This window comes from Trifolium pratense, linkage group LG2 (genome assembly GCF_020283565.1).
Source record: "Trifolium pratense cultivar HEN17-A07 linkage group LG2, ARS_RC_1.1, whole genome shotgun sequence".
Classification (NCBI taxonomy): Eukaryota; Viridiplantae; Streptophyta; class Magnoliopsida; order Fabales; family Fabaceae; genus Trifolium; species Trifolium pratense.
The window spans coordinates 44,744,678-44,809,014 of record NC_060060.1 but is presented as its reverse complement, the minus strand read 5'-3'; the positions used below and the strand labels follow the sequence as shown (position 1 = coordinate 44,809,014).

General features: G+C 34.5%; 2 protein-coding genes and 3 long non-coding RNA genes across 8 annotated transcripts in view; all 5 read right to left on the bottom strand.

Annotated features, from left to right (window-relative positions):
- Positions 1-19,533: 19,533 nt before the first annotated feature.
- On the bottom strand, positions 19,534-23,072 carry LOC123908752. Of its 2 annotated transcripts, XM_045959472.1 has the most exons (7): positions 22,556-23,072; positions 21,511-21,557; positions 21,098-21,264; positions 20,676-20,801; positions 20,498-20,590; positions 20,302-20,409; positions 19,535-19,840 (listed from the first exon to the last, which is right to left on the bottom strand). In XM_045959472.1, exons 1-7 carry the CDS (start codon positions 22,591-22,593, stop codon positions 19,640-19,642), a joined length of 780 nt encoding a protein of 259 aa, XP_045815428.1. In that variant the 5' UTR covers positions 22,594-23,072; the 3' UTR covers positions 19,535-19,639. The 2 variants fall into 2 exon arrangements, with proteins under 2 accessions (XP_045815429.1, XP_045815428.1); XM_045959473.1 differs by lacking the exon at positions 20,498-20,590 and having other exon boundaries at positions 19,534-19,840.
- A 12,689-nt stretch (positions 23,073-35,761) lies between these two features.
- On the bottom strand, positions 35,762-38,036 carry LOC123909053. The gene is made up of 3 exons (XR_006809807.1): positions 37,927-38,036; positions 37,740-37,833; positions 35,762-36,012 (listed from the first exon to the last, which is right to left on the bottom strand). It is a non-coding gene; the product is annotated as an uncharacterized LOC123909053 (long non-coding RNA).
- Positions 38,037-43,560: 5,524 nt separating this feature from the next.
- LOC123904780 lies at positions 43,561-44,613 on the bottom strand. The gene has a single exon (XM_045954400.1). The coding sequence runs from the start codon at positions 44,611-44,613 to the stop codon at positions 43,561-43,563; it is 1,053 nt and encodes a 350-aa protein (XP_045810356.1).
- A 3,540-nt stretch (positions 44,614-48,153) lies between these two features.
- LOC123909613 lies at positions 48,154-49,372 on the bottom strand. Its single transcript, XR_006809975.1, has 3 exons — positions 49,256-49,372; positions 49,060-49,156; positions 48,154-48,316 (listed from the first exon to the last, which is right to left on the bottom strand). It is a non-coding gene; the product is annotated as an uncharacterized LOC123909613 (long non-coding RNA).
- Positions 49,373-57,369: 7,997 nt separating this feature from the next.
- LOC123906192 overlaps positions 57,370-64,337 on the bottom strand; it is a 15,761-nt gene continuing 8,793 nt past the window's right edge. Inside the window, exons 1-3 of one of the 3 annotated variants that reach the window (XR_006808807.1) lie at positions 60,996-61,043; positions 60,715-60,808; positions 57,370-57,468 (exon numbers count right to left, since the gene is read on the bottom strand). This is a non-coding gene — a long non-coding RNA (uncharacterized LOC123906192). Of the gene's footprint in view, positions 57,469-60,714; positions 60,809-60,907; positions 61,044-64,337 lie in introns of those variants that run through there. The other 2 variants (XR_006808805.1, XR_006808806.1) reach the window with 2 other exon arrangements.

Here is a 64,337-nt window from a genome sequence, read left to right as displayed (position 1 = left end):
AGAAGCTCCGGCAAACAACGCCGAACAGCCCGCCGTCTTGGCCAACTCTGAGATCGCAGCCTTGATCGCTGCCCTCAAACAAACAACGGAGGCCATGCAGGCTCAAAATCGTCGACTGGACGAGCAGAGCGAAAGGATTGCCGCGCTGGAGAAAAGCCGGCCACCTAGAAAGACCAACTCTCCCCCGCGGAGACGCCAAGCTGATCCTTCCCCTCCCCGCCCGGCGGCCGTCAAACATCGACGCCCCGACCTAGAGAGGGTAGAAGTTACTCCTCGGAAGAAGGACCGCACTCCTCCTCATCGCGAGGGTAGATCCTCCCCGGGCAAGAAAGGGAAGCACGAAGCCCCTCGCCGCCATTCACCTCAAGGGTTGGCACTGATGTCCAAACAGGGCGTGTCGAGCAGCTATCGTCCCCGCGGCTACAAGTCTCGTAGTCCAACACCGATGCCCGGTGATTCTCCCCGGTCTTCCGAGGACCATTCTCCCAACGGGAGTGACGAGGGCGATCCCCGATGCCCCTTGTCCGCAGACATTCTAAGGAAGCGTGTTCCAAAGGGCTTCGAGAGACCTCCTACGCTCCCCGCGTACGATGGCTTGACCGACCCCGACGATCACATAGCCAATGTCAACGCGAACCTGGATTTCAGGAACATAAGCGGTGCTATTAGGTGCAGACTGTTCCCAACCACGCTGAGGAAGGGAGCAATGGCATGGTACCAAAGCCTGCCCCCTCAATCCATCCATTCATGGAGGGATCTTACTGAACAGTTTTCCAGACACTTCACTGCTTCCCGCAAGCATCCAAAGACTGTGCACGCCTTGGAGGCCATATACCAAGCCGAGGAAGAAACTCTCCGCAATTTCGTCGAGAGGTTCAATAAAGAGGCCGTGCAGGTCGAGACGACCGACGACATGAAAAAATACTTGCTGCAGAGGGGCCTTCGCCCGGGCAGCGATTTTGCCAAAGCTGTGGGCATAGAAAAGCCACCCACCTGGGACGACCTCCTCCTAAAAGCTCAAAAGTACATTGATTACGAGGAAGTCCAGGCAGCTGATGTCGCCCGCCTTGCCCGACCTGGAAGCAGCCACCCTGCCCGCGAGTCCTCCCATAGGAACGATGACAGGGGTGGCGACAGGGGACACGATAGAGGCGGCGATCGGGGTGGCGAAAGGGGCAGAGACAGAAGGAGGGGCGACAGGCGTGAATCTCGTGGCCCTCCAAGCACATTCGCCACATACACCCCCCTCGTCAAGTCACGGGGAGAAATATTTGCTGAAGTTCACATCTCTGAGTTTAACAGAGCGAATGTAAAACAGCCTAAGCCGACTCCCCTGAAGCCCGGCCAAGACAAGAATAGGTATTGCAGATACCACAAGAGTTACGGTCACAGGACCGACGATTGCATCCAGCTGAAGGATGCTATCGAAATATTAATAAGAAACGGACAGTTACGAGAGTTCGTGAAGAGAAACAATGACCCTCGACCAGAGGCCGCGGAGACTCGCGCCGTCGAGGAGGTAGTTCCCCCACCAGCCGGGCAGAGTGGCACCAAGCAGATTGCCATGAGCGTCTCCCGGCCAGAAGACTTTGATATCCCCAGCTGTTTTGGGGACACCCAAACTAGTCCTACGCTTAGCACGGGGGACTACTTCACAGACTCACTCGTCATATCCGGCGGTCACATGGACAAGCACACCGTCGGATCAATAAAAAGAAAATTCGAGGATCTCATCAACACGTCCTCGAATATGAACGCAACGCTGGACAAGGCGAAGGGGCGATCAATGCCTTTAGCCTTCTATCGAGAAGAGCTGCCCGGTGGGACAGCCAATTTCCAAATTCCCCTCCTCGTCCGGGCAGACATGGCCAACATGGACGTTCGTCGGGTCCTCATCGATCCGGGGAGCTCTTGCGACATCATGTACGCCAGTTTGTTCAGGACCTTACAGCTGGACGAGACACACCTCACCCCATACATGGGCTCAGACCTCACAGGATTCAATGGAGCAACTACTAGGCCTTGGGGTTATGTCGACCTGATCGTCACCTTTGGCTCCGAAGAGACTGCTAAGTCGATCAGGGTGAAATTCTTGGTCGTGGACTGCCCCTGCCTCTACCAGTGCATCATCGGCAGGACGGCCATAGCAGACCTGATGGCTGTCCCCTCCACCGCCCACCTGAAGATGAAATATTACACTCATAAGGGGCAGGTTGCTACTTTGCACGGGGACATCGAAGCCGCGAGGAGGTGCTTTGACGCAGCATCCAAAGGCAACAACTTCATTGGCAAAGCTCCTGAAGCAAAGAAGCCAAAGCCTTCCTCGGAAACACCACCAAAACCATCCCCGGAAGCACCACCAAGTCTGCCCGGTCCAAGTGTGAGCTCTGTTGATCTTGACAGCCGCACCTCCAAGAAAGAGCATAAGGAGGAGAAAAAGCTGAGGAAGGAGGAGAAGGAGGACAACGAGGCGAGCAAAGAGCATTATCGCCCCATTCCAGATGGAGACTTTGAGATAGTCCAGTTTGGCGAGGATCCAGAAAAAGGAGTCAAGATTGGGACAGGGCTCCCCGAGTTGGCGAGGAAGCAGCTGAAAGCCTGCCTTAGAGAAAATGCTGATTTGTTCGCGTGGCACGCTGCCGACATGCCCGGGCTGGATCCAAATATCGCTTGTCATCAACTTACTGTCGACCCACTTGCTAGTGCCGTAGTGCAACGTAGGCGTAGGCAGTCTCCCGAAAAAGCGGAGGCTGCTGAAAAAGCTGTAAAAGACCTCCTAGAGGCAAATTTTATTTCTGAAGCCAGATACACTACCTGGTTGTCAAACGTTGTACTAGTTAAAAAATCTAATGGGAAATGGCGCATGTGTGTTGACTATACCGATCTCAATAGGGCTTGCCCTAAAGATTCCTATCCTTTACCTTGCATTGATAAATTAGTCGATAATTCTTCTGGCTTTAAATTATTGTCTTTTATGGATGCATATTCAGGATACAACCAAATCCCAATGGCTGTGGCCGACAGGGGAAAAACAGCTTTCATGACCGAGTCGGGCAACTATTACTACAACGTAATGCCCTTCGGTCTAAAAAACGCTGGTGCTACATACCAGCGGATGATGAATAAAGTATTCCGGGCAGAAATAGGCGACATGCTCGAAGTCTACATGGACGACATGATCATAAAATCCCACGAGGAAATCGACCATACCGCCCACCTACGTAAGGTCTTCGAGCAGGCCAGAAAACACAACATGCGATTCAACCCAGAAAAGTGCACCTTCGGGGTACGAGCAGGAAAGTTCCTCGGATTCTACCTAACAGAACGAGGAATCGAAGCCAACCCCGACAAATGTCGTGCCTTTACGGAGCTCCCAACTCCGAGCAACAAAAAATCCATACAAACCCTGAACGGAATGCTGACCTCATTGTCTCGCTTCGTAGCAAAATCTGCTCAACACGCATTACCGCTTTTCAAATTACTAAGGAAAGAAGCTGTGTTCGAATGGACGGACGAATGCGAGCAGGCCCTCCAACATCTTAAGAAGGCCCTGTCCGAACCCCCAGTCCTCTCGCGCCCGGACGTCGAGGAGGTGTTATACATCTACCTCTCCGTCGCTTCCGAGGCCGTCAGCGCAGCCCTTGTCCGCGAAACAACGGAAGGACAAAAACCAGTGTACTTCACGAGCAAGGCTCTACAGGGGCCTGAACTCAGATATACACAAATCGAAAAGGTGGCCCTCGCCTTGATCAACGCAGCAAGAAGACTACGTCACTACTTCCTAGCACACACAATCATAGTACGAACCGACCAACCCATCAAATCATTGCTTGGTCGACCAGACATGGCGGGCAGGATGCTCAAATGGTCCCTCGAGCTTTCCGAATTCGACATTCGTTACGAAAGCAGGAAAGCGCTAAAATCACAAGTCCTAGCAGACTTTGTGGCTGAAATGACAAGTCCAGCCTCCTCGACAAGCGAGGCAGACAAATGGACAATATTCGTCGATGGAGCGTCAAGCTCCACGGGAGCAGGAGCAGGAATTATCCTGGAAAACGAAAATGGGATCATCATCGAAGTTTCCCTAGCACTATCCTTCCCGACATCAAATAACCAAGCAGAATACGAAGCCTTCCTAGCAGGGCTACGGTTGGCCGAGGACATGGAGGCAAAAGAAGTAAAAATTTTCACAGATTCACAACTTGTTGCCTCACAAGTATTGGGAGAATATCAAGCCAAAAATGATAATCTCTCTGAATATCTAGCATTAGTGAAGGAAAAAATCACTAAGTTCGAATCCGTGGAGGTGCAACACGTTCCACGCGAGCACAACAAACGGGCAGATATCCTGTCCAAACTGGCGAGCACAAAAAAGAAAGGCGGAAACAAATCCGTCATTCAGGAAGTACTCCCCCGACCAAGCATCGAGAAGGCGAGCAACGTCCTCGACATAAATGTCATTGGCGACCAAAACTGCTGGATGACCCCCGTATACAATTTCCTCGCGAATGGAACCCTCCCTGACGATCAGAAAGAGGCAGCAATAATTAGACGTCGAGCATGCGCTTATGTCATCCTCGACGGAAAGTTATATAGAAGAGGATTCTCAATCCCACTCCTTAAATGTGTCGACGAAGAAACGGTCGACTATATCTTGCGCGAGGTACACGAGGGAATCAACGCCCAGCATCTGGGAGGAAGATCGCTGGCCAGGAAAGCTCTTCGAGCAGGATACTACTGGCCCACCATGCAGCAAGACGCAAAGGACCATGTGAAGAAATGCGACAAATGTCAACGACATGGGGACATGCACCTAGCTCCTCCCCACGAACTCAAATCTTTGTCGTCACCATGGCCCTTCGCTTGGTGGGGCATGGACATACTTGGCCCCTTCACAAAGGGACTCCACCAAAATAAATTTCTGATAGTCGCCGTGGACTATTTCACCAAGTGGGTAGAGGCTGAACCCCTCTCCGACATAACGTCGTTCAGGATACTCCGTTTCTTTAAACGCGACGTACTCTGCCGATTTGGGATACCACAGGCCGTCGTCACGGACAACGGGACACAATTCACGGACAAAGGTTTCCAGGACTTCCTCGCTGCCCTGGGGACTAAGCAACATTTCACTTCCGTGGAACATCCCCAAACTAACGGGCAAGCCGAGGCCGCCAACAGAGTAATCCTGCGCGGCCTACGTCGAAGATTGGACCAGAACAAAAAGAAATGGGTCGAGGAGCTCGAAAGCGTCCTTTGGGCCTATCGCACAACACCACACTCCACAACCGGGGAGACTCCATTTAGAATGGTATATGGAACAGAAGCAGTCATCCCCGTGGAGGTGGGCGAGCCATCTCGCCGAACCGAGCAACCACTCGAAGAAGAAATGAACGACGAAGCTCTCCGTGAAGAGCTTGATCTCGTCGAAGAGATCCGCACGGGGGCATCCCTTCGGGAAGCCACCCTTAAACAAAAAATAGCTGCCCGACATGACGTCAAAGTCATCAAAAGAGAATTTGAAGTGGGCAGCCTCGTCTTAAGACGAAATGCTAAGGACTCCCAGGATGGTAAATTGGCGGCCAACTGGGAAGGACCGTATCGCGTCATTGACAAAACAGAAAATGGCGCGTATTATCTCGAGGATCTTCGAGGAAAGAAACTTCCTCGACCTTGGAACGCCCAAAAACTAAAACAATATTACAGCTAAGTTATTGCCGAACTAAAAAACATACCCTCAAAAGAGGCTGCTCGGATCCTCAAGCAACGAGCCCGACAGCAAGACAACGGAGAGCACGCGGGCACACGTGCTCGATCCAATTATTGAAAAGGAGATACTTTGGCTCAGGAAGGGCATAGCATCTCCCCGACAAGGATGACCTTTTAGACAAGCTCCTCGTCTTTCGTGCCAAGGCTTAACACCCAGCTCGCGATGGGAAGTTCAAGCCGCGGGGACGGGCACAACAACGTGTCGGCCTCCGTATTAGCCTCAGAAAACAACTCTAGGCGCTTAGTTAGTTCCCTAAACTTTCTAAGTTAAATCCGAGGACGACCTCCTCGACGAAACGCGCTCGCAACAAAAAACTTGCAAATATAATAAAGGTTTTGTCGAGCAGGCATACAACAATGTCGAGCAAATATACGAATACCAAAACCAAAAATTTGTTAAGTTAAAAACGAGCAAGCATAAAGACATGCACATCACGAACAGGCATAACTTAGCAAAAACAAAGAGCAATAATTTAAACATACAAACGAGGAGCACAAAATGGACGAGCAGGATGAATAAAACGGGCATCATTGTTATAAATTACCGGGCATAAAAACCCATTTGTCAAATGTTACAAAAACCGGGCACGCAGGCCCCCAAAAAATAAATTGTCAGAAAAGCAAATAAATTACAAGTCATTGGCGCGCAGGCCCAAATAAAAAACCGGGGAGATCAGGAGCTTTCATCATGACCCTCTGGGTTGCCCTCTGGTGCCCTCTCCTCCCCGACAACCTCCTCTTCGACTTCCTCATCCTCCTCGTCCTCATCATCAACCGCTTCCTCATCCAGCTTCTCCTCCTCGAGCTCCATTTCCCTGTACTCGTCGGGGATGATGATCTGCCCGTTCTCAACCCGTTTGAGCTTATGAATACCTTCAGTGGTCAAGCCACGCTCGGCATTCACAACCCTGAGTTGGGCGATAGCATTTTTCCACCCATGAACCATGCTCGCCAACATCAGGCCACGCTGCCTCTTAATCTCCTTGACCAGGTCGGCCCGACTGACCATCTTGGAAATCTCAGCACCCTCATCGGCAACAGGAGCCAGCTTGGACTGTAGGTCAGCTATCACCTCTTCCATCTGTTTCTTCTCCTCGGCACCCCGGGTCTCCACATCCTCGAGCTTTTTCTTTGTCTCTTTCAGCTCATCCCGGCTCAACCGAACATCCTCCAGCAAATTTCCATAGTTCTCCTGCTTGCCACGGAGATCAATCAACTCCCCTTCCATCTGCACAATCTTCCCTTCCAGCTTGGCATTCCGAGCAGCCAACCTCTCCGCCTCGTGAGTTGGTCCCCCTTCATTTAGCACCAAGGCTGTCTCCGCCAGACGGATGACAGCAGCAACATCCTCGTTGAGCTGCTTCTGTCGGGCAGATGCAGAAGCGCCCAGTATATAATTCTTCTCCGATGCAGGCACCTGGAGGGGATTTTTGTCAAAAAAGCACCGGTTGCTCAAACACGCGGGGAGGACAAAGCCACCGTCCCCCTCCGACAAGTCGACGATGGGCGTCATCTGCTCCTCCCGCTGCCTCTTCGAACGACCACCCGGAGTCCCAGCTGAACTGCCTACCGGGGAAGATTGGGAGACGCTCCCCGAGGCACCCTGATCGCCCATCAAAATGGTTGGCTTGGCCCTCCTCGCCTTTTTCCTAGCCTTCTCTCCTTTCTGTTCAGCAGCTATCCTGACAAGCTCACTAGCAAGATCTGCCATCCTACCTGCAAAGTTAAAAACGTGGTCAGAATCACGGGGAGAAATCAAACATAAAATACTGAAATTTATTACAAGTAAAAGACGGGCATGCAGAAAAACAGATACCCAGCAGAGTGTCCTCGGCCAAAACAGTCTTGCACGACAACAATAGCTTGGTATTAACAAAACGAGGCTCGATCCTCGGTTTACCACGCTTGTCCAAAGCGACCTCCCCTAAGCTGGTCATGACCTTGCAAGGCTTAAAACCGTCCACATATGTTTGGAGCTTTTGAAAGCCCGCCATTTCGGCCGGGGTAAGATCCTCGGCAGCAGTTAGATACTCGTCGGTCCGCAAATTAAAATGCTCCGACGACCATGATAATGGAAACCGGAGAACCCACTCCGTTACCTGTCCCCCTTCCTCGTCTAACTGAGGAGTCCCGTCCTCGTTGAATACAGGCTTCTCCATGTGGAGGGAATCTTCGGCAAACTCCGTCAACGGCCTCACCACATAATACCTCTCCTTGAAGCCCCGAGCAGACTCGACGAACATCCTAAATATCTTGCTCGACTGATGCTTCAAGGAGATCCAACCCTGCCGATCCCCGACTTTCTGACGTTGGATTTGAAAGATATAGAAAAATAAGGCAACGGTAGCCTCTACCTCCAGATACCGACATAGGATCTGGTATGCCCGGATGAATGCCAATGAATTCGGGTGAAGCTGGGAAGGAGCCACTCTTAGCCGGCCAAAAATTCCGGCTTCGAGATCGTTGAAGGGCAGCCGAAACCCCAACTCCTTGAACGCCATCTCGTACATGGTGAAGCTGCATCCCGTGTACGACGAGCAAACCCGCTCCCCCTCAGCAGGCGTGCGAACCTCCCAGTTCTCCGAACCAGCCTCCTCGACGATGGTAAAAAGCCGCGGATCCTGCGCGGTAATCGTCGAAGCAATCCCCCGGGGCTCGGGCGCAACCCAAGCCAGCTCTGGGTCAGTAATAGTGTCGACCAGCTTGTGTTTCGACGTGGCTTGGCTCCCCGTTACTTCCTCCACGTCGGACATTTTGAGTACCTGAAAAGCAGCGAAAATAAAGTGAATTCGACAGTAATCAAATCCACCCTTTCACCGCAAGTCAAGTGAAAGGGCGTAAATTAGGACGAGGACGCTGTCCCCGACCAAAAGCCCTTATCAAAATGGCAAACAAAACAGAGAAACCGGGGAAAACCACTTAACAAAGCCTAAAAACGGGGAGAAGGTCCCCGACACAAAACATGGCTCGACACTTGAAAGCAATTTCAGTTTTGCATAAAAACTTCAAGTTAAAAACGGGGAGAAGCTCCCCGACACAGAGTTTCTACAAACTCACGTATCTACCAAATTTCCCATCGAAATAGCGGGGAGAAGGTCCCCAAAAACGGGGAGAGGCTCCCCGACAAAGAGTTCTACAAACTCATTTACCTACAGAAATTTCTCAGCGAAATAACGGGGAGAAGCTCCCCGACACAGATTTTCAGCAAACTCATTTTCTCAAAGAAAAGGCGGGGAGAATGTCCCCGACATTCATACAAACTTCGCCAAGACAAAAACGGGGAAATACTCCCCGACACAAGGTTTAACTAACCTATTTTGTTGCTACCATTAACGGGGAGAAATAGCGATCCAATTCTCTCCAACAAAGTAATAGTCGTAACGGGGAGAAGAAACAACACTTTCCTCCCCGACACAAAACTCATCAGATTCCCAGAAACTGATGAACATTCACCAATGTTCTTCGCTATTTCTCCAGAAATTCAACAATCCTCATACATATCCATCATTTTTCCAGAAATGAAACATTGCTCAAAACAACACTCATGGTGTTCTTCGCAGAACCCAGAGTTTCAAGCCAAAAGCACTAAAACAACAAATGGCATTTGGCAATGATTTTCAACACTATTAAGGCTACAAAAACTACCAAAGTTTGGCGCTGGTTGGAACACCAAACCACACCAAAACCACAAAGGAAAAGGGTTGGTAAAAAAACCCAACACTCAAAACCCATAAACGGGTAAGAATCTAGAAAACAAAAACTCAAGCAGATCTAAAGGCAAAGGCAATGAAATGAAGTGCTACATTACCTCTGTAGTTCGAAGATGAGAAAGCCTTTAGAAGAGAAGGAATTTGCGTCCTAATAAGCACAAGAACTTGAAAAACTTGAAGAAACCGGAAACAACAGCAACGAACAATGGAGAAGGAGAAGAAAAGTGAAAAATTTCTCCTCTTCTCACATTTATAGACTCAACAGTTGGTACACCCTGCTTCGCAGAATAACGCGCCTCATGGCGTTACAACCGTTGATCAAAATCTAACGGTTCTGATTAAAAGCCATCAAATGGCTCTGATTGAATCTCACAGAAAATCAAAGGGCGCGCTAATCCAACGGCCCATAAACCTCCTCGTAAACCGAAGCAATGAACGCGTGTTCCCAATGTCATCATTACTCTCTCCACTAGCGCACACACGTGTCAAGATCAGACGAAACGTCTGTCTTTTCACATCCCATCGAACAGACCACGCGTCTCTCGAGGGGCTCATCGTTATCACCAACGTAATTATCTCCTCGACTCCGCGATCAGGCGAAAATTACGGGCAATTGAAGCAATCTTCATAAATAAACATGCCCGCAAAAACAGGCAGCATCAACTAGATGCACATACACAATACCTCCTCGACAAATAGTCGAGGAAACAAAAGGCCAATAAATTTCAAAGGAAAAATTCCTTCCCCATAACTTCCTCCACGAACATCCTGGCACGCGTCACGAGCAAAAGGAAGCTTCATCCTTGGATAATTCTCCTCGTCGTGCCAAGGAGGAATTTACGAGCAACATACAAATGCGCTCCTCGCGCAAACGAGCAACAATTATACTCAATGAATTATGAACTCCTCCTAGGAGTGACGGGGAAAACAACTCCTCGACACACGGGCATGGACCTTAAGTCATTACTCCTATAGCTAGGAGCAACGACTTGGGGGGCTCCTGTTCTGGACTGGGCCAAGAGCTGGCCCAATCCCTTCTGCCCGACATTTGGGGCACAGCCCAATAAGGGGAGACTTCCCCGACACGTCAACCAATGACGTGCCGTGCTCGACATAATGGGTAGGCAGCACGTTAAACACGTGCTCGCCTAACCATGCATGCTGATTCATTCAACCGTGGCTTAACAGCTAAGCAGCACGTTTAGCACGTGCTCCTTCATCCAGCCACAGCTGTCACGGAGTCATCCATTACCCGCCAATAGCGGAACGACTCCAAACCAGGATAGAGGCAAATAACTGCCTTCCCCTACGATACAGGGGCTATCCTGGCAGTTGGACCTATTGGGCCGGTTATCCAGGCCCAATAGACCAACCTTTGGCCCAGCGCTGGGGGCACTATATAAGCTCTCCTATACAGGAGAGCCAGGTATTCAAAAACGATTCTACACTTTCTTTCTCTCTCTTCTTTTGTATCTCTCTGTTCACTTTGCTGACTTAGGCATCGGAGCACCTGCAGGTACAAACCCCCCCTTCGGTGTGGACGCTTGCTCAACGGACCGGCCATCAATCTATTCTGATCACCAGATCAACATCTATTTTTTAATCAGTGATTTCTTAAGATGGAGAAATCAAGGAATTCTCTCCACAAATTAGCATTGTTGTTGTTTTTTCTCATCATTGCAACAGGTATATATGATTCCAAAGATTAACTATTTATTGAATTTTGTATACACCACTTTTTGTTGTTTTTCATTTCAAAAATTTTTCCTTCGTATCTACTACGCATATAAACATTTTCTATGTTTTATGTTGCTTTTTCTTTTTTTCTTTTGCAGATATCTGTATGGGATCAGAATCATGGAGAATTAAGGATAATGAAAAACGTTGTACTTTCGATATTGATTGTTTTGATGTTTTTTGTCCATACCCCGGACATCCAGCCAAATGTATTGAGAAATTGTGTGAGTGTCAGCCACCTTCCATTACAATCGAGTAATAGACATAGACTACTCTTTTGAAATTAATATATACTATGAATAAAAGATATATTAGTTGTATCAGTAGAAATTCACATCTTATGAAAGTTAATTAAAAAAACTTCAACCCTTTTCTATCTATTTTTTTTTTGTCTTAATTGGTACAATTATTTTTCGCCGTTCTTTTGATAGAAAATATTTTGTTAATCGATATGTATATACATTTTAAAATATTGTCAAATTTGTAACAAAAATAGGTGAAAAATAAAGATCGGTCGTACCAACTTCATGAAGGAAGTTAAACGACTAAGGGCTCGATTGATTTAAGGTAGATGGAGGTGAGGGGGTAATCTTGACAAATTTTTTTTTTATTAAATTATTTTTTCAAAAAAAAAACTGTTTTTTATTCTTGAAAAAAAGAAACAATATTTAAAACAATTTTTTTAAAAATGTTCCCTCACAATTTAAAATGTTCTATGAATTTAAAATATATCTTTTGCCAATTTAAAACGTTTTTTTGACCAATCAAATCTCTCTAATAATTGAGAATTTTTGTTTTTGTTTTAAATTTTTTTTTAAGAATAAAAAACATTTTTTTTTTTGAAAAAATGATTTAATAAAAAGATTTTTTATTTTTTTTTGTCAAAATTACCCCCTCCCCTTCCCTCCATCTACCTCGAACCAATCGGGCCCTAAGTTGAACCCTAACGTAGTCCTAATCCTAATCCTAATTAAAACAAAAATTGGAAGAAAAACCTAAAATCAACCCAAATCCTGATCTGTACTCTAAAATCCATCGAAAATTCTAAAATCAATCCTAAATCCGACCCAAATCCTAAAATTAACCATAAACCCGACTTGAACCCTAAAATCGATTGTAGGGTGTCGAGATGATTTAAAGTTTCTCTGCCGATTTTAGGGTTCATGGCGGAGTTAAGATCAATTTTAGGGTTTTTAATCGTTTTAGTGTTTTCAGCCAATTTTAGGGTTTAATGTCGATTTTAGGTTTTTTTGACCGATTTTAGGGTTAATGATCGATTTCAAGCCAGGTTTAAGGTCGATTTCAAGTCAGATTTTGCTCCCCTCCCCTCATACAAATTGAACTAAACACATTCAATTAAAAATATTCTCTCACCTCCCCTCCATCTACCTCGAACCAAACAGACGCTTAGGCTATGTTTAAATTGATGGAAATTGGTGAAATAAAATGGAATGGAGTGGAATATAGAGCAATATTCCATTGTTTGGTTTTATAAAAAAATATGGATGGAACAAATTGGAGTAGGATGGAATGGATTCCATCACATACCTTCTATTCTTCCAAATTTTTATTCCATCTATCCAATTTGAGGTGTATGCAATGGAATGAAACACATTAATAATGTAATTACAACTTTGTCCTTATTTTTCTTTTTCATCATCGTATTCTATTCAACTTACGTTCTTTCTTCTTCTTCTTCTTCTTCTTCTTCTTCTTCTTCTTCTTCTTCTTCTTCTTCTTCTTCTTCTTCTTCTTCTTCTTCTTCTTCTTCTTCTTCTTCTTCTTATATATTCTGCAACCCTTCATAGTGGCTATTCCTTATAAAATTAGTTGGAGCGGATCCAAATCCCATATTTTCATGAGTTTACAATTTTCATTACACTATCACAAGATTCGTTGGCAAGGTAGATTTGTGATGTAGTACCAAAAGTAAGTAGCTTTAGAATCGTATCCACAAGAGTTAGTGTGATATCAATGTCTTTCAACAATTAATATGAGTTTAAGTCAAGTGATTTAAAGGTATTTGTTTGTGAAAAATAGCGAAAATATAATGATGATAAAAGATGACTAAAATAACAGATTGCGATTAGACTTCATCAACTCGTTCATATGTATTTTGCTAATCAGTTATATAGATTCTAGCTATTAATCAATATTATCACATATTGCTCATCATATGTTTCTATGTCCAGAGAACGAAGACAAATATGTTGTACCTATCCACCCTTTTAGCGAATGTTTAGCCTAAATCTATCTCTAGAGTTTAATATTAACAGATGATTATCCTAGCACTAGATTAAAAAAATATATCCCTGTATCATTTCAAATCCATAAATTAAAACATTGAAAACAAGGATAATATATATTGACGAATAACAAAAAACCATATATAACACCATGATAAAAAATATATATACTAGTACGCTTAACTACTTTTTAATTCCAACAAAGAGTGTCTTTATCTACTCATTTCCATGATAGCCTACACAAGTGAGAAGAAAAAAAAATAATCAAATAACAACACGATGTTAATTTCTCGAATAGTTGACGTGCATTCGTACCTTCTTTATCTTCCTTTGCTTTCTCGCTTCCATTCTCTACATCTCTGTATCGATACCTCTCGGTTCTCTATCTCCCCTCTCGTAAACTCAATTGAATTCCTTTAGTATCAAGCAAGACAAAAACGGTGGTGTTAGTTGCCACTTTTGATCCTTGACCGCCTCTAGCTCTTTGCTACTTTTTCTTCTTTCTTTCTTTGACCTTTTATTAATTTACAAATATTTGATCTCCGTCTTCGTGCGGTGCTTGTTTGCTTTCCAATTTTTTGCTGCGTTCATTTGGTTCAGATTGACAGAATTAACTTTGATCAACTACTGAATCAATCAATGACAAGGAAGATCCGAAGACATGGGTATTTCGGTTACTTTTATTTTGTCACATTATTTGTAGGCTTAAGCATGTCGTTTTATGCTATTAACTTGGATGCTGTGAGTTTGTTCGCAGATTCATCCTTTACGTTGTTAGCGGCATTGAATTTGTGTTTGTATCTAATGCATCTATCAATATGAATGAATATTTTATTTTAGTAAAATAATAATAATAATATAACATTTAATTGAGCTGGCAGATTCATCATCATTAGCGAAATTAAATTTTTAATGATTTCGATTTATGCAATCTCTAGAAATTTGAATGAATGAATATCGTTATTTTTGGGTAAAAAAAATAAAATAATAACATTTAATTAAAATATAATAATAATAATAATATATAATTTTTTTTTTAAACATTAATATCTAGTCCACTGGACAGCCAATCGAGTTTGAGGGTGAGTTTTATCGTAAGGGGTTAAAGCCACTATAATGATAATAGTATATAACTTACATAATTAAAATATATAAATTTGGGGTTATATCAACATATTTTCAATAAAATTAAGTTAATAAGTGTCATTAATTTAAATCATCTAATTTATATAAGAAAATTGATTGTTCTGAAAAACTCTCAATTGCACTTACTTAAATGATGCTATGTCTCCAAAGTGAGGACAATTGGTGTCCAAAAATTTGCTAACTAAACCGAAAGTACACACCATTTGGGAAACCAACCAAGCCACATGCGCCAATTTGGAACTTTGTGAGTGGAAAAATGATTTTTGAAACCACCATTTGGTAAACTAACTAAGCCACATGAGCCAATTGTTTCATTGCGACTAGAAAAGTGATTATTCTAAACAAGCCATCTAAGCCAACAAGAGAAAAAACAAGAGAACAAAGGAAAGTGAAAAAGCAACTTTTGTCTCATTATCCACAAGTCAAATTTTGAATTCATAACATTTTCCCTCTTTTCACTCATTTAAATTTCATTATATACTCACATATCAAATTTCATCCACTTCTTCTCTTTCTTTTCTCTCTCAGATTTAGTACTAACAAATTAATTAAATTGAACAAATCATGGTCTTAGTCTTAGCTATCACATTGATTTTTTTTTTACTCAAAAAGCTGTCACATTGATTTGTGAAGGTGTAGTATGAAAATACTATGTAAATTTAACAACCCAATGGACTTCAAAGATCAAGACTTCCCTCATCTCATACAATAATTATGATATATACTAAATAAATTATTCACGGGATAAAATATTATATTGATTCAAATACGGGAAAAAATTAATTATAATGTGCTAAATAAATTAAACATTGGATAAAATATAGTATTTGATACGGGATAAATTATAACTGATAAAAAAATTCAAAATAATTATCATATATACTAAATAAATCATACGCAGGACAAAATACGATATTGATTCAAATACGGGAAAAAATAATTATAATGTCCGTACTAAATAAATCAAACTTTGTTGTACCAAAAAAAATCAAAAACTGGATAAAATATGCTATCAGATACGGGACAAATTATAATTGATAAAAAATTCAAAATAATTAGCATATATACTAATTAAATCATAAGCGGGACAAAATACGATATTGATTCAATTACGATATTATTTATAAGTACTAAATATATACATTGCTAAAAAAAATGCTTTGGCATTATAAAAATCTCAAAATTGCTATTATATATACTAAATAAATCATTAAATATTAATGAAAGTCTTCTGCTTTTTTTTTCAAATGACTGTCTTAATGCAATATTTTATTTTCTTAATTTTAATTAGTAAAGTGTAACTTAAAAAAAATATCGGCGTAACATTACGACCCGTGCGATAACATGGGTCTATTACTAGTTTATAAATAAAATTTAACAATCTTATTCATGAGTTTTATATTGCGATTACGATCGAGCATTAGGTAGCAGCATGTATTGTGGCTATTGAGGCATTAAATCATTTTTAATTTTCACATGGTATATCAAATGATATACCACACTATACCACTACACTATTTACCCACTATAATATTTCTATTTTGGAATAGACTTCCTGTCTGCTTTGAGCTACAAATCATTGGACGATTTAGTGCAAATCATTGGGCGATTTACCCCCGTTGTGCTTTTTGGTTTTTTTCAAACTCTTGACTTGGTTTCAATTGAGCTAAATTCTTCATTTCTACCATGTAATTACACAAAACTTATCATTCATCAATCTTCAATTCTATCTTACCCCTTACTACCTGATGGTGTCGCAACACTTGATTTTAGTGACGCAACTCTTCAGGTCTTTGAGTTCTTTGACGATAAGAAGAATTTTTTTTTTTTACGAGCCATAGAATGCTAACATGACGGTGGTGGAGGCTGCGGCGGAGATTGAAAGCCTTAAGAAGAAGAAGAAGAAAGTTTTTTGACGATAAGAAGAAAGTTTTTATTGACGCAAGAAGAAAGTTGTTTGAGACCGTAAAACAATTTGAAGAAGAAACAAACAAATTAAAAGCAATTAGGACCAAAATGTAAATTCATAGAATATAATATCTAAAATATAATTAAATGAAAATAAAAGTAGTCAAAATTACTTTGTGGTAAAAAATTACTTATTTTTGACTTAAATACATGTGAATAAATTTCATTGGTGTCACATCAGCATAAGACACATACCCTCTACTTATGTGAGGGTTAATTAGAAAAAACCAAAAAATAATTAATGGTCAACATGAAAAAAAATTAATGGTCAACATGAAGAAATATAAATTAAAAAGATAAATAGTACTAATAACGTTTTAAAAAGATATTGTACCAAAAACAAACTTTTTAAAAAGATAGAAAAATAAATACTCCCTCCGATCCTTAATATAAGATGATCACATTTTAGTTTTTAGATACATTGAAATATTAATGTATCTAGACAATAATATAATCTAGATACATCAATATTGCAATGTATCTAAAAAGTAATTTTTTTTTTTATATTAAGAATCGGTGAGAGTATCGGGGAGTATTAGTGGCCTATATAAACATGTGTCTAAAGACCATATACTACATTTTTTTTCATAATCAGTCATTTCTTAAGATGGAGAAATCAAGGAATTCTCTCCACAAATTGGCATTCTTGTTGTTTTTTCTCATCATTGCAACAGGTATATATAGGCCAAAAAAGAGTAAACATTTATTTAATTTTCAGTACACCACTTTTTGTTGTTCATTTCAAAAAAATTTCCTTCATGTCTACTACAATTTTGCATATAAACATTTTCTTATCTTTTGTCTTTTTTTTTTCTTTGCAGATATCTCCATGGGATTAGATTCATGGATTGGGGATAAACCTGTACCTTGTAAAACAGATAGTGATTGTCAGAAACAGACCGTTCAAATTCCATGTTTTTACCCCCTACATCCACCCATAATATGTCTTCAGAACTGGTGTCAGTGTCAACTATGATAGACTACTCTTGAAATTTAAGAAAAAGACGGTTGTATCTTGTTCCTATTCACATCTTATGAAATTAAATAAAAAAAACTTCAACCCTTTTCTATCTATTTTTTTTTAATTGGTACAATTATTTTTCGTGGTTATTTTGATAGAAAATATTTTGTTAATCGATATATAATTTACATTTTAAAATGACAATATTGTCAAATTTGTAACAAAAATATGTGAAATCGAGCATATAGCCTATTTAGATTCATATACCGACATCACAAGTGACTCCCACGAAGCTACGATAAAACAATTTTGGTACAAATTGAAGGGTGATTGTGAAGTACAATTTCACAATTTATATAATATTTTAATTTTTTTGTATCATAATATTTTCTTGTGTTATTAATTATATTAAGTTTTTCTAATTAAAAACAAATAAAAAAAATGGCCAGAAAACCTCAAAAAAAAAAGAAAAAAGCAAACCTGCTGTCTGTTTGAGGACTGGACGCAGCCACTAAAAACGAGGTGGTCAATGGCGTGAGTCTGGTTTACGGCATCTCCTGCACATGTCGTGACTGAGATTTCCGCCATCCTGCTCTACATGGCGTGATGCTCAGTTCTGCCATTTTCAGGCACCAGCGCAGCGCAGTTTTTGTCCAGATCAAGAATATTACGATAATTATTTTAAGAACGGGGGTATTACAAAAATAAAGGAAAAAAGTGGGGGTACTGGATAAAAAAATCGAAAGAAGGCTTTGATTGTGATCAAGATTTATTAACCAAGCTACCCTTTATGCTTCTTGAAATATACTCTCTCCGTCCCAAAATATAAGTAAAAACTAGTCAACAAAAGTTGATGTATTTGGTGTAAATTTTAGTCCAGATACATTAACTTTTGTTGACTCATTTTTGCTTATATTTTGGGACGGAGGGAGTATTTACTTTCCTTTGTTATGAGGTGTGATTTTGATAACGAAAGAATTTATATGGTGTCCAATGTATTATGTTTTTAAGTTCTTTCCATTGCATGCTATAACAACCATCTTCATCATTACACAAATCAAGCTCCTTGTAATCTCCAATGTACAATTCACGCAATGTAGTGAGTTGTTGATGAGTCTGAATTAGGGGTGATCGTATCCGAACCAATACAAAAGTAAAATTGCAAATTGAATCAATTCAAATCGAAACCGCAAAAAATCGCATTTAGTTTAAACCGCACATATGATTTTTCTACTAAACCGCGTGGTTTGGTTTGCGTTGTCATTTTATAAAACCGAACCAAACCGCAATACTTAACTTCTTTTTTTCTCTCTTCAAAAAAAACTTTTTTGTTTTTGGGTACAAACTTAACTCTATTAACTGGTAGCAATCAACATATTACCACTACAACATTTTCATTCTACAAGAACGCCAAAAAAGTGTTCTGTAATGTTAAAAAACCGTTGCCATAGGCTATGAGAACGGTTTTCCTACGTTCTACACTGAGGGGTTCTCTTAGCCTTTCAAAACGGTTTTTTTCCCCAACGGCAACCCCTTCAAGGCAACCGTTTTCTTAGAGTCCCTAACAGAACGGTTTTTAAAGTTCCCAACCACAACGGTTTCTCTCTGTTCTCAACTAAAACCGTTGCCAATGGTCTAATATAGAGAACGGTTTTCTTTCATCTACCACAACGGTTTTCAACCGTTGTTCATCGTAAAACCGTTTTGGATTGTTTTGATACAGCAACGCTTTGTTGCCGTGTCCAAATCAAAAACCGTTCTTGTTTTTCTGATACAGCAACACTTTCTCTACGTTGCCAAATCGATAACCGTTCTGGTTGTTTGGATACAGCAACGCTTTCTCGCCGTTGCCAAATCAAAAAGTGTTCTTGTTTTTCTAACACCACAACGGTTTCTTAGCTACAAGAACGCTTTCGCACGTTGCAAAAACTAACATTTTATTTTAATGAAGTAATATTTTCAATTTAAAGAACAATAATTTCAATATAATCCAATAATAAAAGACATACAAATTAAACTAAAATGATTATCATTCATATATATCAAAATAATAACATCGATCAACGTAATGTCCTAATATTGTCAATCATTCACAATCAAACTAATCAGACCACTGTCCTAACTTGGGCAACCTCATCAGCATGCTCTCTTTTAAGTTTTTTAATTTCTTCATTTCTTTTCAAGAGCGTGAGGGTTGTGGTTCTTCCGTGGCAACGCATTCTCCCAGGTTTTTCTTTGCCAACAATACTTTGAAAGGCTTCTGAAGAAGGCTGCCCATTATTTTCAATCATGTCTTGAAGCTTTATCTAGCATACATAATATAGTAGTAGTTAGGACTGTTTATGGTTCAAAATGCAATCATAAAAGGCTAAGCAAGTATAGCAAAATGAGCATAGCTTTGGTGCTTTTCATTACATACAACATTTCAAATAACAATATCGAGAGACAAAGATTCCAAAACATTGTATTGCTTTCTAATTTTGAAGATAACAGTTTAAAAGATTTTTTGAACTAGTGTTTAATTGTATATCAATTAACATTATCACTTCAAGCTAAGGAATTTTGCAAATATTTATAACTAAAAGCATTGTACTCGATCGCATGTGTGTGTGTGTAAAGTTAAGTCAACTTTTTCTTCTTACTAAACTAGGTCATATGATCTGTTAAGTATTGTTGTTTATATTTAATTACTTAGTTGCACCCTAGCTATAACTATGTAGTTAACTTAAGTACTTGCACAATAACAAAACACACAACATTTACTTACAATTGCACTGTTTGTTTCTTTATCCAACTCCTTTCCTTTCCTACTTTGTCGAGTAGCAATGAAAACTTGAGCTTGAGTTGGAGGCTCTTTATCTTCACTACTTACACGCTAAACCGAGTAAAACAAGAGTAAGAGAAAATATTAATGAAGTGGCAGAATATTTAACGTTCATTTAGAAGAATTTAAAAAAGAATACCATTTTTTCTCTTATAACAGCAAAGGTTTTATTCCCCGTACGATGTCTATATTTTAGTTGAGCTATATTTTGGGCATTTTGATGACTTACTTCCTATATTCAGTGAAACAATTTTTTGTTTTTGTAACATTCCAAATTTGTGACAACAAGTATGTAAGCAATAGTAACTATAGCTTACTTGATTTTTTTCATCTTCCCAATACTCCAATAAATTCCTAAACTGTCTTGGTATGTCTTGCACGGACATAATCAAGTTTGCGTACACTATGATTGGAACAATGATTCCAGCAGCCCCAACATATGGCTAACCTAGCACCATAAGATTATGGAGTTAAATTCAAAATTGATAAGTGAAGAACACTAAAGTCAACTAAATTTTTCACCAAAATAATATATTTAGAGTCAAATGTGATTATGTTGAATAGTGTACATAAAGAAATAACACTGGGAACTGCAGTAAACAATCAAAATGAATAAATTTTGAATATAAAGTCAACCATATGATTTTTCAAGCTTTAAGCATGGAAATTACCACTAATGTACAAAAACAATCAAGGCTTTAATTAAGCCATATATATGGCTGGAGGACAAATAACAAACCTGAAGGTTGTTTCCTTTTATATAATCCCACTTTCTTTTAATGACATCAGATGTTGCGCTTTCTCCAAGGAACTTCGCAAGGGCATCGGATAACTGAAGTGGAGCATGAAAACCTTTTCCTAATCCTCCCTTCTGCCGCTTTTCCTTTCCTTTCGGCTCATCTGAATCTGTCATATAGTAGGGTAGAGACACAGAAAATATGGTATAAATAATTGGCTATTTTCATTTGTAAATATGTAGGCATGTGCAGAAAAATTACAACCATGTACCATTAAGTTTCACTAAAAAAAATTGTTTATTCATTAATAGTGTGTGAAATGAATTCTAATAATATAGAACTTATAATATGCATGAAGAGGCTGTGATCAGGTAGAAAAATAATATATTACATTAACCAAATTAATTAACCATACCATCATCTTCTCTCTCTTGCTTTTTCTTTTCCTTTGGTACTAAACAACTATATCAAGAGATGAAGTTAAAACAATAATTTTTTTTCAGAGAATTGACTACAAGAATAAAACAGGGAAGCAATTATTTGCAGTGTCCTCGTATAAAAGTTAACATGTACAATTGAAAAATGTACATTAATTCTACATACATAGATCTATATATACTAATGTTATTGTTTTACAGAGATCTACAAATACTACATACATACTGACAAATTGCTTAAATTTTTAGCATAATGCCTCTTCTCTTCCTTAAATTTGAACTAAAATTACTACAAATCTACAATAGTAGCCTAGACCACAAGCTTATTTTGTAATCCTCAACTAAACAGCAAGATCTTAGAACATACCAAATATTAATAAAAATTATGACAATCAAAATATTACAGAATGATAAAGCTACCCAAATAGTTTCATTTTTAGCTTCCAATTAGAGTGTGATGATCTTGCTTGCGAATAAATGCGAGAGCAGTGCCTAATCTCAGTTGCTTCTTATTTATATATTGAGCTCTTAAAGCCAATGACTTTTGCCTACTTAAGCTTATGGACATGGATATGTCATTTGAAGCAATCCCGATGAAGAAAAAACCAATCCTAAGTGCACTTAAGGTTCTTTTTCCTCTATTATATATTCTCACAAACATAATTCCTCCATAACCTGCACTTCTAAATAAGGCTTGCTCAATATCTTAAGAACTTGTTACATAACAAATAATAAAATATAAGTGATTACCAAATAAAATCATGGGATAATCTCAAGGCCTAATGTGAACTTGGTTCTATAAGGGAAACTAAGATTGGGATAACCAAATAAAATACTTAAAAGACTTAAAATAAAAAGGTAAACAAACAGAGATAAGAAACAATGCCAATGCCTAGTTGCACTTAACCTTTAATAATGAACAATAAATTGAAGCACCATACATTTAGAAGTACTCAGTAATAAAAACTGAAAATTGATTAAAATTACAAAAGAATATGAAAAATACAATTTCAAAGTTATTACCAGGGTAGGAAGGCTAGAAGGTTTTCCAAATTCCTCATCCGGAAGATACTCAGCTACTCCTCTACTGTCCAACATCTATTTCATCAAATCGCTTTTTCTCACATAATCAGGAATATAATAAATAAATAAATCAAAACATATACAATTATATAAATCAAATCTGAAAAGTAGAGAATGAATCGCGTTTTTAGAGTGAGGCTAGGGTTCGTCGCTTTCTTTGAATGAATTATGTTTTTTCATCTTTCTCAGGTAAACAACTGAATGGATAAGGGTTCATGGGTTTATGGAGAAAATCGATTTTTGAGCTTGTGAGAAGAATTAACAGAACCGAAAAGATAGGGTTCTACGTTGGAAGAGGCAACAGAACGGAATGGAATGAATCGATTATGAGCAGAAGCAGAAGAAGAATAGATGAATCGCGTTTTCTGAATCATGCAACGGTTGAATCACGCTTGATTTCTGAACTTTGGGACTGAATCACGTTTCGTGTTTTCTGAAATTGGGGAACGAACGCGTGTTTATTTTCTATATGTCTTTGACGTTATATATGATATATGATATTATATTTACATATTATTATTATTATTATTGTTGAAAAAAAATTATAAACTAATACAGAACGGTTTTTAACGGTTGCTACAGAAGACGGAGAGAAAACCGTTCTCGGTGGTATCTACGAGATCGGTTTAGCGCAGTTGCATATAATTGACGAAAATATATATACTACCGCAACAGTTTACAAGAAGTGTTGCCTTTGGCGCTCTACCAGAACGGTTTTTTTACATCCCAAAATTTAGGCGTTGCGGTAGGCCTAAAATGTTGTAGTGTACCTAGTCCAACTTAGCAAGCTCATACCAAATTGATTCCATAAAATAATTGGTTGTCAAAACATATCATTTAACGTGATCCAAAACTATATATTGTTGATATTAAAAATAAGTTTTTATGTATATACAATTTATGTATGTATATGCATATTATATCATGTAAACAATAAAATAAATTAAAATTTTCTAATGTTATTTGTAACAACTTGGTAATATCGTCATATTTTTTATATCGCGATAAACTGTACAAACTGAACCAACCCCAATCGTATTGATTTGGTTTGAATGACTTTTTAAAAACTAGCCGAACCAAACTGAACCAAACCGCATCGCGAGCACCCCTACTCCGAATAGACAGACATTTTAAATCATCTATTATTTGAATCTCAAGAGACATGTAATTATTTGAAGCTATATACAAGATTTAACACTTTCTCTAATTGCTACAAGTAATATAACCCAAGACTCATTTGTGATATTATTTTAATCAATGCATCACAACACTTCCTCTATTTGCTAAGTTTTTGTCAAAATTAAACTACAAGTTAATAAGACTCTAAAGTTGACTTTAGCATTGGCTAGGTCCGATTCTAGTATATTCATTTGATTTTCCAAAAATTATATTTGACGCTAATATATAGAGTTGGGTGGACAAAGTCCTTTGCTAGCGCTACTGTTTAGTTCTTAGTCTCACCCGACGCTAAAATTTTCTTTTCTAGTAGTGTAAACACTTGTTAATTTGTTGAGTATAACTTTCACTAGTAAGATTATTTCGACGATAAATCTGAATTAAAAAGAGGATTTGATGAGAGTTTCAACGATTGGTGGTTTTATTAGTTTTGGGGGAAGTTTCACGTTTGTTAGAAATTGAAATAATGAAGGGGAAAGTGACGGGGCTTTTGTATACGCGTATGGTTTGCGTTTTTATATGTCATCTACTAGTCATTCTGACCTCACGATTCATGCATCTCCTACGAAATCATCTTAGGAGTGACAGCGCGGTTGGAGCTTTCTTTGCTTAAAATTGTTTTGATTAACCTTGTAACCAAAAATAACTATAACATCTAGAAGGAGAAGGAAGAGCGCCGACGCCTGCAGCTTTGCAAGATGATGGTTAGGAAATTAAGTCTGAAACACATTATCATGAACAAGTCAAAACTTAAACAAAACACATTCTTAAACATATCTTTCACAACTTGTAAAATTGTAAGCTTTATGTCATTGAATAGAGAAATGCAATAAAAGAATACTTCACCTTACACTCCAACACATAAATGCATCTTAACCATGAATTACTTTTTCTATACTACCATTCTATGATGACATTAAGCTAAAGAAACGACAGGGCAACTCTCCTTTGGCAAGTTATTTGCAGCGAACTCTATACTAACTGTTTACTTGCCGGGAGAGAGGTGCCCTATTGTTTGCTTTGCTTATTAATGAACTTTTCAACTAAAACCAATTCTTTCTTGCGCCTTCACTGGTTTGTTTGTGAGACTTTAGGAAATAAACTTTTATAGCAAAGAAGATGGAATAAACCTTTGTGAAACATTGGCATATTCTTGAGGGTTATGCCATGGATATCCAAAACCAGTTGTTTTCAGCAACCACTTCAGATTCCTAATAGCCAAGGGTCACTGTAGAAGAAAATGGTATATATTCTGATGTATTTATTGATATGAAAGTAGTGAATATATACAGAGGTCTCTCCATGATTATAGGAGATAAAAAATCAAAACATAATTACAAGACATAAATGAAAGATATACAATGATTAGAGTCAACTATCATCTTAATTCCAAATAATAGAAAATCCCTAAAACTAATCAATTTCAATCAATTCCAACAGTCACAATCCAAAAAGCTTTGTTGGGTCATTTCTCAGATTCTTTTGTACTTTCAAGAAGTGGAAAAAAGAAGTTGTGAACAAAATCTGAGTGTATTTTTCTTTATCATATCTAAAAAGTTTCTTAGTGGCATGGCCCTGTTTGGACAAGGATATAAAATTATTCTTTTACTTACTATGCAATTTCTGTCCGATTATATTGTGCATCAATATAAAATTCGAGTATTTGAACTTAAGTGATTAATAAACTCACCTTAAGACGAATCGTTCATGAGAATTCAAATTTGATTTCAAGTGGATCAATTTAATTTCATGATATGACTTTACTTATCTATTTCCGAACTCTGGATTACCAAAAGACTTTTTCCTGAGAACTAAAAAGTTAATACAATAAAAAATAGAAAGTGTAAAAACAATTGTGCTATATGATGCCATATATGCGAGATTCTAAAATAGAGCATGAAGTGGTGTTGACTAGCCTTATGACCTTTTGGATTTGATCACTCAAAAACTTCATTTAGTGGAGCATATTGGTGTTCTTATTCAAAAAGCAGAACATAAAAATAAAGGAAAAATCTTAAGTAATTGGAATGAATATGATATATATCTAGCCCCTTCAAGCATATGCTATTGTTCAGAAGACAAGTATATCCAAAGCATAAAACCCTTGAGTATTAGCATTTATAATTAGTTGGGAGTGTCATACATTATTTGATATGAAATAGTTAGACACATTAGAGAAAAATATCGGTGAGAGGGATTATTGGCAAAATGCTGCGGCAAGTGTGAGGTGAGACGTTCCAAATTGCTTAGAAAAGTGGAGGTTGAACACTTTATAAGTGATATGACCTATAAACCTACCGTCTTATTGTTTTGAGTTAAAGTGTGATGTCCAACTCACTTGTGATGTTCCCCTTACTACCCCTCATGACCAAACAATGCAAAACACCCATAAGAGAATTATACATAACAAATATAACCCGTCTTTATATGGTAATTTTAAAACGTGCAGCTCGTTTATAGTAATTTTAAAATTGTATTAATCTGAATTGTCCGATCTCTTTTTTTTTTTTTTGGTTACATAACTGTCCGATCTCTAATTAATGGATGAGATATTAAACTGCGTGAATATTATATGAATCTGAACTGTCCAATCCGTAACTAGTGGTAGCATACTTTTGTCAAGAGAAACGGGTCTGGGTTCTACTTAGGTGTGTACATGGGCCGGATTGGGTTGAGTTTGACCAAAATCAAATCCCGAACCACATAAAGTACTTCGGATTGGGCCGAGCAAAAGAACCACCCATTCTAGCATTTTGTTTTCAAAAAAAAAGAGAGAGCCTATTTTCACTATTTTCAAAGTGTTCTTAACCATGTGGTCTTAGATTCGATCCCCACGACGAACGCCATATGTTTTTGTCTGTGTTGTTTTATGGAATATGTGTATTTGATGAATAGAAAATGTATTTCTTCCTAATGTTTATGATGCCTTATATATAGGCATGTCATCAGAATATACTATGTTTCGCATCACTATTTTTAAATGATGAAAGAAAATCAAATAGCAAAGACACGAAGAAGATGAATATAGAGAATGCGTTGAGATTGTGAAGTACAAAAAAGTAATGTGTTTGTCGTTTGAAATATACACACATACAACTTGTTTTGAAAATTAGAGTATTGAACGTTGAGCTTTTCTCTTTTAATGATCAAACAACAAAAGCAAAACCTTTGATATTTATATGAAAAATATTTATAAAAAAATCATAGCAATACCGTATCAGTGGGTTCTTTGGGTATGGGTCCGGTTTTGCCCGAAACCCGATTTTCTTTTATGGATTTTTCGTTTTGAAATCCATACGCACCCAATGACCCAGACCAACCCACTTTTTTGGGTTGGATTGAGTGGGTTTGGTCGGGTTGACTCGATTTTCCCAATCCATGTACACCCCTAGTTCTACTACTCCCATGACAGCTTTTTTAATTTTATTTTATTGTTATTTCTTTTTAAATAAAGAATTAATTTTTAAAACTAGTTACAATTTTATTATTATTAACTAGGATATGATTATACCAACGATGAATTCTTCCAAGTGTGGTAAGAGTTTTGGTCCCTTTAAGCATGTAGTCAGGGATTTGATTCAAGGCTCATGTGTATGGAGAAAATGCGGTTAGGAGGGGAGAACCCACTTTGTGTGCCCACAGGTTCTCCGACGAAGATTACTCATCGCTAACGGCATTGGAAACTTTGTATCAATATCATGATAGAAAAAAAAACTAGGATATGATTATAAATGATGTTATTTACATATTATATAAAAGATTACTCTTTTTTAAAATTCTATTTTTATAAATAAAAACATATTAATTTTACCAAGTTTTCTTTTCAATTTTCAAAGGACCTCTTTATGTAATTCGTTCGGGGCCTCGAAATCTATTGGGACGACCCTGATACTTCACTACAAGAATATTAAGCATTACCAGCAACCAAAAACACCGAAAAGTGCCCAAAAACAGCCGAAAAGTGAAGTTTCCAATGACTTTTGTCCGCCGCATAATCAGCTGTTGGAAATCGTAGCTGTGGCCAACAGAGTTCAAAAGGTTATAAACCACAATGTTGCATCCCTTAGAGCTATGAATGTTGTTTTTAAGAGAATTGATTTTGTCATTCAGAAAGAGTTAGCCGCGTAGCTTGTTGTCCGTTTACCTTTCATTCATATGTAATTATCCTATATTTATTAATCAATGATTACCTTCTTTGGTAAAAAAAAAAAGGCCAAACTATTACTGGGGGATTTTTCTGTTTATATTATTTTTCCGCCACTTATTTTGTTTGTTAAAGCCACTAAAACCGCCGCAAATATTTTGAATTTTATCATGGTGGATTTTTCCGTCGCAAAGGAATTCTTGGAGTGTTCATTTGACTTAGAGCGATAGAAATCCACTTGCCAATTGGAGAGCTGCCCTATATGAATGTTTAGCTTGGACATTTATCTTGTTTTCTCCCATATACAATGCAATTGTTAAAAATGTAATGTACACTCAAAGTCATTTTTCATCGGCTTAAGTATAAACCCACTTAAAAAGACATTTTTATTTAGCAAAAAATGACATTTTTTTAAAAGCTATTTAAAATAGCTTTTTTTATTTTTTTTATAGATCTTTGAAATTTTATGATCCAAAAAAATTATAATAAAATGATGAAATATTTAAAATGATAATTTTTTTACGGTAAATTTTTTATGATAATTTAAAATGAAATATTTAAAATGTAAAAAAAAAATTATGATCCAATTTTGGGAGCTTCTACGGTATAATCGAATATTTCAAATATACCGGTACATTAAGTCAGTAAATTTTTAAATTAGCGATCATTTTTATGAATTAAAAAACTATTAGCCAATTATTGAGTTTTAGAAATAATAATAATATCACAAGAAAAAACAAAATTTTAATGTTTATAAACATTACACTAATTTTTCTAATATTTTTTAAGAAAAAAATTTAATATTGACTATTATGATGAATAAAAATTCGAAAAATATTGAATTTTATATTTTTGATGTCTAATATTTAGTTACTATAATTAAACACAGCTTAGAGAAGAAACCTTGATAATTTTTTCTATTGAACCGGTTGTTAGCCCTTTTATTAACAGGGCAAGATGAGTTCAATATTTTTTATTAATTTTTTGAGATGATGAAAAAGAGGTTCACACCTGTCAAAAAAAATAAGAGGTCTTAAAACAAAAGAAGCATGCTCACGCTCCAAAAAAAGAGAGATGACCACACCCTCATGAAAGATTCGTGATAAAATTGTCGCTGTATATAGCAGCGCTGTTTGTTGTTTCTCCTTGTGTACTTGTGTTATACTTATTATCCAGCTCCATGTTTTATGTATTGCTATTTTGTAATTCTGCCATCTTGAGAACGTAGTGCAATTTGATATGCATTTTGTACGGTACTTAATATGACTAATGTTGTCCTATCCTTCATCAAACCGCTGAGTGTCACGGATCAAGCCCTCACTGGCGGTATCCGAGGCACTTGTAGCCTGGAAGATCAAAGAATATCTAAATCGATACGACATTATGGATTCAGTTAGTGTTGTCAAGTAGGGGCTATATCAGTGCTGTGTTATATTATAGGGTAGCAAAATTTAACATACTACTATTGTTATATTATTTTTAAACAACAGCTTCTCGTATAAGTTAAAATTAACTGGCACATCTCAATTGTCCGTGTAAAACCTTAAACTTGTTTCAATCCAGAACCAACTATAAGCTTGAAGTTAATCCAAACTAGGAAATTAGTCGGATCGAAGTTAACTTGAAATGAAACATATTAATATATATCACCTCATCAAGTATAAGGCTGGGAGCATTCTTCAAAAGAGCTCGGGCAATGACAACTCTCTGCAATTTATTAACAATAGAGTTAAGAAGACACACGATGATGATGATGATCAAAGATGCCATCGATGACGATGAAGATGATGATCATGAACAACTGACATTCTTGAACACATCTTTCATAACATATGAAATAGTATGAAATACATGCATCTTAACTGAATTACTTTTTCTTTGCTACCATTTGACGATGAGACTAAGCTAAAGAAACGACAGGGCAACTCTCCTTTGGCAAGTTATTTGCAGTGAGCTCTATGCTAACTGTTTACTTGCCAGGAGAGAGGTGCCCTATTGTTCGCTTTGCTTATTAATGAACTTTTTAACTAAAACCAATTCTTTCTTGCGCCTTTACTGGTTTGTTTGTGACACTTTAGCAAATAAACTTTTATAGCAAATAAGATGGAATAAACCTCTGTGAAACATTGGCATATACTTGAGGGTTATGCCATGGATATCCAAAACCAGTTGTTTTCTTTAGCAATCACTTTTCATATATGTGCTAATGAATTCTGATTCCAATAGCTAAGAGTCACAACTCAAAAATCTTTGGTGGTCCATTCCAGATAGGAGTTGTGAAACAAACAGGGTATAATTCCTTATTTTTCAACACAGGAAAAAAACAGCACCTGACAATACAACATAAACTTTTTCGGTCTTGAACAACTTATTATCTTGTATGATGTTTGATGAACAACATGATATTTTATTATTTTAAACAACTTCTACTCAAGACAAAAAGTTGTTCTGTGACTTTGTGAAGGACAAAAATTTCAGTTTTCGTCGAGAGCCTTGCCCTCTAATTTGTCCAGTCCTAAGAACAATTTTATAATCAAACATTCATTATATGGGAAACATTTGCTATACATTAAATTTATCAAATAAGGGTTCAGTATATGATACATAAGACAGATTCTCAAGCTGAGCATGAAGTGGTGTTGACCGGACTTATATTTGACCTTGGATGTGGTCACTCAAAAGCTTCATTTAGTTAGTGGAGCATATTGGGGTTCATGTTCCAAAATCTGAACAAGAAAAATAAAAAAAGAATCTGAAATAAATGGAATAAATATGATATCTACTCTTCAAGCATATGCTATTGTTCAGAAGAAAAAAAAGGTAGTATATTTTAAGACAAGTATATCCAAAGGATAAAACCCTTGAGTATTAGCCTATATAACTTGTTGGGAGTGTCATACATTACTTGACAAACTAATTAGACACATTAGAGAAAAATATCATTGAGAGGGATTATTGTATTTTAGTAAGCAAATCAGTCGTAGGGCAAGTCTCTATTGGCAGGTGATATGGTGATGTTTCATTTTGACTCAGCTATAAAATATCACTTGCCAAAGGAGAGCTGCCCTATGAATGTTTAGCTTAGACATTTGTCTTTTGTTCCCCCATATGCAATGCATTACTATGGTTTTAAATTGCGATTGCGGTCATGGATACAGTAGCTAGTGGTTACAATCGTTGCGATTGCAGTCATATATATTGGGATTGCTGCAACGCAAATGCGGCTATTGCGGCGCGAAATCATTTTAAATTTTCACAAACTATATAAAATGATAACACTATATATCCAACATTGCAGAGTTTCTGTTTATTCAATAAGTACCGGTTCGATGGTGCTTGAAAGACATGGTTAATTGAAAGGTTGCTAAAGAATAAATTTGATACAAAATAGGATTTGAGGTTCATAAATTTTAATATTTGGTGAGTAAATGTTAAACATGGCTGAAATCCTTTTATGCAGTTCTTGATGCAATTACAATGCATTTGTACACCGGATTGAAAATTGTTATCAAATAAAAGGGTTATCAAATAATATCAAAGGGTTCTTCAATTTTAAAAAGGGTTATCAAATAATATCAAATTACTTTTTGTCAAAAAAAAAAAAAATCAAATTACTTGGTTAAAATTTTCTACTCCAAGGATTTACAATTTTTCTGACAATGCAGAAAATTCATCCAACATTTGAGAAAGGTGAGCTTGAAGTTGAAGATGATGAATGATATTATTTGCACGTGTTATCACTATAATTTGAGACAAATTTTATGTAAAAACCAATCATTCAATTTATTTTTTTTACTAAATTAAAGGTATCCATTCATTCAAATTGATAAAAGTATATTGATGCAATACAAATTCAAAATCGCTAAAAACAAAAAGGATGAATCTGCGAACAAACTCACAACATCCGTGTTAATAACATAAAACGACATATTGCATAAGCCTACATATTTGACTATATTGAAGTTTTCGAAATATTCATGCCTCCGGATCTGTAGCGTTGATGACACAAAAGTCATTGATTGGATCTGCACTGAATCAACCTTAATCCTTCAACCTGAAACAAATGAACAACGTACCAAAAACGGGATAACAATACTCCGCACTAAGACCGGATAACAATACCCCGCACTATAAGACGGACAAATCAAAACAAAGGATGATGAAATCACAAAAACAAACAACAGAAATTAAATACTATATATATATATATGTGTGTGTGTGTGTGTGGCAATCACACTTATTTAATCACTCCTCTCTAGTAAATTAAGAAGAAGAGAAAAAGTGGTGACAAGCAAACTATATCACGTGTTATTTTAATTTTGTATGTTTTGGATATCCAAACTCGGAATATTATATATTGCAAAGAATCTTATCTATTTTATTTAGGTTTTTAAAATTGAGTTTTTTATTTTAGATAAATGCTTATTATGCTATTTATTGTTTTATCAAAAAATAAAATAAAAAATAAATTGTTATTATAAAATATTAATTTTAAAAAGAAAGTGTTGCCATAACTGAAAAGCAACAATAAATAACCGTTGTAAGCAACAAAAACTGTTCTTGATAATAATAAGTCAAAATACACCTAAGTAACACAAAATAATGTTTCCAAAATTAAATTTTAAACCTTGTAAAAAAACTAGAGGAGTGCTAGCAACACACTCTTTAACAAACACACTCTAACACACTCTCTTCTATTGGCTAAAATTTATATGGGTCCCATAAAAGTTATATGGGTCCACATTTTTTTATGGGACCCATGTGAATTTTAACCAATAAAAAAGAGTGTGTTGGAGTGTGTTTGTTAAAGAGTGTATTGCTAGCATTATTTAAACCATTTCTACAAAGATTAAGCAACAATCTAATAATCGTTCCTTAATGTATAAAATTGTTGCTATTGGACCACAACAAACAGCTGCCATTTACAAGTTTAAGCACACAAAACTGTTGCCTATAGAAAAGGCCATGGCAGTAAATAAGCGCACATGCTAAACCGTTGCCTTTGGATACAAGTACGGTTTTTTGGCAACAGTTGTTGATCGCTGCCTAAACATCAAAACGTTGTAATGAAAATAACTTACGTACTATAAAAAAATATTTTTGCGGAGGATTGTAAAAAAAAGTAAAATTACTATAAAAAAATGTAAATTTAAACAAACAATATTTTTTTTCCACCATTAGTTTAATTTGGTTCGAGGGTTAATTCTAACATCAAGTGGTTTCAACCCCTCCCGATCGTCGTTGCGTGGATCGAACTATGGTCCTTCCTACCAAGATTGGATAAACAAACAACATTTTGTATTCAAATGAAAACATTTGTCTATTTCTAGGCACAAAATTTTCTCGTTTAATCCTTAGGGTTAGGGTAGACTTATTACTGAAGTTTTCATTCAACTTAGGCAAAAAGTTTTGGGCTCCTAAAAAAGAAAAAATTTACTAAGAAAAAATGTTTTCATTCAACATAAGCTCATTCGTCCACAATAAGAAAAAGGTCTTGGGAAAAAGCTTCCAAAAAAAAAGGGGGGCTTTATTCTTGATGGTTATGCTATGGATATCCAAAAACAGTAGTTTTTCTTTGGATCACTATATGATAATGAATTATTGATTCTTAATAGCCAAAGGCATCCTAAAATTCTTGTATACTTTGGAAAAGTGGAAAACAGAAGTTGTGAATAAAATCTGGGTTTTTTATTCCATATATCTAAAGTTCCTTAGTTGCATGGCCCTGTTTGCACAAGTTCCTTATTTAGCTATTATGCTTTTTTATGTCTATTATGCCTTTTATATATATTCTTATGAGTTTGCAGTTTTTCATTGGCACTAACACAAGATTCATTGGCAAAGTTTATTTGTGATGCACTTTGTAATTTCATTTAGCAACGGTGCTTGCTTTACTCCCAATATAATCTGTTTCAGCATAAAAAAACAGAGAATCTAACGGAAAGGGATAAATTAATTAATAGATTTTTATATAATTTTTTCATTTTTTGCATGCATAATACTTTTTTATTATGTTTTGCATATAATACAAATATATATAGATAAATACCATAAAATTACTAATGACTACTAATAACTCCATAAAATTATTAATAACTATTTACATATTTAACTATATGACTATTTACATATTAATTACTTTACGGTATTTCATGTTTTTTATCAAGTAAGTATAGTTTTTCAAAAAATTACAAAAATGGAGTAAGTTGTCGCTACCATCAACAATTTAGCGGTGACTACTTTTATTTTCCTAATTTTTATTTTATTTTTACTTTCATTTGAGTTTTGGTGATAGGGAAATTTCATCACTATAAGTCACTTCTCCTTACACATGGAGTTCAATTTTTTTTTTGAATTAGGTAAAGCCCAAAATTACGGCCGACAATATTTACTATTTCTGCCTAAAATTTAATGACAGACACTTTTTATAGGTAGACGGTGAAAAATATAATTTTTCACTTTCTCTCGTTTTTACCTATAGGAATCACATAGATAAAAGTTGAATATATTTTCGGAGTTCTGCTAATCAAAATTTTACTTTTAAAATAAGGGAAAGTCATTGGTGACAGTGATAACTTACACCATTTGTGTAATGTTTGTAAAAATTACACTAGTTTGGTAAAATTTTCACAAACTTTCACTACTAGGAAACACAATTTTAACTGTAGCAAAAAAAAAAAAACACAATTTTAGCCTCCAAGTTTAGCGTCGGTCCCAAACACCAACGCTAGTAGTGAAGGTTTAGCGTCCATTTAACTCACGCTACACACCTAATTTGTTTGGTTAATTTACAAAACGACGCTACTTTATAAAATGACCGACATTTTATATTTAAAATAATGTAGAGTTGGTCTCTGCGACACTAGTATTTTAAAAATTATTCTATGCCAAAAAATGGCTATCGAAATGACCATCAGTTCACATTACAAGTTTAATATATATTCCAAATAAAAAATTAAATGTATTTCTCAAAATTAATTAATATGGTTACCGGCTGCTAGTAATTAAATTGAGAAAAGTAACCGATCGTTGGTTAAGTGGTTGAATTTGTTAGAGAGGACCACAATTTGATCCCCGACAACTGCCATCGGGAGAGGGTTGGAATCACTTGATGTCAAAATTGAACTCTCGAAACATATTAAACTGGTGGTGAAAACCAAAAATAAAAAATTTAGAAAACGTAAAAAGAGTAAAAGACATAATAAGGTGGTGTTGACCATATATAGGCTTATTGGGATTCTATTTCCAAAAGCTAACCACGAAAATAGATAAAAAAAATTATGTGAATTAAAAATAAATGTCTAGATTTTATATGATATTTAGGATCTTCAAGCATATGCTATTCTTGAAGAAAAAAGGGGAAGTTGTAACTTTTAAGACAGGAGTGAGAGGGAGTGTTGAATATTAGTAAGCTAAATTAGTCTTAGGGCAAGTCTCTATTGGCAGGTGCTATGATGATATTTCATTTGATTAATTAAGAGATATGGATATTTGTTTGCCAAAGGAGAGCTGCCCTATGATTGTTTAGCTTAGACATTAGTCTTATTTAACACTACATGAATGGCATTAATTAACATATATTTATCATATGAGTGTCTTCAAACTCTTACTTTAGCCTAATCAACTAAATATTGATGTATTGAAAGCATTCATCATTACTTAGTGCAAACAAAATAAGCATTCACATTTAATTTATTTATGTAAGTTCACGAATTTTTTTATTTTTTTTAATATTAAAGTTCACAAACTTTTAATTACTTTATTAGTTAATCCCAATTTTTCTTATTTCGTCTTGGAGCCATTGGAGTGGTGTGTAGTGGTGGTGCAACAAGTTTATTACTAATTTTAACATCATAAAAACGTAATTTTGTTTATTAAAAACAAATAATAACAATAATGGTACAACAAGTTTCTAAACTCAAGTAAAACAAATAACAATAATAAATTCTTAGTAATACTACAAATTAAAACTAATAACAATACTAAAAAACTGAAAAATATATATATAACTAGGCATAAGCCCTACACTCCTCTTTCCCAAGCGAAGTTGCCTTGCCACAACCATTTTGAATATAATCTGCATACAAATATAAGCACACAACAAAACCCAAATATGATGTTAGTACATCTAAAATCATGTAAAAAGAATACTGCAGTATATGGCATAAGTAGATGAACAAACACACATGAATCAATAGGTAAAACATCACAACAATCATGACAACATATAGTACATGCATGGATTATATTAGGAATAACAATTTAATGCTCAATATGCAATGAAAAATCATGTGGTGTGTGAATCTAATAACTCAAAAAAAAATGGAATAAGAGATTAATCTCATTTAAATGATACTATTAGGTGACCTATATTCGAGGAAGTTTGTACAAAGAAATTCTCAAGATTACACACCCTAAGTGACATATTTGATCAATCAATATCCTATCTTGAGAGCTAAATTCAAATATAAGTTTCTTAGACGATATATCAAGCATGCATGGCTTTAAATTGCAACCAGCAGTTGTAGTATAGTTGATGCGATAGTCACCAGAATCGCATCGCACTGCATTGTAGTGTGATTTTCGACTACGTGTATGACTGCATCGTAACTCCATCAAGAACCGCATCATATAAGTTAGACCATATTCATTCAAACATTCTCACCAAAAACTAATTTTTATGAACCCCAAATCTCAATTTACGTTAGAATATATATGCAATGAATAATCTTATCCTTAGTACGTAGTCTCTTAATGTATTTCAAATTCAAGCATCTATCAATAAAGGGGCGTCTTCGTGGTGGAGTGATGTTTCTTTATTTGGGATCCAGGTGGAATCTCAGTCGGATTGGTTCTCTAAAGGGGTGTTTACGCGGATTGGTAATGGGATTTTGACATCCTTTTTGTTTGATCTGAGTCAAAAGTGTACCGATTAGGATTTGATACAAATCTCTCTTTCAAGTTTCCGATCGGTGGCATGTTGTTGTGTGGTCTATCTGGACCTCCCATAACAATATTTTCTATGCCGGTGGGTCTTCAACAATTGATCGATATTCTTGTGTATAGGGTGAAACTTCCCTCCTGGAAATCGTTTCTAGGTAAAAAAAAAAAAAAAAACTAGCCCCTGCTCTTTCTATGAGTGGGAGGTGCTACCTCTCTTATGCTGGTCCAATAAAGCGATGTGAGGATGCGGTGTCTAGATGCTTCTAATCTTGAGGTGCCAAGTCTTTGTTGGCTTTTCCACTTCCCTTTTTTTTGTGGCTGCTTTGAGCAGTTTTTGTGATTTGTTGCTTTCCAGATTTTTTTTGGTGTTTTTTTTGTAAATCTTTTTTAGTTTTTGAGTATGTCTAGTACTCTTGCTCTGTATTTTCACCGTCTTAAGTATTCGTTATATATAATTATCTATTTTCCATTAAAAAAAACATATTTAAAAAAATATGCATGAAACAAATTGAGACTCCACTATAATAAGTAACTGTAGCGACATAGTGGTGCCACTTAATATAGTTTGTAAAAATTTAAAATTATTTTACTGCAACAGTCGCAACATCCGTTGCAGCAGCCACAATGATCGCAATTGCAATGACTACAACAATCACAATTTAAAACGCTGATATCAAGGAACTACATTATCTTTATATTTAAACAACTATATATCATTCACAATAAAATGAAGCTGGTAGCAACACTTTCTTCTAAAGCTAAAAGTAAAGTTTAAGGATGGAAAAGATATGAGAAAAGAAATTATGATGAGCAAAGAAAACTAATTGGTTAAAAACAATAGAGATTAGTTTATATCTTAACTGTTAAGCGCAGTAACAATTTTTTAGAGTGCAGTAAAGAGTTTTATTATGATCAGGGCACGGTATACGTTGAAAATTGTGAGCTTTTTTCTTTCCTGTAATGTAAATAAGAATAAAGAAATATTTCTAAAAACAGGTGAAAGTTTGTGTATATGATAAAAAAAAAAAAAATTGAAGTATGATCTTACCATAAACATTGACTACAACAAGAAATAGAAATAGAGAAATAAAAAGGTGGATGTACTTATAAGTAAACTTGAGAGTTTCAGCCATATTATTCACTTTTACATGTATTAAATTGAAATTATTTTGATCAATTTATAGTAAAAATCTCATGCTAATATACTTCAATTAAATAGTTTTTAACTCTTATAAAATTATTATTAAATACAATATTAGTGTATCATGTTTGGCCATTCAGCTCTTGTAATTGATCAATTTATCTTTCAGGAGATAGTAAAAGTCACAAAAGATACATAATAATTTTGTAGGAATAACCAACCAATGAGATCATAACATTTATATATTAATTGAAAGTATCATCGAATCAAAGTGAATGCATAAATATAAACTATAGAATTCAACATAATTTTTCAACCTTTCGTAAAAAAATAAATAGAATTTTTATTTTTTTATTTTGTGTTTTTCTTGTGTGCTCTATATGTCTTTTTTTTAACGGCAAAGAATAATGATATATATTAAAAATTGGAATTAGTACAAGAGATACTTAACCCACAAATAAAAAGGATAAGTATATGTACTAATCCATCCAACTAGTACAGAAAAAATACTGATAATTTGACTACATCAAACGCCACCCCCGATAACTTTAACGCATTATACAGTCCAATGGAAGAGCACACACTCGTAGTATAAGCAAGGTGTATTGACATTTTTTTATAAAATCCATTTCCAACAAACTAGTTGTATTTTTTCAAAAATCTCATCCGGATCTCTAATCTTAGACTCAAAAATTCTTTCGTTTCGTAATCGCCAAAGCACCCACATGACTGCATGTCAAACCATCAAACACCCCTTGAAACCTTTCTTACCTTTCCTAAAAATTGAAAGAAAGCCATCCAATAAGGAAGATAGGAATTCGGCGAGACCGTACTCATACCAAACCACCTATGAACCTTTGACCATACAATCCAAGCCAAAGAACACGCCGCCAACAAATAATAAGTGTGTATTTTTTAGTTTTTCCCCATATAATTTGGGACTATATATGTGTCCTTGGATAACTAGCATGTGCTTTTTTGTTATAGATTTTTTTCACCAAAAGATTATTTTTTTACCACATACTTTCTCTTGATCCATTCCTTAGTTTTTTTTTTTTTTTTTCATTAGTAGACATAGTGCTATTCCTTTAATTTTTTCCTTCATAACTTTACTCATAATTAATCTCTAAACCTTCTGAAGAGTTTCTAATATGAACATATAAATAAAGGTTCAAACGTGACATTTACATTTTAATTTTTGAATATTTTTATTTTAAGACATGTTTTTATTTTAAGACATATTTTAAGACATGTTTTAAATACTATAAAAAGGTCTTGTACATGACTTTAGAATTTTTTAATATGAGAATAATAAAATATGAATATTTGAAATTTCATAATAAAGATAAAAACAACGAAAATTTGGACTTAAAAAATCAAAATTTGAGTTCCTTTTTATTCGTAGAACTTTTTAACATATATACGCAAAATAGTCATACAAAAATACACATTGATTTAATAGGAGAGACTAAAATTGCACGCATAATAATTTTGTAGATCAAAAGATGTCACTTTTTATGAGACAAAAAAAATGATAATATTTTAACGTTTAAGGACCAAAATCTTATTTAATCTTTTTTATTTGATAATTATGAAAATTATAATATTAAAATGTTATCATTTATAGTAACATTTTTATCCATGTATGGCATAGATCCGGATACTAGTATAATATAATTAGGAGACATGGAGAACGTTGCTTACTAAAATTAAATGCTTATTGTATTCAGTAGAAGGGATTCAAAGCACTCAATGTGATTATTTCTTAGTAAGTGTGTATTTGGAACGTATCATCAACCGACCAAAGAGTGATGTATATATAGGCCGTTTAGAGGGAGAACATGTGAGATCATGTTCTTCCCGCTAATTCACATTTCCCTTGTGTTTTGAATATGATCGTTGGGCGAGTCGGGTCTTTCAGTTGGCGAGATGGGCTGGAACCATTCTCTTCGATCATAAGCCCAATAAGGATATTTAGTGGGCTTAGGCGAATTGGGCTTATGGTAAGCCGCCCACTTATAATAGACTTTAATAAGAGTGCAACTTTAAATATTTTGTAGGGAGTAGAAACGTTAAAAAAGTGGTTTAGGATGGTTGTTAATTTGACATGTTACTGTGTAGTCGATCTAAACCACTCAAAACGATTTAATCTTTTTGGAATTATTTCATCTGTTGAGTATCTGGTAGATATTGTAAAACTTTCAACTTAGAAATGGTATATGGATAACAAAAAATCTAACACCCCTTGTTCTCTTTATGATTGGGGGTGCAATGTATTTTGTGTTGGAATCGATAGCGGTTGTGCGGGTGTGGAGCGGAGTCTCGAAAATTCAAGAGGGCTGGTAGTACGTTTTTAGTTGCCTTTCTTTTCTTTAGTGGTCGATTATTTTTTATTTTTTGAATAGCAAAATATATTATTATAAATAACCGGTCTCTGTACCAGACGAATAGAGGCCGGAAGAAACGGAACTACAAAAACAAAGACACCGTATATATGCGAAACGCCAATGAATAAAATTAAAACTGATACCACCTAATGGAGGTCAACTTCTAATCCAGAAAAAAAATAGCTATTTTTGCAAGGATTATATTGTTTTGTTATCGTTGTTCATTGTAATTTTTGTGTATCTGTAGTTCTGGTGTGTTTGTAGTTTTTTTTTATTTATTTGGTACTCCTCTTGGGTTTGAAGTTTGGACTTTTTTATCCATATCTTATCTTATTAATAAATTAACCAAACGCTAAATTGTTGTTACTCCTCCGTTTCTTTTTAAGTGTCCAAAAACGTCGGATTTAACATTTTTATTTAACTGTCCATTTGATGTTTTAAGGGTATAATTTTGTTTTTTTTAGGCAAGGGTTCCCTTTGACAATTACTCTTATTTTTTTCAATAAAACTAATTAATCCTGTATATTTGGAAAACTAAATTTTTTTTGAGTAAATTACAACTCCCTCTATTTTTGCACATTTTCTTCCTATTATATCCTCAATATAATCCACTAATAAATTTTCTTCCTATGTTATGTACAAAAAAAATGTTATGTACAAAAAAAAAAGGCTTAAATATGAAAGCCGACTTTCTAGCTTGATAAGAAGGGGGACCGACTTCCTCTATCGCCTGCCTTGAAGCTCTGGCTTCGTTGATTGACTCTAGATACTTCACAACTATAGCTAGGCTTAAAAAGCACAAGCTCTTTATGCTCTATCACTGGCAATTACTACTCAAAGGTACGACAACAGGGTAGGGTGACTATAGCAAGGTAGGTTCTCAATGGCTTATGGATACATCGAGGGAATTTCTTATAGACTTTTGCAAGGTGTACAACTAAGGTAGACGATGGAGAACAAAGGACTCCGTAACATCTATCTCAAAAGAAGTACCAATGAAATGGCAAGCTGAGAATCTATATCGATTTCAGGAAAGTGTGCCTGATGGCTGACCCCTGGAAATTCACCCATGCAATTACGGCTTGTTTTGATTTTAGCTCTTACATAACAAAAAGTTTGATTTTAGTCCTTGCAAAATACCAAAACTTTTAAAAAAGGTCCTTGAGGTGAATTTTTGGCTGACATGTCAAGTAATTGATGATTTGGCGGATGCTGACTAGGATTTTTTATGACGTTGAATTAACATGTCATTTTCATTTAAAAATAAAAAATGGAAAATAACATGTAAGATTTTTATTAAAAAAATTTGAAAAATAAAAATAGAAACTTAATATACTTACCAAAAACAAATTAATATATTAGATTTAAAAAATAAACAAAATTAGAATGTTATTGATATAATAAAAACAAAAAAACCTATATTATTAATAATTTTATGTTAACGAATAAAAATAAATAAAGTTTGTGATATCATTGAATTTATATATCTTCTCGATATAAGAGATTAGGTTTAGATTAAGTTTTTTTTTTTGTTAAAAATGTTGGATTTGGTCATGGACCAAGTTATTTATAAGTGATAAATTCTATAATCTATTACTAATATATTAAAATCGATTACCACCAAAGTTACTAATTTATCCTTATTACTTTTAACCATGTTGCAAGTTTTATATCTTTCATTGTAATTTCACTAAAAAAAATATTTAAAAAAAATATAAAAAGATGATATGCTTAAAAATAGGAACAAAACATAACAATCTATACATAAAAATAGGAAGAAAAAAAAAACAATAAAAAAATTATCTAAAGTTTAGTCAATAAAAAAATTATAGAAAGAATATACAAAAAATAAGAAGAAACCACATAAAAATAAAAATATAAACAATACTCTATAAAAAAAGAAACCATAAAAATAAAAATAAGAAAAAAACAATACTATATAAAAAAAAATAAACAATATTTCTCATAAAAAAAATAAATTTTTTTATTAACAAAACATAAATAATATTACTACAAAGTTTACAACTAATCATTAATAATAATATAATAAAGTTAATTAGAATGAAACTTACTAAATTACCCTAAATATTCATAATAAAATTTCTAACTTTTTATTAAAAATATACATGGGACCATTAATTATTTGTCACTGAAACATAAAAAATTGAATAAATAAGTTTACAAGAAATAATTAACACAATAATTCCACTTATATTTTAACAATATTATATATAAAAAATTAAATATTTAATTGTAAATAAATTTTCTACATTAATATAGTGACAAACTCAAATATCGAATAAATGTCAATAGACCCGGCCGTGCGAATGCATGGGTCTTTAAACTAGTTAATTATATAAAAAAATAAGACGGGCCACGGGCTAACCCACGGATTTAACCCGCATAACCTGTGGTTTTAACGGTCCAACCCACACGAACATAAATATAAACGGACCAAAATAAATTGGTTTTAAGTCCGTGCAGGCTGCGGGTTAAATGGGTCGACCCTTGGACCTTGGTCCATATACCCAGCTCTAACGGTATTTGATAATTTGTTTATTTAAAATCTAATACTCCATCCGTTTCAAAATACTTGTCGTTTTAGAAAGAAAAAAATTGTTTCAAATTACTTGTCGTTTTGATAATTTAAGGTTATATTTTGTCTATTATACCCTTATTTAAATTCCAAATATTTAGGAGTAGTTGTTGAAACCGTAAAAAATTTAATATATATTTGGAAAACTAAAGTTTTTTTTTATTTTTTTGGTACATAACATATTAATTTTTTTTTTGGTACATGATATATTAAATTTTTTGGAAAGAGAAAGTGTGTGAAAAAAAAAAATTATTGGTGAATTAAAATAATGGTACAATAAGAAGATAAGGTGCAAAAATACACTTTCTTAATTTATTGTTTTTTTTCTAAAACGACAAGTAATTTGAAACGGAGGGAGTATATTTTTAAATTTAATATATTAATTTTTTTTCGTAAGTATATTAAGTTTCTATCTCTATTTCTATTTTTCAATTTTTTTTTTTTTTGAAGAAGCTAAAATGAGATATATAAAACCACAACAGCCTCCCCGGCATAAGACGTACCGAGATAGACTACAAAATATTACAACGAGTCATAGAAACAAAACCAAACAACAAATCATACAAAACCCAAACAAAGCCTAGGACTAGACCACCAACAATGGTAGTTATAAGCCAACGTAATATTCGTCGCCTTCAACCACCTAAAAGAGAAAAGCTTGATCTTGTCCAACAAAATATGGGGCGTATCAGTTGAACCTGTGAACAATCGATGGTTTCGTTCCGTCCATACAACCCAAACGCAAGCGAGCCAAATGAGCTGCAAAAATGATCGACGCGCCCGCGAACCACCTGCTGAAGATACAAACTGAACAAAATGGTCACGAAGTGTAGTGAACTCCACCAAAGGAATACAAGTCCACGATCGCACTAAATCCCAAAGAGAACCAACAATGCCGCAGGAGATGAATAAGTGATGGGCTGACTCAGCCTCTCCACATCCAAAAACACAATCATGAGCTGTAGAAGATAAAACGCCTCGGGTAACCAGGTTTACTTTCGTGGGCAACCGGTCCCGCAAAAGACGCCACGCAAAAATGGAAACCTTCAAAGGAACCTGGGAATGCCAAATGAGATTATCCGCAACATCCGTAGTGACCGAAGTATGAGAAGTAAGCAGCTGATATGCTCCTCTAACGGAATAACCTGTGACAGGATCAGAGCGCCACTCCCACCTATCAATAGAATGAGCCTGCAAGAAAATGTTAAGAAGTAACGACTGACACTCCCCCAACATCTCCTCCTCCCATACCCTCAAATGCAGCCTCCACACCCACGCCTCCCCTCCCTCACCCCACCCTAAAGCAAACATCTCTGCTACCGTACATAATTTAGTCTCTGCCAACTGAAACAGGCGTCCAAACCGCTGACACAAAGGAGTCTCATCCACCCAGGGATCGGTCCAGAAAAAAGTATCTGACCCGTCCCCCACCCTCTTCAAAACCTGCTCCCCAAACCAACCACCCCCTGAAGCACTCCCACCATCCCTAATACTCGCTATCTCCTTCCACCACGACGACCCTCGCCGACCTCCAACTCGAAGTCTACCTCCCTCAATCCCATAACGAGCTACCAACACTCTAAACCATAGCCCCTCTCTATCCACTAGCATCCTCCAACACCATTTACCTAAAAGAGCCTGATTAAACTCCCTCAACCTCCTGACCCCCAAACCTCCACTCGCCTTACTTAAACAAATAGAATTCCAACTAACCCAAGAAATTTTCCTAGACTCTTCACAACCCCACCAAAAAAATTTAATGAAAAGAGATTCAATAGAGGAAATAGTACCTGAGGGAGCTTTGAAGAAAGAAAGGGCATAGACTGGTAGAGAGGTTAAGATAGACTTTTTTAAATTTGACATGTTATTTTCCGTTTTTCTATTTTTAAATGAAAATGACATGATAATTCCACGTCATCAAAAATCCTAGTCAGCATCTGCCAAATCATCAATTACTTGACATGTCAGCCAAAAATTCACCTCAAGGACCTTTTTAAAAGTTTTGGTATTTTGCAAGGACTAAAATCAAACTTTTTTTTTGTAGGGGCTAAAATCAAAACAAGTCGTAATTGCAGGACCGTTTTCATATTTAAGCCAAATAAAAACTTTAGTTTTCAAATATATAGCATTCATTAGTTAAATAGAAACGCTAAATCTGTGGTAAAAAATACATAAAAATGAACAGATGAAGTATATATATGTTAGGGATGGCAGAAAAACTCAAACTCGTGAGACCCACCCGAACCCAAACCCAAGTCAACGGGCGAAACCCGAATTGACTGGGTTTGGGTGACACCCGATAATATGGGTGTGAGTTTGGTATCACTCAAACTCACACCCGAAACCCATACACCCACCCGAAACATGTTAAAATTACCTAAATACCCCCATATATATATATATATATATATATATATATATATATATATATATATATATATATAAGTGTAAAAGTAAAATTAGGTTTTTCACAAACCACAATCTCCTTCTCACGCAGCAGAACGGCAAACATAGAAACCCTCCTCACTTTTCCGCCGCACACTCCTCCTTTCTACTTCCTCCTCCTTCCATCGTTGTCATCCTGCTTCCTCAGTTCCTCTGTTCGTAAGGTTTCGTGTTCCTCTGTAACTTACTAACTTGTTATTCTCGTTGTTCCTTTGTAACTATTCCTCGTTAAATAGGTTAAAACTTGTTCTTAATTTGTTCCTGTGTTAACTTGTTTCATGTAATTGTGTTTCATGATTTTTATTAGTTAAATTTATTTTTCCTAAATTATATGTATGCTTATAATAACGCATGTTTCATGAACTATAATAACTAATTGTGTTTCATGAATTATATGTAGTTAAATTGTGTTTCATGAACCTGCTATTTTTCTTTCTAGTTGACGCATGTATCTGATTTTTAATTTTGATGTTAAGTTACTAGCAGTACTAGCAAAATTATGTTTCCTGCAGAAAAGCTGCTGTTGATGTAGGCAAAAACCAGTCACTTAGGAGTTTCTTTCGCCATATAACTATATACAACATAGATGATAATTACTGCATCTAATCACTTATTGTATGCTTATAATAACAACGGCAAATAATCACTTATTGTATACTTATTGTATGCTTATAATAACAACTGCATCTAATCACTTATTGTATACTTGTTTTAATATTGCTTTAAATAACATTACTAACAGTAGCGGACCCAGGGGTGGCTGGGGAGGGTCACGGCCCACCCCAAAAAATATGAAATTACTTAAATACCCTTGGTAAAATTTATAAAATTTAAAATATATACTGTATATATATTGAATGAAGCGTAAAATTACAAAGTTGATGGTGTAGCCCAGCGGATTGGGACACGCTTGTTTCCCCAAAGGAGGCTGGTTCAACCCTCACCAGTAGAGCTGTAAAAAGGGCCTTAAGGGGCCGGCCCTTTAAGGGGCGGACCCACTTATTCATGATTATTAATTTTATTTAAATTTTAAACACAGTTTTTTTAGGGTGCCGATCGTGGACAGTGCTGATTGAAGAAAAAGAGAATAAGTTCACGACACTAGAAAAATTGTTTAAAATTTAAATAAAATTAATAATCAGGAATAAGTGGGTCCGCCCCTTAAAGGGCCGGCCCCTTAAGGCCCTTTTTACAGCTCTACTCACCAGCATCAATTTTTGAATTTTTTATGTTTTCCTCTTTAAAAAAACACTCTCCGGCCACAATTTTTGGATTCCAAAAAAGATATTTTATTTATTTATAGGTACAAAAAAAAAACAGTTGATTTTCAGTACAAAAAATGGATAGTTTCTATTTATTTATTTATTTATTTCTAAAAATACACAAACTATTTTGACATGTTGTGCCTTTTGTTTTAGAGAGGTTGAAGATCTTAATCATGTGTTCTTCCAGTGTCGCTTCTCGGAACAAGTATGGAGGAAAATTTGTTGTTGGATGCAGGTAGCTCACTTTAATTTTGAAGGAAGGTTGTATCACTTTAACTTGGTTGGTGCTTTTGTGAAAAGTAAAAAAGGGTCAAAGTTTCGGCATTTAATTTGGCTCGCTACAACGTGGTGTATTTGGCATCTTCGTAACAACGTCATATTTAGGGGAGCTTTGCCGAATTTGAGTTCTCTTGTGGATCAAATTATCTATATCTCATGGTTTTGGTTTTTAGGTAGAGGTGGGTGTAATACCATGTATGCTTATGTCGATTGGTGTAATAATCCCATAGCTTGCCTTGATAGCATCTAATGGCGATTTTCGAATTGTAAGGGTTGAGTACATCTTGTACTTCTTATAATTCAATTTTATTTATCAAAAAAAAAACAAACTATTTTGAATTAAAAACCAATCATTATTTTTTATATAATATAATAAAATATATTATTTTTTGATAATCAATTTTGTGCAAATATTAGTTTAAAGTAAGTTATTGATAATTTCAAGCTGCTTAACACGTGTGGAATATTATTTAAAGTATGTAATTTACTTTTTTTATGAACAATTTTTTTTAAAAAAAAAAAAAATTGTGCTTATTAGCGGCCCACCCGAATTTTATTTTCTGGTTCCGCCACTGATTACTAATGACCTTAATGTGAACAAAACAAGCAGGTGTGTCTATTTGAGAGAGCTTGAAGATGGAATGCTTGTGTTTGAATTTTGCTTGAAAGTTGGAAGAACTTAATTTTAGTTTAGTTGTAATTTAATTTCTTGAAAGACTATTTTGTAATTTTAAATTCCCTTGTAATTTTAAACCTATGTTTTTGCTAAGTGATTGACAATATGTTTAAATTCCATTGTTTTTGCTTAAATTTACCTTGTTTTGCTTAAATTTGCAAAGTAGTACAAAATGCGTTGTGGGTTTGGGTCTGGGTGTAAAAAACCCGAACCCAATGGGTGTGGGCGTGGGTGTAGTTTTGCCACCCGAACAGATTTGGGTTTGGGTTTAGGTTTGGGTGTGGGTTTGGTATCACTCAAACCCGCACCTGTGGGCGCCCGTTGCCATCCCTAATATATGTACGCCACATTTATAAAATACACATCAATGCTAAAATTTAATACTTATGCACACACTGATTTTAACATTATAAAAACATAATTTTGTTGAAAAAAACATAATAATAACAATAATGTTACATAAGTTTTTAATTAAACTCAAAAATAAAACAAATAACAACAATAATTTCTTAGGAATACAACAAAACAAAACTAAACTAATCTAACAATACTAAAAACACTGGAAAATGAAATATAGCTAGGCATAATTAAGCCCTACACTACTCTTTCCCAAGCGAAGTTCCCTTGCCACAACCATTTTGAACATAATCTGCATACAAATATAAGCACACATGCCCAACCCAAATAAGACGTTAGTACATCTTATAAATCATGTAAAAAAAAAAAAACTTAATCGTATATTTGATCATTTATGTTTATTTTAAATTCTAAGATTGGTTCCTTGTATTTTAAAAATTTCAAATTGATTGTTTATGTTTTAAACGTTTCAAGTTGATCTCTCAAGTTTCTAAAATTTAAATCAGTTAATCCCTAATTAATCATCTTTTTTGGTTTAACTAATTCAAATTTTAAAAACATAAAATACCAACTTAAAACTTTTAAAATATAAGGGACCAGTTTGGAATAAAATAAATATAAGAGAACAACTTAAAACCTAAAATAAACATAAGGAACGAAATGTACAATTTAACGCGCATGAATGAACATATAAAACCAACTATATATAGGACCTAGATCAACTTTATTCTTAATGAAAAGGACAAATTTATGTTGACATCAATAACCGAAAAGATTAACTTTTTTATTTTGAAAGGCTAAACATTATATTAATAAAATAATGGCCCAACTTGATATTTTTTAAATGCAATAGACCAAATTAACACTTAAAATAAATATAAGAAACCCAATTTGCAATTAATTAAGCCTTTTCTAAGGCTACAAACGAGGTTGAAAGGGTCGGACAAATATATGTGTGAGAGAAAACATGAGTAAAACCATTATGATGAGAAAAAGAAATTAAATGGTTAACAATTATAGAGAATGTATTTTTACCTTAACTGTTAAATGCAGTAACATTTTTTTAGAGTGCAGTAAAGAGTTTTCTGATCAGGGCATGGTATACGTTGAAAATTTGGAGGATTACGCTTTCCTGCAATGTAAAATAAGAATAATGAAATAGTTTTATAAACGGGTGAAAATTTGTGTTTATGATAAAAAAAAAAATTAAAAAAGATGAGAATGATCTTACCATAAACATTGACTACAACAAGCAATAGGGAAACAAAAAGGATAATAGTATAAACAAACTTGAAAATTTCAGCCATTTTCACATGTAATAAATTGAAACTATTTGGATCAATTTATATAGTAAAAAACTTCTTGCTATGTCCCTTCAATTAAATAGTTTTTAATTCTTGTGTAAAATTATTATGAAAAATATTGGTTTACCATGTTTGTCCATTTGGCTTTCGTAATTGTTAAATTGATCTTACGAGAGATAGTTAAAGTCATGATAAATAATAGTTTTTTTTGTGACAAAAATTGTTGTAGAAAGAATAACACACAAATTAAAATGATAATATTTTTTAAAGTTTAATTGAATTTGATTGCTTTATAATTCTATCTATGCTATTTGTTGTTTATTCTTTGCTTTCATTTTTTTTTCCAGGTTTGTTTGTTGAGGTTGAGGTGGTACTGTTTGTTGAGATAAATCAAAGTTGTATCAAATATATGCCGAATAATTTTTTTGGGTTGGTTTAATCCTCTAGCTTACAAAGAATATTCATGGAGATCGAATCATGAAGGAAAACAATAAGTATAGTTGATTGAAATTCATGAAGAGATAAGAATTACAAGTTTTATTTATTTAATTTTTTGAGTGATGTTCATTACACTAGCAACTAATATTCCAATTGAAACATATTACCTTTATCCCTAATTATAAGATCATGTTTGACCACTGCGCGTACGACAATGCACAATTTTGATCACTAATATCTTTAATTGTCTATTAGTAAAAATTATAAAAATTTAATATTTTGAAAATACTCATCAAAATAAATTGAACAAGATCTTATATGCTAATATTTACATTTATATATTATTAGAAAAATACGGTCAAAACAAGGTAAATGAATAATACATTTTTGTCAAACTTGTAATTGTGATTTTTTTTTCCTTTTGGTTTCAATTGTGAATTTTGTTGGTTACACATCAGTTTCATAAATATTACCACTAGACCAAAGTGTCATTTGGCCCAACTTTTTTTAGGGGTAGAAGTTATTTTAATCATAAAGCTAGAAATAATAGCTTTCAAACTAAAATTAAATTTGTTTAGTAAATCTTACTTTTTTTTTAAAAAAAAAAAAAGGTTAAAAGTTGGTTTTTTTTATTATAACCAGTGTCGACGCGTTCCACGTCTGTCTTTGTCTATTATGTAAATTTTATGTAAAAAAAATTTAAAAAAAATATGCTTTAAGTTATGGTGGGTTTGTGCTGCTAAAAAAATATCAAGGGTAATGTTGGTATTATGAAAAGTGCACACCAAAATTTTTTGTATCATCTTTATATATAGGTATAGACAAGGTTAAAAGATATGTTTGGTAATATATTATAATTTTTCTTAAAATATAGAAGCTATTTTTTTCTTCTTACTAGAGCTTTTAAAAATTGTTGTTTGACCTAGCTTCTTAATTCTAAGAAAAAAGAAAAGGAAAACAGTAACTAAGCCTTTAAAGTTATATATATTGTAAATTTAAAATACAAAAAAACACATCATCATCTCTACCAAAAAAAAAAATCACATCATCATCAATAAATACATATTCAAAACAAAACTACCATTTTTGAACATCTTACATAGGTTTTTTTTTTTTTTAAGATCAAAAGATGGCAGCAAAGAGCTAACCATCACAAAATATATTAAAGTAGAGAAAGCAAAAGTACAAATGGAGGGGCCTAGACCAAAACTCCATTAAGAGGAACAAAGTCTAAAACTAGGCAAACCTACTTTGTTTTTAAGCATAGAGTCACTGGTAAAAGAAGGAGGATCCAACCAAGAGGTAGAAAAGGCTAAAGACAGGCCATGGTTAGCAATAATTAAGGTCAGCTACTTGGTTGCCTTCCGATAAATGTGAGTAACTATGCAATTCATTTGAGTGATCATAAACAAAACATTGTTCCACCTATTTCTTAAAGACCAAGCAACCGGCTTGGTTGGATTTTTGAAAGCTGATACCACCAAAGAAGAATCAGTCTCCAACCAAATGTTCAACCAATTCTTGCTGTAAGGTATTTCAATGGCAGACATGGCTCCACAAATCTCAGAAAAATAAACCGAAGCAACCCCTAAAGGTTCGGCAAAGGCAAAGGCAAAGGCAAAGGCAAAGTCAGCATTATGATTGCGAAAAATACCCTCACAAGGTTGCCACATGAGGCTCTATCGATGTTACACTTGTAAAAGTTCAAAAGAGGAGGGTGCCAAATGATTTCTTTAAGGAAAGGAACTTCAAGAAAGTGAAATCTCTTATGGAATTTGAAGATGGCTTACGAGTGTTATTACCAGTTAGAGAAGTGCTAGCAATGATTAAGGATATGGCAGATTTCCAAGAAATAAACTTATTATTGAATCTAGCTTGATTTCCGACAAGCCATATAGTATTGAGCAAGTTGATGATGGAAGCTGTAATGGTAATCTTGCACTTAGGGGACCAATTCAGCTCACAAAGCTTCAACATATCTTCCATTGACGTAAACTGTAAAACTAAATTTAAACAACCAGCAAGCCAAGACCATAGCTTGATAGCATAGTCATACTCAAAGAAAATATGAAAAGAAGATTCTACATGTTTACAGCAAAAGTTACACATAGAAGGTATTGCACATCCTCTAATCATTAAATTTTCGTTAGTAGGAACCTTTTCATGCATAAGTCTCTAGACAAAGAAAGATTTTGAAGGTGGAATGTCACAGTTCCAAATCAGTTTTGCCCAATGCAAGTCTTGAAATTGCTGCATTTTGAAGTGATATGCCTCTTTGAGCTGCAACACCGGTGTTTGTGTGTTTCCACAACAACCTGTCTTGAGTGGGATCCAAAGGTATGAGGAGTGCTAGCAACACACTCCAATAACAAACACACTCTAGACACTCTCTTCTATTTGTTAAAATTTATATGGGTCCCATAAAAATTATATGGGTCCACATTTTTTTATGGGACCCATGTGAATTTCAACCAATAAAAGAGAGTGTGTTGGAGTGTGTTTGTTAAAGAGTGTGTTGCTAGCATTATTCCCAAAGGTATTGTAACTTTGGAGATAATAGAGCTTAGATTAGGGAAGGCCCGAAAATGAGTTTTCTCCTTCTAAATATGCTAAATTTCTTTTTGAGGTGGCCTATAAAAATTCCTTCAAACTTTAGTCTATAAATTTTCAGTTTTCAATTTAAGTCTCACATTTTCTCAAAAGTGCACGTATCGGTATCACGTTCTAAAATGAGTTTTTTTTTTTAAAAAAAAAACATATCGTTATTAAGAACTTAAAATACAATTAGTTTAATTAATTTTTGTTAATTTAACTATAACTTCAAATTAAAGATTAAATAGTTAAACTAAAAATTAAATAGTTAAATAATCAAACTAATCATATTTTAAGGTCTTAATAATAATATATTTTCAAAAAAAAAATCATTTAAAACATGTTACATGAACTTATCAAACAAAAGTGTATAAGGAGTAAAATTGAAAACTAAAAATTTAGAGAGACCAATCTTTTTATAAAAAAGATTAGAAGGACTAAAAATAAGATCTTATATAATTAAAGAGATTAAAAACATATTTAACCTTCTTTCATGTATATATATAATTGTAGACTTTAATGTCACAATAGTGAAATGTAATAATAAAACAGAAATTCCTTTAACCATCTTTGCTGTCATTCTATATAGGAAATTAAGCTAAAGCAGCCACAGGGCAACTCTCCTTTGGCAAGCAATCAAAATATAATTTCTTTTACTTGCAAAGAGAGAGGAGCCCTATTGCAGAATTGCTTATTGATGATTTTTTCAATGAATCATAGTGTCTTGTGTTAACATTGGTTTGTGTTTGACACATAAGCAAGCTTTTATAGGAAAGAAAATGGAATAAACCAATGAAACATTAGCATATATTGGAATATTGGAAGAGTGGAAGGGTTATGCTATGAATATCCAAAATCAGTTGTTTTTGCTTTGAGAGCTTTTGATATAATTGCTGATTCCAAATAGCCAAGGGTTATAACTTAGAAACCTTTAAAGAGATGGAATAAAATAAGGGTATTTCTTTTTGTCATATATAAAGTTTCTGAGTGGCATGGTCCTGTTTAAGGGTATGGTAGGCCTGATTCTATATCCTTTATCTTTCTTTGTTATGCTTTTTTATACATATTCTCTTAGCATTTATGTTGATCGGTAAAATATGGTAAATGAGTAAATGAGATGCTCTATATTTTTAAGCAGTTTTTTAGACAGTATTAAATCAACAGTACTATTTCCCACATTTTGCATCAAAATAAGTCTTTTTTTTAAAAAAAAATTGATATCCGGCCTTAGGACCGACTAATTCAATGGACCAATACCACCGCCCACTTGCGGGGGCCCCATTTAAAGCCAAAGTTTTTTTTGCATCAAAATAAGTTATCATAAGAAAATGGTTAATGCACTCGTTTTAGATGAATCACAATTGTTCGGGAGAACCCGAATTTGATTATTGGTGGGAAGAATTTTTTGTTTACGTTTCCTAAAAATAAGAGGGTAAATACAAAAAAAAAAAAAAAAAAAAAACTATAATATGGTTGAAAAATCGAAGGAGCTTAAGGAGGAACAAGTGACATCTCTGATTGCCTCCAAATCTGTTGAGATTTGTAGGATTCATGGTCTCTGCTTGACCACTACCATGTCGGTGTCGACTACTTTGTTTTGCTCAGGTCTTGTTTTGGTTCTTAGTGCTCGGTTGTGTTGGGTTCGGCGCTGCTGCCTAATGGTGGTAGTTGCTAGTGTGTGGAGTGTCAGTTGCTGGCGCGTGCGTTTGGTTTTCTAGATATTTGATTCTCTAATTGTATTTCCAAATCTGTTGTGATTTGCAGGATTCATGATCTTTGGTTGACCTCTACCACGTCGTTTTGGACTGTTTTATCCTCGGGTTGTGTTCTGTTTGAGGTTTGAACCTTGTTAAGATATTTGAGGTTTGTTCTGGTGTTTGTTTATGGTTCAAATATCTTAACATGGACCTCGATCAGGTGATGTTTGTTTTGGTGTTTAGTTTCGGTGTTCCGTATATATACGACTCCTCTTATGTAGTTCCGTTTTTACTAGTCTTTGTTCGTCTTGTGCAGAGACTTGGTTAATAATATATTTGCCGTTCAAAAAAAAATTTCCCATGTTTTAATATCAAATTATGGCTCGTTCACGAGAAAAGATTCACTCAATTGCAGAATTCATTGAATTTTTCTCCGATTAAATTCTCATCATTACAACAACAAAACACACGAACACTTAACCAATCCCTTTAAGCACTCACCCTTACCTGATTTCCACCAAACACGTAATTGTTATATATAATAATATATGTGTGAGAGATAAGTACTAACCTTAATATGATTTTTGTCTATTATGTATGTGCGTGAAAAATAAGGTTTCTACCAATTCTTGTGTTTCTTGCCCCTTTTTACTCGTGCCAAATAGCATTTCTCTTTTATTAATTCTTTGATTATATTTTTGGAAGGTCAACATTTCACCTAAGGAACCTAAGGAAATTATCATCGGAGAGAACCCACTCTCCTCAGCTCGTTCAGTTATATAATTTTTTTAGCTTATTTATACTTAATGTGAGAGTTAATAGGATCAAATGACACCAACTAGTTTGACATCAAATGTTATACCTCTTAATAACGTTTTAACCGATATAAATTTTATAAAATCCACCGTTGGATTGAGAGTTTATATCATATAGATCATATGTGTAAAATTTTAGACAAATCCAAAATCATTTGATATGTTATTGCGACCCATAAAGATTAACGGCGTATAAAAAAAGACGCAAACCGTTAATTTTGATGTATTTCAATAACATATCAAATAATTTTGAATTTGTCTGAAGTTTTACATAAATGATCTATATGATATAAACTTTCAATCCAACGGTGGATTTTATAAAATTTATATCGGTTAAAACGTTATTGAGGTGTAACATTTGGTGTCAAACTAGTTGGTGTCATTTGATCCTGACCTATATAAATATAGCTAAAAGATTTTAGATGAGAAGATTATTACAGAATACTCCTAGTTTATACCAAATGCTATATATAATTAATGTGAGAAAAGTAAATTACATGAAGTGGTGTTGACAATAACCTTATGACATTGTCCCCTCGGGAACATTCGATAAAATTGGAATAACTTATGCAGGGGCGGCCCAAGCCCATATGCGACATGGGCCGTGGCACAAGGTCTCTTAAAAATGAGGGCCACAAAAAAAAATTATAGGGTAGTAGAGTATTATTAAGGCCCAACCTGTTTTTTTAAGAAAAAAAAACAGTAGAGAAGAGAAGCGTGTAATGTACGATCAAAATCAAAATATTAAAATAAGAAACTAACTCCTCCTTCTATTCTCAAAAACTCCATTAATTCACCACCACCACCAGCGTTGACGTGCCACAATCACCGGCGGCATTAACCTACTCCTCCTTGGCTCCTTCTATTCTCAAAAACTCCATTAAAGTTGAAACAAAGTTAAAACTAAATTTTACAAGTTAGGGTTTCTAAATTTTGAAATTAAAAATCACAATTTTACTATTTTAATTGTGTTTCCCAATTCAACTCACATAGTTTCTCAATTCTCATCATTCTTTTTCTCCCAAAGTCAATTACGTTTTTTTTTTTATTAAAGGGTCACTTCCATATTTCGCACAGAGCCTCCAAAAACTCGGAGACGCCACTTTCATATTTCTCTACGAGTGTTTAGCTTATACATTTGTCTTATTTTTCTCTATACGCCATCCAATTGTAATAAAGGTAATGTACATGTAATCATTTATGTGGTTATTTATTTACATCAAGGTTATTGTTCACGTATATATGAATACAAGAGGTGAGCCGCGCGCCCTAGAGAGTTCTAGAACACTCAAGAGAATAACTATTACAATATACTGTCTTTGACCTAGAATGAGTCCCTCTCATTTTTCTCTTAAGTGTCTCCTTTTATAGTGCATATATCATCCATGTGTTTGCATAAGCTCTAAAAAAAGTTGGGTCATACGGGCCCTTTAATAAGCTAATTTCTTCTGCAGTGAAATTGTTGAAGTACAAAAGTAAGTATTTTTATTATCGTCTTCACAGGGACTGATGCGATATCGATGCCGTTCAACAATTAATATAATCTTAAGTTAAGGGTTTCAAAGATGTTTGTTTGCTAAAATTAAGAGAATAAACAGTGGTAAAAGTTGAGTAAGTTGACAGGGAAATTAAATTGTTGAGATTACACTTAATTGACTCATTCATACATATTTCTTTGATCAGTTATATAGGTTCTAACCATTTATGAATAATTTCGTGTGTCGCTCATCATATGTTTTCATCCCCAGATAACGACGAGAAATCTATGGTACCTATCAACCTCGATCCCTCGAGTGATTAATCAATACAATAACGTTAAAATCTGACACTTCGAGTGAATATTAAACCTAAATCTATTCCTAGAATTTAGAATTTAATAGATATTATCCTAGTTCAAGATTCAAAAAGTATATTCCTATAACATTTCAAATCCATAGATTCAAAACAATAAACACAAAGATAATACTCCCTCCGGTCCTTAATATAAAGAGTTCACTTTTTAGATACATTGAAATATTGATGTATCTAGACTACATCAATATTTCAATGTATCCTAAGGCTTATTGAAAATTTACCCTAAGGCCCGAAGCCAACTCAAAGCTTCGTAGAATCACTTCCAAAGTCCCAAGAATTTCCATTGAGGCTTCTCCCATGAAAAATGTATCATATGCACAGCGTTACATATGCAAGAATCGTTTATGTTCGGTTCAGGTTCGGGCTCAAACCCAAGAACCGGTCGAACCGATGGGTTACATATGCAGATCCAAATATTATTTTTTTTTGCACCCCTGAATAAAATTATGATAGTAAATTCATAATGAAAAGTTATATTTTTAATTAAAAGTTATACATTTTTTTCTTATTTTACAAGTCCATAAGAAAAATCTTATGGTAAATTCACCACAAATGATATATAGAAATCAAAGGAAAATTATCCAATTGTTGGTCAAGATTATAGAAAAAATAACAAGAAATTACACATCAAAAAAGCTCTAAATCGTAGGTTTTAACTTTTAACACTACATCAAAATTTCTTCTATCATTTCTTGCATGCTCTTGATTCTTTGCTCCATTATTCACCCTATCCAATAAAATTCACTGCTTTAAATGTACAAGTGAAAAGAAAAGAAAAGAAAAGAAAAAAGATTAGAAACATATACATAACAAAGTTAAAAGCACTGTACTGTCACTAATGCCAAATTGAACAGAGTAACAAATTGAAGTTAATTTTGAAGGTTTGATTAGGAAACAGAAACCACACCTTCAATTGGGAAAAAGTTTTGATTTTTTTTGAATAATAGTCAAATACATAAAAAAGTAAAAAGACAACAATTTGTGACTGTATAGGATTCAATTTGAAGCAATTATCGTCAATTTTAGATTATTTATCGTAAATGAAAAAACTAAAAGCTTAAAAAAAAATCAATTATAGGATAATTAGCGTAAAAAAATGAAGAAATGCGCAAAAAGTCTAATCCAATGGATTTGGACATGCATATGGGCATTTAATTAAAAAACTGGATTTACAGAATGGATGCCCAAACATTTGTTTCCAAATAACTGGTTATTTGGAGTTGGTTTTGGATTTGGATATAGTCATATCTATGTGATCGGATATTTTGCACACCCCTACATAACATGGATACATATCTACTAAAAAAAAATACTAAAAATTAGATCTAAAATGAAAAAGAATCGAAAATAAAAACCATAGTATCTCCTGCGTCAGTTGGTATCAGAGCAGGTTTCTCCTGTTCTTTTCCTAACGTGATCAGCCATGGGAGAATCAATTCCGGTTATTAGGGTTCGCAATAACAACCATATTGTTACGTACATAAAATCAGAACATACTTGTGGTAAATCTGATTTGGAATACTATGAGCGTAGATATTACAAAAGGTTGAAGGATGATTACTACGAGTTTAAAATCTCTGATTCGACATATCGTTGTCCGTTTTGTTACAATCGTTGTCCGGCCTTTTGAGGCATACTTCCAGAATGGCAGGTAACTCGCGTAAAACGATTAAAGATATTGCTAAACATTCTGTTTTGATAACGTATGTTAATTGGTATGTTAATGTTAAATTCGAGGAAGCATTTAGCATCTTCAATAATGCCAATAACAACAATCATGCCAATAATTTTCATCTACGTCACATAGCTACTGAAACCCTAGATGATAACCAACCATCTCTTCCCGAGAAACTTGACGATCCTGCTTATAAATTCAAACCGAAAGAAACTGAAGTAGTTGTTGAACAAGATGCTTCGGTTGAAGTTGACGAATCGAAAGACGAGAAGGAAGAGATCGATGAACATGATGATTCAAAGAAAGAGGATCAAACGGATGTGGAGTCTAAAATGGTATAAACTACAATCGATGAGGAAGGAGTGCTCAATCTAGAATTGGAGGGTAGTTTCAACGAGAACAATAATGGCATGGATTGTGACATTCAAACAGAGGCGACGCCAGAAATTGATGAAGAAACAGAGAAAGAATGTCGTGTAACAAATTTATCGTCGTCGGCAGCGCAATATGATGCGACCTTAAGGACAACACAAACAAAGAAACTTATGAACATTTATCGGTATTCTCATGTTATGCATATAAGCTCTACCGCCATTGTGGAGTTAATTGACGGATTAAAAAGCTATTATCTCAAGTTAGAGGAGAAAAATCAAGCTTTTAAAGAAGAAAAGAGTCGGTATGAGCCAAGACTAACGGAAGAGCAAAAAGTAGCAATCAAGCAAACGAGAAAGAATTTGTTAATTAAAGCAGAACCAGTACTAAGTTTCTACTATGATAAACGCATGAGTCAGTATCAAGATGAGAATTCGGGGTCGAGTTCTTTTGAGGTAGAGGAGACTGATGTAGGAGGGTGAGTTCTTTTGAGGTAGAGGAGACTGATGTAGGAGGGTTTCTTTAGTAATTTATTATTTTAGATAGATTTAGTTTTATTATATTTTAGGTAGATTTCTTATTTTTACATTTCACCTAGATTAGTTATTTTTATATTTTAGGTAGATTTGTTATTTTTATTTAGTTAGGTTTGTTATTTTCTTTTACAATCTTTTAGGAGATTTGTTATTTTTATTTTTCACTCCTATTTAAGCTAAACTATTGTAGTCTTGAAGGCAACCTTTTGATTCAATAAAAATTCAGAATTTTTTCTCAAATTTGGTGGATTCCAAATTACTCCTTCTGGTGGATTCCGGAAGTCTAGTGTATTCTAGATTAGTTACTCTTTCTAGTGGATTCCGAAAATCTGGTGGATTCCAGAGCCTTATCTGACAGGTTTGTCGCTTGCGAACCTGTGTTTTATTATAGGATTAGCGCTTGCTTTTCTTTCACGCTTCCGTACTGCGTCAGTATCCAACAAATAAACAACGGTAGCAATATGACAAATTAAATGGAACACTAGGGAGAGAGAGAGAGAGAGATTTGTGATAGGGGTTGAGAAGGATCAAATGATATCATTGTGTCAAACTTTTTAATATGACACCTCCGATAATTCTTTATCGGATAATCGTATCACAAAATCGATCGTTGGATTGAAATATATTATAACTTAGATCATGCCTATAAAAATTAACTCAGTTTGTAAAGTTCGTATGATGGTAATTTTGATGTATTTCATTGACGTATCAAACGATTTCTGATTGATGTCATATTTTATTGACACGATCTATGATATATTATCTTTCAATCCAACGGTCGATTTTATAATATGATTATCCGATAAAGATCTATCATAGATGTCGTATAAAAAATTTAACACATTGATGTCATTTGATCATGACTCTTTTTTCATTAATATAAAATGTTTTATTTTAAATAATATATCATTATATATGAAACACCTTTTATGTTTTTTTTCCCCAAAATTATGGCTACAAAGTTTGATTCCAATGATTATATAACCTTGCATTAAGATTTAAGAATAAATATAAAACGTGACCACTCAAGATTATGATCATTACCATATGGAGAATATTAATTTAAAAGACTGAGATCATATTGATGATTTAATCGATATGATTTTTATGGATTAAAAAGTACGCAAAATACCAATCATTGGTAAAAGAAATATGTTATGAGATAACAAATATCTCAATTGTTAATAACGATTATAAATTTAAACCAACTTCTAATAAATGTGTATAAATCACAATGAAATGAAGGTAGCAAAACTCTCATAATATATTTGACATGCATCTAAAGTTATCAAATAAATTTAAAAGCTCATACAAATATATGGTAGTGTGAGAGAGAGATGAGATCACAAGTAACAACGTTATGACATGCATCTAAAGAGATTGAGGTAAATGAAAATTAATTTTAACCTGTTGATACAATAACATTTGCCTAGAATGCAAACCTTGTGTTGTTCGGGGTTACACAAAATATGGGCACAATGCATATCAAAAATACACTTTCCTGAAACATAAAATAAGAACATTTATTATTCAAAAAAAAAAGAACATATTTCTCATAAAAAAAATAAGAACAAATATTATTAAAATCCGGTAAGCTTACCCCCAACTTTTACTATGGCAAGAAATAGGGAAACAAAAAGTATTATAGTATAAACAAACTTAAGAATTTTATTCATTTTTTTTTTAACCTTGTAAAGTATAGAAAATTGATCATAGCTTTATATAATAAAAATCTCGGTAAACATTAATTAAATATTTTTTCATAAACTTTATATAATCTGCGCACAACTGTATAGATTAATCATTCGAGCCTTATGGAACTCAAAGGTTCTATCAATACTACATACCTAAGTCATACATCGAACTCGGGACTTTGATTAAGTTAGAGGAAACTTGCGTCATCTCATCTAAGTGCTTTTGGATAATTAAATATTTTTTTTTGCGACAAATTTATCGTGCACTAAAATTAAAATTTAAATAATAATTATATATTGATGTATCTTGTTTAATTTGTCCCTTTAGATCATGTAATTCATCACTTGACATAAATAGATTAATTAGAGTTAATACTTCTTCCTAACCATTCATATTTTAATTTAATATTATTTTATGTTGGTTTGAGTGGAACTGTAAATTAAATATTTTATGAAGAGACATTATTTTAAAAAGGAGAATATTTTACGAAGGAAAATGATATCTAATGAGAAAAACTTGTGGAAGAAAGAGAAAAATTATATGTGGCAACATTAAAAAGCTACAAATTATAATCACTCTCTCCTTTATATATGGTTAGTCAATTTTATTTTATTTTTCTTTTGACGAATAGTTAGCGAATTTTTAGTTGGTCAAATTCTTTATTTGAGTAGATTTTTTTCTTTCTTGTGTAAATTTTTCTTATTAAATAGCAATATTCTTTTACGAAACATATATTGTTCAAACATTGAGATGGAATAAAAGTTGGTTGCAAGGAGATTCTATTTAAGGTGATCAATTAGATTCTTCGACCAAAATTAGTCCTTGATAGCCTATGAATGATTTGCACATTAACATATTCAACAAAATAGATAAAGAAAACATTACAAAAGATATCTAGTCGTACCTTTATGATGGTGAGAAATTTAAATTAACACGTGAATTAAAAATATCATTGGAGTAAAGTAAATTCATAAATAAACACGAGTTTGAGATTTGATGGAACAAAAACAAAATGTTTGAGATGAGAAAATGCAGCGGGGAAGATGGAGCCTAAAGTCTGACCTATTTATATAAACAGACTTTTTTCAAAGTTTAAACTTGACATTTTTAATAAACAGGTCAAGCCAAGCTTATACAGGCCAAGCCGAAGGCGCCGGTAGGTTGTCTGCCCTATTCTCAACCTTAGTTGGGATAGACTAATTTTGTCAAACTTAGTAATGTGTAGCGTTTTGAGCATTTTGTTGGAGAATCGGATACAGGAGTTATCCGGAGTTGTTTTAGTCGCGTAATTTTCGAGGGCGGAAATCTTTTAAGTGGGGGAGAGTTGTAATGACCCAATTTTTTATTATTCGCTTTTTATGTGTTTAATTAATTGTTGCGATAACTTTTAATTAATTTAGTAGCGAATAGTTATTTATCGAGAACTTTAGTTAACGAGCGAGTTTATGAGAATTAACGCGTGTTGGACTGTGCTATTGGGCTTTTGACCGCCTTAGACACATATGGGGGGGGGGGGGACTACTTAAGCCCAAGGTAAAGAGAGAAGTTCATTTTTTTTCTTTCTTTTGTGATCAAGAAGTAAGAGAGAAGTGGAGAGGAAAGCTAGGGTAAGAAGAGGAAAAGCTTGAGATCAGTAGAAGGACTCGAGATTTCATCGATCTAAGGTAAGGGATTAGATTTCATAATCGTGGGTGATACGAAAAAGGGAAGAATGTCAATTTCTCCGTACCCGAACTTTCTCCACTCATTTTCGTTTTTGGTTTGGGGAAATTTTCTAAACAAAAGTGAAATCTAATGATTAAAACATGTTTAATATATTCTTAGCATGTTGTTTAAACGAATTTGTGGGTTAAAAAGTGGGAATTTGTCTATGTTTGAGCAAGAACAATGAGTTTTGTGGTTTTTGAGTAAAAATGATAAATCATTACTTTTTCGATGTATATGTTGTAGATCGGTGAAATGAACCGTTCTTTTGTGTTTATGTGTATTGATTACACTTGAAAACAACATCTTTTGGGATCTGGAACAAAAAAAAATGGGTTTTGGGTCGATTTGATCTCAAAATCGCGATGCAGAGTTTTCCTGTCTGCAGGCACTCGCTTAGCGAGAGTTGGCGACCGTCTGCTCGCCAGTTCTCGCCAGAAACTGTTTTTGCACTAATCAGACTCGCCAGTCCTCGCCAAGCTTCGCTTAGCGAGCAGTACTGAGCCTGACTTATTTTGTTGATGTTTTAAAGTGCAATTAGACACTTGTAACATGGGTTTAACGTATCTTAACATGCAATTAAGCGTTTGTAACCATGATTAATTGTATTGTTGTTGAGTAATGATGTTTGTTGTTGATTTCCGTTGATGAATCGTTAGTGAGTGTGTTGATGATGTTTGTTTAAATAATAAAGAAGAATATTAAGATGTGAATCAACTTAATAAAGAAAAATATTAAGAATTGTATACTCATAATAAAGAAGGATATTGAGGTATAGTGTTATCTTAATAAATACGAAATGTTGGATAGTGTTCCACATTATAAATGAAGAGCTTAATGCTATTGATTGTGAGTGAATTCATGAAATACATCATGCATTCATGAATTATATATGATATTGAATATTCCAATAAAGAAGAATATCAGATTATATTTATCCGATAAAGAAGAATATTAGAGGTGAGATACTCTAATAAAAAAGATGGTATCATACACATTAGATATGTCTAGGGGACATGGCATGAAGATTCTAGCATTAGAATGTGATGGATAATTTCGCAAGTGTACGAAAACCACGTAGTAATAAAAATATCGATCCACAGGGATTGTGTGATCAAACTAGTCGAATTGTGTTCATAGACATTTCACAGAAAATACACATAAATTGGGGGTATATTGAGTAATGAATTGCTGGAAAACGTGCTTTGATATAAAGGAAAAGCGAGGTAGAATCATCGGAATCATCTAGTCTATAGCTAAACCACATGCAATCTACTATGTCGTAGGAATTTACTCAAGTGTTCACAACTAGATCGACAAATTAGTGAATCGCAATCTCTTGTCAAAATCCACTCTATTCGTTGTCGATACTCCCCCGATCTCTCGGGCGGAAGCTACCTACAACGAATGATATTAACGCGCGTCAATCGTTCGCTACACTCTATGCCTCAATCTCTCGACCGGAGACACTCGAATGCTCAATACAATTCAGTTCAGAAATTAAATCAATACTCTCGCACGTGACTTAACTCGAAATCATTATAACACTAATGAAGGATTATAAAGCATTAAAAACAGAATTGCATTGGATGAACACTATAGAAAGAGTAAATTCTTACAACATTTGCAGA

Bases quoted from the DNA above. Each gene is read 5' to 3' on its own strand.
- LOC123908752 (XM_045959472.1), bottom strand. From the start codon at position 22,593: ATGAGGAATTTGGAAAACCTTCTAGCCTTCCTACCCTG. The intron at 20,802-21,097 runs GTTTGTTATTTG...GTGCTAGGTTAG, and splicing joins TAAAAGGAAACAACCTTCAG to CCATATGTTGGGGCTGCTGG. The intron at 19,841-20,301 runs GTAAGTAAATGT...TATGTATGCTAG, and splicing joins AAGAAACAAACAGTGCAATT to ATAAAGCTTCAAGACATGAT.
- LOC123904780 (XM_045954400.1), bottom strand. From the start codon at position 44,613: ATGCTAGTGGATAGAGAGGGGCTATGGTTTAGAGTGTTGGTAGCTCGT.